The sequence below is a fragment of the Myotis daubentonii genome, chromosome 8, assembly GCF_963259705.1.
Source record: "Myotis daubentonii chromosome 8, mMyoDau2.1, whole genome shotgun sequence".
In the NCBI taxonomy this organism is placed as follows: Eukaryota; Metazoa; Chordata; class Mammalia; order Chiroptera; family Vespertilionidae; genus Myotis; species Myotis daubentonii.
In genome coordinates, this window is record NC_081847.1 from 33,954,936 (window position 1) to 34,026,139 (window position 71,204).

Consider the following 71,204-nt stretch of genomic DNA (forward strand, 5'->3'; position numbering starts at 1 on the left):
TATAAAAAGCCAGGGGCCGTCACATCCAAAACAACCAAACGGATGACCAAACAGGCTGAGTTGGGTGACAAGGCCGGCAGGGGGGTTAGTGAGAAATGACCAAATGACTGAGCAGCAGGCTACGTGGGGTGACCAGGCCAGCAGGGGGGTTAGTGAGAGATGACCAAACTATTGAGCAGCAGGCTGCATGGAGTGACCAGACCATGAGCGGGGGCAGTAATGAGCGGCCAAGTGACCAAATAGAAGGCTGCATTGGGCAACCAGGCAGGCAGGGGGGAGGGCAGTTAGAGGCAACCAGGCCAGCAGGGGGTGCAGTTGACGGTGACCAGGCTGGCATGGGGGGCAGTAAGGAGTGACCATGCAGGCAGGGGGCCAGTTAGGGGCAACTAGGCTGGCAAGGAGGGGCGGGGCAATCAGGGTCAGGCTATTGGGGGTGACCAGGCTGGCGGGGCGCAGCAGTTAGGGGAGATCAGGTAAGCAGGCAGAGGTGGTTATGGGTGATTAGGCTGGCAGGGGGGCCATTTAGGGCCGATCAGGCAGGCAGGCAGGTCAGCAGTTAGGAGCCAACGGTCCTGGATTTTGAGAGGGATGTCCGACTGCCAGTTTAGGCCTGATCCCCTGAATTGGAGAGGGTGCGGGCTAGGCTGAGGGGACTCCACTCACATGCACAAATTTTTGCACCAGGCCTCTAGTATATAATAATCAAACTTGATAAGAGATTATATTTTAATAATTCCCACCACAAAAAAAGAAAAGAGAATTATGTGACTTAGTAGAGGTGCTATCTATTGCTACAATGGCAAGCATATTACGATATATAAATGTATCAAATCAACATGTTGTATGCCTTAAATTTACACAATGATATATGTCAAATATATTTCAATTAAAAATAAAATAAACACTTCGATAAACAAACAAACTTCTGGCTGATGTCTTGCTCTAGAATGGGGTCAGGCCACACCTAGAGAAATCCTTCTTCTTCCTTTGTTTAAGGACTACACAACACAGACAATCTGGTTCATTTGCAAGCCCCATGGGCTTCTTTTATTGACCCAAGCTCTGGTTATATTTGGCAATCCGAGTACCTGTATAGATGATAGTGGAGCCCTGCTTGATAATACTTGCTTTGAGGATATGTGTTAGGGGAGAAGTAACAAAACAAAACAAAACAAACAAAAAAAGAAAGAAAGAAAAAAACAAACAGAGAGAACCAAGATGGCGGCATAGGTAAACACCAGAAATTGCTGCCTCACACAACCACCTCAAAAATACAACTAAAAGACAGAACGGATATCACCCAGAACCACAGGAAGGCTGGCTGAGGGGAAGTTCTACAACTAGAAGGAAAGAGAAAAGCATACCGAGACTCAGAGGAGGCACAGTGCGGAAGTGAAATACTAAGGTGTGAGGTGCTCTCAGAGCCGGCTGGCGGCTGAGGGCATGGTTGTCTGTTTTAATCCGGAGGGAGTCTCAGACTCTGAGTCACAGATCTGGGCAAGTCTCTAGGGACCCAGACTCAAACAGGAGAAGCGGGACTGTCTGGCATCAGTCAGAACTCAAGGGCAACTTTCTCTCCGAGGTTTGCAGCGGTTGCTGGGACTCTGAGAGGAAGAGCCCCTGGGGACAGGAATGAGAGCAGCCATAAGTGCTACTCCACCTGCCCTGTAGATCCCCTGGGACCCACCCTGCCCAAGCCCTGCACAGAGGCATTTGCCGGATAACCTCAGGCAAAGGCTAGATTAGCACCTCCCTAGAGGACAGAAGTTCTCCCACTACAGACACAGCTGATTCTCACAGCCAGTTGGCCTGGAGGTCAAATCCCCCCCAGTATTACCTACAACCATCAAGGCTTAACTACAACAAGACTGCGCACAAAGACCACTAGGGGGTGCACCAAGAAAGCCTAAAAAATGCAGAGACAAAGAAACAGGACACAAATGTCAGAATTGGAGGAAAGCAAACGACTGGATATAGAGTTCAAAACCACAATTTTAAGGTCTTTCAATAATTTTCTAGAAACTGCCGATAAACTTAATGAGATCTACAAGAAATCTAATGAGACCCTCGAGGTTGTGATAAAGAACAAACTAGATATTAAGCATACACTGACTGAAATAAAGAATATTATACAGACTCCCAACAGCAGACCAGAGGAACGCAAGAATCAAGTCAAAGATTTGAAATGTGAAGAAGCAAAAAACACCCAACTGGAAAAGCAAAATGAAAATAGGATCCAAAAATATGAAGATAGTGTAAGGAGCCTCTGGGACAGCTTCAAGCGTACCAACATCCGAATTATAGGGGTGCCAGAAGATGAGAGAGAGCAAGATATTGAAAACCTATTTGAAGAAATAATGACAGAAAACTTCCCCCACCTGGTGAAAGAAATAGACTTACAGGTCCAGGAAGCTCAGAGAACCCCAAACAAAAGGAATCCAAAGAGGACCACACCAAGACACATCATAATTAAAATGCCAAGAGCAAAAGACAAAGAGAGAATCTTAAAAGCAGCAAGAGAAAGAAACTCAGTTACCTACAAGGGAATACCCATACGACTGTCAGCTGATTTCTCAACAGAAACTTTGCAGGCCAGAAGGGAGTGGCAAGAAATATTCAAAGTGATGAATGCCAAGAACCTACAACCAAGATTACTTTATCCAGCAAAGCTATCATTCAGAATTGAAGGTCAGATAAAGAGCTTCACAGATAAGAAAAAGCTAAAGGAGTTCATCACCACCAAACCAGTATTATAAGAAATGCTGAAAGGTATCCTTTAAGAAGAGGAAGAAGAAGAAAAAGGTAAAGATACAAATTATGAACAACAAATACACATCTATCAACAAGTGAATCTAAGAATCAAGTGAAGAAATAATCTGATGAACAGAATGAACTGGTGATTATAATAGAATCAGGGACATAGAAAGGGAGTGGACTGACTATTCTTGGGGGGAAAAGGGGTGTAGGAGATGGGGGAAGATACTGGACAAAAATTGTGCAGCTATGGATGAGGACAGTGGGTGGGGAGTGAGAACGGAGGGTGGGGCGGGAACTGGGAGGAGGGGAGTTTAGGGGGAAAAAGAGGAACAAATGTAATAATATGAACAATATAGATGTAATTTTTTTAAAAAAGGAACTTAAAAAAAAAAAAAAAACACCTCTTCGAGCATAAGCACCAAGGGAAGAGAAAGCTCACTCAGGAGTCCTCCATATGGTTTTGATCTTTGCACATCTCCATTTTCTTGGAGATGCAACAAGCAAGAAGCCTTGAGCTCTGCTTCCTGGTTGGAATGTGTGATGATCTCACATAATAGGGCCTGTAAAAAAAACAACCTTTTCCTGAATAGGAAGAGCTTACACAGCAAGTGAAGTTTAGCCAAGGAGTGCTGCCCACAGTCTTGCAGAAAGTTCCTAGCCCAGTAGCCCTCATCCAAGCAGGTGGGCTTTTCCAATTAGTTTTTGTTACTAAATGATTATGAACTCTCTGCTGAAAGGATTCCCTTCAAACTTCAGAAGCAAGAATATGAGAAGCTGTATTTCCCTTCCTGGCAGTTTAACAGCAAAACTTAAATTTGAATTCTAACAATAAATTACCCCTCAAAATAGCAGCACTCAAAAACAAACAAACACCCATTAGAATCTCTGAAATTAAAAAGACTGATCATATCAAGTGTTGTGGAGGATGTGGAGAGCTGAAACCTCAGACATTGCTGGTAGGAATGCAAGATGGTACAGCCACTTTGGAAAACACAGTGGAAATTTCCTAGTAAGTTAAGCTGACACCTACCATGTCATCCAGCCATTCTCCTCCAAGATATTTACCCAAAAGAACAGAAAGCATATGTCCGAATAAAGACTTGCACGTGAATGCCCATACTATCCCGTTTTGGAATAGCCCAAACTAGAAACATACCAGTCTAAATGGGTAAATTCTGGAAAATGCAAACTAATGTATGGTTTCAAAAAGTAGCTCAAAAGACGCCTAGGGGTGGAGGGAGAGTGCTGGAAGAGGTGAGGGTGAATTTTAAAGAGGCACAAAGAATTTTGGGGCAGTAGCAGATATGTTAATTCTCTTGGTGGGGATGAAGTTTTAATGAGTACATACATGTTAAAATTATCCAATTGCACACTTTAAATATGTACAATTTCCTGTTTGTTAATTATACCGCAATAAAGCTGTTTAAAAAAGTAACAGCAACCTTCAGCAAAATAGAAGTCCAATCGACAGGTAAACAACAATGTCACACCCTCCAGGTACACTTAGTGATGGGCAGGACCTCAGTTTATCCCGGGACAAGGATGGCGAGAGTGGGCACTGGGCCAGAGGCTCACTGTGATACACGAACTGCACGCACTTATCTTCTGCCCTGTGATGGGCTTTTCCCCTTCAGAACAGGTGCTTTTGGAAATTACCATTCTCCATTCACACCACCACCACTGCAGACATTAGGACAGGCTCTACAAATTGGGCTGGGGGTAGTCCAAATGTTCCTGCTTTTCTGTAGTGTGACCCCCAAAAAAGGCTTTTCTCAAGCCCGTCCATTTAGAAAGTGCCAGGTATCTCACTCATCATAAAACATTGAGAGACAACATTGGTAAATTTAATATATAGATTTTTTTATGCCTGGATGGAACTTAGAAAAGCTATCTTTATTCTCTGGAGAAATTCCTCTTATTCTATCACTTAGCCTCAGCTTGACAAAACCAGTTAGAGAATACCCTAGACCTCTCTGAGCAGCCATTTCACAGTAAAAGAGCTCTGCCTGTTAGGAGGTGTTAACTTAAAAGTGGTTTGAAGATAGTCCATCCTGGGCACTCCAGTTTGCTCATCCACATGGCCACCCTGCCAATTCCTATTGTCTGATCTCACAGGCATGGGCATCAAACCCAGGAAAGGAAAATCAGCACCGTCTTCTGAAACTTTACAGGGACTTTTAGGATCAAGTAAACAAGAGGAAGCAGGAGTTGGTATAGGGTGAAAATATGATGCAAACAATTCAGGACAAGGCTGACTCAAGAGGTCACATTGGGGCTCTGCATCCCAGGGGCTGATCTGAATGTCAAGGCCTTCACAGATTATCCCAGAGCTTCAATGGCCTCCAGGGTGCCATTGCCAGAAATAACATTTCAAGTTCCTGTGGAGCTGCCTTGAGTAAGGTGCTTTCTTCATTTTTTAATCTTTTTTATAAATACTAGAGGTCCGGTGCACAAAATTCATGTGTGTGTGTGGGGGGGGGGGTTGTCCCTCAGCCTAGCCTGCACCCTTTCCAATCTGGGAATTCCTCTCACAATCCAGGACTGCTGACTCCCAACCGCTCACCTGCCTGTCTTCCAGCTTGCCCCTAACTGCTTCAGCCTGCCCGCCATATCACTCCCTACTAACTCCCCTGCCAGCCTGGTCAATGCCTAACTGCTCCCCTGACTGCCCAATTGCCCCTAACTGTCCTCCCCTGCTGGCCCAGTAACCCCTAACTGCCCTCCATTGCAAGCCCGGTCGCCCCTACCTGCCCTCCCCTGCTGGCCATATTGCCCCTAACTGCCCTCCCCTGCAGATCTGGTCACCCCAAACTGCTGTCCCCTGCTGACCTGGTTGCCCCCAACTGCCCAAAGCTTCAGGCCTGGTCCCTCCCAACTGCCCTCCCCTGCCAGCCTTCTTGTGGTGAACATCTTGTGTACCTATGGGGATGGCTATCTTTGACCACATTGGGACAGCCAGCTTGTGTGTTCAAGTATGGTCAATTTGCATATTACTCTTTTATTAGATAGGATATTTATATTGATTTCAGAGAGGAAGAGAGAGGAAGAGGGAGAGAGATAAAAACATCAATGATGAGAAGATATCATTGATTGGCTACCTCCTGCACATCTCTTAATGGGGATAGAGCCTGAAACCCAGGCATGTGCCCTTGACTGGAATTAAATTGGGACCTTTCAGTCCACAGGCCAACGCTCTATTCACTGAGCCAAACCAGCTAGGGCAGGAGGGTGCATTTCTGGTGACTGCATAACATCCCACTTTGAGTCCTATTATAAATTCTCACCCCCAAATTCTCCAGCAAACCAGCTCTATTACCTTGGCAAGTCACTTCCCCAGTGGACACCAATGTAAGATTTTTGGACTATAGATTGACATGTGTTTTATTTCCACAAACCTTCACTAGAATGTGCTTTGTGCCTTGGGGTTCAAAAATGAGAGATACAGTCCTTATTCTCAGGAATCTCACATCCAGTGGGGGCAAACACACAAGTAAATAGACACTTTAAAAGCAGGCATATGCCGGGGTGGGAGGGACTGTGAGCAGAGAAGGCAGGTCCCTTATGAGAGGTCGGGGGAAGCCAGTGGGGAGGCCATCTTCCTATCTCCAAACACACCCTAAAAGCCCCTGACTTCTAATCATCTGCTTGACCTCCAGGGCCTGTATCAGATGCTCAATCAGTGTGCCAGCCAATAGACTGCTGTTCCACACGAATTAGCTTTTATCTGTCCAGTTTAGTGCCCAGAGAGGACAATAAAACTCCAGTTCAGATTCACACTGTACAAAGTGTTCTGGACTCCCGGATCCACTGCCGCCTACTTCCCAAGGACCATGAAACTCCTGCTGCTGACTCTCACTGTCCTTGTGTTCCTACCACAAGTGATCCCAGGTAATCAGAACCCCGGGAAACTCCACACATGGAGGTAGAAGGGCCTCTGGTCCTGGAAATAACTATGTGTTACTGTACCCCTCGTCCCGGGCAGCTCCCTGGTTCTCTCCCTTGGGACCCTGTCCCCAGCAGGTGTAGAACCTAAGGCTAGGACAAGCCCTTCCTTACTAGACAGAGGCAACCCCACCAGCCAGAGTTGTCTTTGGGAAAATTCCAAGTTGCCACCTACGGAACCAGATGGGAGTTAACTGCTTCCGTTCTCTCTCCAGCTTGTGTCAGCTCTTGGAAATGATTCCTAGAGCCCACTTTTCTGTTTTTTTTGGCCCTAAATGTCCAGTTGTAGCTTTAAGTGAAGTTTTTTTTTTTTTCATATTCTAGAATTTGGCAAACAGGTCAGAAAATATCTGCAGAACTGTATTGAAATAGAGCAATGAAAGTCTAGGGTTTAATATCACTGCTTTTTAAAGTACATTTAGAGTCACGCCCAGACCTGTGAAATTGCTGCTGAAGGGGACCTGAATAGTTTCTTATTCAAAGTACTCCACTTCCTCCTGTGTTGTATATTTCTCAAGATACATTTCAATGTATGAACAAGGTCATATAAAAAGGAACCTATGTTTCTGTTCTATAAAAAAGTGACATGTGCCCTGCGGTTGTGGCTCAGTTGTGCTTAAGCATCGACCTATGGACTAGGAGGTCCGATTCCCAGTCAGGGCACATGCCCAGATTGTGGGCTCAATCCCCAGTGGGGGGTGTGCAGAAGGCAGCTGATCAATAATTCTCTCTCCTCATTGATATTTCTATCTCTCTCTCTCCCTTCCCCTCTGAAATTATATATATATATATACTTTAAAAATAACATGCTATATACATTGTTATGTAGCATTCTCCTTTCACTTAATAATGTTTTATGACCATCTTTCCATGTCACCACCTAAAGATCTGACTTATTCTTTGTGAAATTCCACTGTATGATAATTTATGTAAAGTCATTTGGGAATTTTCTGATTTTCTAACAACACATCAGTGAACGTACTTTTTAAGTATCCATTCATACTTGGACAAGGATTTATATAAAATAGATTCCTTGAGGTCAAAGGTCAGGGTAAAAGTAAGAGTAAAGTATTTTTTTCCACGAAGTCCTCCCTTACAGATCTTTCAAGACACTGCCAGTAGAAATTGTTAGCTCTTAGGGTTTTGAGTAATTTTTCAGTCTGTGTGGGATTGGTGGTGTCTGCTTTCAATTGTGGTGGCGGTGTTGAGACTAGGAAAGAGACAGAGGTGCAAGATTTTGTAAAAGCAATCCTCGAATCATGGAAACTCAGAGCATGTGGTAGTGAAGGAAATATTACATGTTCTGGGTTTCAAGTCTGACTGTTCTGGTAGGACATATAAATTTGGGCAATCCCCTTGGAGAGAGTAGTTGAGATGATAAAAGAAGCATAAAGCCTTCATGCTTTATCCTGGACAGCCCTTACACGTGAGGAAGAAGAACAAAAACCAGTGACACTTACAGGGACAGGGAACATTCATACCTCCCACCAGTAGTGCACAAGACTTACCATGTCACCACAATCCCTCCAACACTCAGCATTTTACCAGTCTGATGGTTAGGCCATAGTACACTGTTGTTTTCAATGGCATTTCTCTTATCCTCTGATCAAAATATCTGAGTGGCTTCCTTCAATGACTTGCAAGACCTTCTGTGATCTCAACCTCCATTATGTTTCTTCAATTATTTCCACAGATCTCATTGTGCAGTCACCACAGCCACCTTATTATTGTGCAAAATCTCTGGGCCTTGGGCTTTCTCTGCCTGGTGCACTCTTTCCCCAGTGAATCTCATAGCTCACTCACTTCCTTCTCAATGAGCTCTTTTATTTCTTCCCTTCCAATCACAAACTTTGTACTGGGGACCGAACCCATAACCTGGGTTTGTGCCTTGATGGGGAAGTGAACTGGCAACTTTTTGGTGCACGGGACGATGCTCAACCAACTGAGCCACACTGGCCAGGGCAGGAGTTCTTTATTTTTGTATATTATTCCCTAGTCATCTTTAGTAACTGGGCATATTATCCCTGAATCTGTCATGAACTGTCTATGAATTTTGCCAAGGACATGTCTGTCCCTCACTAAAAAATATACGTAATTCTGATCTAATCAAATTCAACAATGTTTTGCCTTGTGGTTTTGTTAAAGTTCTTCCCCATTCTTTTTTTTTTTTCCAAATATATTTTTATTGATTTCAGAGAGGAAGGGAAGAGGAAATAGAAACGGCAATGATGAGAGTCATTGACTGGCTGTGTCTTGCATGCCCCCCACTGGGGACTGAGCAGGCAGCCTGGGCATGTGCCCTTGACTGGAATCGAACCTGGGACCCTTCAGTTCACAGGCTAACGCTCTATCTAATGAGCCAAACCAGCCAGGGCTACTCCTCCTTTTCCTTTTCAATAGGCTTTTAAAAGTAGTCAAAGACTGCAACCAAGTGATCCAGAGAACGGGCGTCATTTGCCCCTGAAGGTCCTGTGTGTGGAGAGGGCGCAGGATGCAGTGTAGCACCATGGCGGGCCCGTCCCAGCATAGTTCCTTAATTTCTGGAGAACCACACTCAGCACGGCTGGGTGTTGCCTGCCCTGAGGGTCCCTGCTCTTTTGGGGTCTGCAAATGCCCTGCTCTTGGCCCCACACAGTTCTTCCCCATTCTTTTTTTTTTTTTTAATTAAATCTTTATTGTTCAGATCATTACATTTGTTCCTCTTTTTTCCCCCCATAACTCCCCTCCTCCCAGTTCCCGCCCCACCCTCCGCCCTCACTCCCCACCCACTGTCCTCATCCATAGGTGCACGATTTTTGTCCAGTCTCTTCCCGCATCCCCCTCACCCCTTTCCCCCTCAAGAATAGTCAGTCCATTCCCTTTCTATGTCCCTGATTCTATTATGATCACCAGTTCATTCTGTTCATCAGATTATTCACTTGATTTTCAGAGTCACTTGTTGATAGATGCGTATTTGTTGTTCATAATTTGTATCTTTACCTTTTTCTTCTTCTTCCTCTTCTTAAAGGATACCTTTCAGCATTTCATATAATACTGGTTTGGTGGTGATGAACTCCTTTAGCTTTTCCTTATCTGTGAAGCTCTTTATCTGACCTTCAATTCTGAATGATAGCTTTGCTAGATAAAGTAATCTTGGTTTTAGATTCTTGGCATTCATCACTTTGAATATTTCTTGCCACTCCCTTCTGGCCTGCAAAGTTTCTGTTGAGAAATCAGCTGACAGTCGTATGGGTACTCCCTTGTAGGTAACTGAGTTTCTTTCTCTTGCTGCTTTTAAGATTCTCTCTTTGTCTTTTGCTCTTGGCATTTTAATTATGATGTGTCTTGGTGTGGTCCTCTTTGGATTCCTTTTGTTTGGGGTTCTCTGAGCTTCCTGGACCTGTAAGTCTATTTCTTTCACCAGGTGGGGGAAGTTTTCTGTCATTATTTCTTCAAATAGGTTTTCAATATCTTGCTCTCTCTCATCTTCTGGCACCCCTATAATTCGGATGTTGGTACGCTTGAAGCTGTCCCAGAGGCTCCTTACACTATCTTCGTATTTTTGGATTCTATTTTCATTTTGCTTTTCCGGTTGTGTGTTTTTTGCTTCTTCATATTTCAAATCGTTGACTTGATTCTTGCGCTCCTCTGGTCTGCTGTTGGGAGTCTGTATAATATTCTTTATTTCAGTCAGTGCATGCTTAATTTCTAGTTGGTCCTTTATCACAACCTGGAGGGTCTCATTAGATTTCTTGTAGATCTCATTAAGTTTATCGGCAGTTTCTAGAAAATTCTTGAAAAACCTTAAAAGTGTGGTTTTGAACTCTATATCCAGTTGTTTGCTTTCCTCCATTTCTGTCATTTGTGTCCTTTTTCTTTGTCTCCACATTTTTTATGCTTCCCTGTGTTGATAGAGTGGTTTTCTGTGCTAAGTGTCCACTAGGGCCCAGTGGTTCAGCCTCCTCAATTACCTGAGGAGGACACTCTTGGTGCACCCCCTTGTGGTCTTTGTGCGCAGTCTTGTTGTAGTTAAGCCTTGATTGTTGTAGGTATCACTGGGAGGAATTGACCTCCAGGCCAATTGGCTGTGAGAATCAGCTGTGTCTGCAGTGGGAGAACTTCTGTCCTCTAGGGAGGTGCTAATCTAGCCTCTGCCTGAGGCTATCTAGCAAAAGCCTCCCTGCAGGGCTAGGGCGGGGCAGGTCCCATGGGATCCACAGGGCGGGGCTAGCAGTTATGGCTGCTCTCAGAGGCCCAGCTTCTCAGTGTCTCGGCAATCGCTGCAAGCCCCTCCGAGAGAAAGCTGCCCTCGAGTTCCAACCAATGCCAGACAGTCCCACTTTTCCCATATGAGTCTGGGTCCCCAGAGACACACTCTGAACTGGATCTCAGAGCCTGAGACTCCCTCCCGATTAAAAACAACAACCACGCCCTCAACCGCCAGCCCGCTCAGTGTACGACTCTGTACCTTACTATTTTACCTCCGCACTGCGCCTCCTCGGAGTCTCTGTAAGCTTTTCTCTTTCCTTCTATCTGTAGAATTCCCAATCAGCCAGCCTTCCTGTGGTTCTGGATGATGTCCGTTCTGTCTTTTAGTTGTATTTTTGAAGTGGTTGTTAGAGGCAGCAAACTCCGGTGTTTACCTATACTGCCATCTTGGTTTTTCTCCTCTTACCCATTCTTATGTCTCAAAGGAAATCTCTGAAATTATCTTCCAATAACTTTTTAGCTTTGCCTTTCATGTTTAGATCTTTAAGACACCAACCATAATGTGTAAAGCCACTTCTATTTTTCTCATGGAGTGAACCAGGCTTCCCAACACCATATGATAAATAATTGATGCTTTCTCCATTGCTATTGCATATTAAGTTCCTGTTTAAACATGTACCAATTTCAAACTGTCTATTCTGCTCTACTAGTTTACTTGTTCTTGGAACAATACTTTATTTTTTGTAACAGACTTTATAGTCTGTCAGTATTTAGAAAGACAAGCCTTTGTCTTGCTTTTTAAAAAATTTATTTTATTGTTTACGGTATTACAAATAGTAGTAGATATGACTCCTTCCCCCCCCCATTGATCTCCCAACGGCTGCCCCTCCCCTGCCCCCCAGCACTTGCTCTCACCCCTCCTCCCCAACCCCCCCCCCACTCCTGTCTTGTGTCCATTGGTTATACATGCATACAAGTCCTTCGGTTGTATTGCTTTTTTAAAAAACAAATATTAGCTCTCTATGGTCTTTATTCTTCATTACAACTTTAAAATAAAATAATCAAGTCTCTCAAAAAAAATACCACTGGGATTTTGATTAGCATTGCATCACATTTCTGTATTAATTTAGGGGAAAGTGAACATATATAGTAATTAAGGCGCTTTATCCAAGATCACATTTTTCTCTTAGAGTTTTAGGACATATCCCATAGAGGTGTTAGATATCCTTCACATCTAAGATACTTCATACCTATGCTATCTATTTTATTTTCTAGTTAGTTATTGTTGGTGTAGAGAAATGCTATTGATTTCTTTAAGGTAATATGGCATCTGACATAATTACTGAACTCATATTTATTATAATAATTTGTTAGTTCCTTTTTAATATTATAATCATAATTGCTAGAATGGACGACAATTTTATCTCTTCCCTTCCAATCCTCATGCTTCTGTTTTCTTTTGTCTTTTCCTTTAAACACTGACCAGGTCCACCACTATTATTTTAAAGAATAGCAATAATAACGAGTGTTTTTATTTTCCTGACCTCGTTGGATATTAGTTTCTCCATTAAATAAAGTTAGCTTTAGAATTTGATGCATAACCTTTACCAAATTTAGAAAATTCCCTCTATTCATGCTTTGCATAGAGTTTTCATCATAAATAAGCATTGAACTAAATCAAATAATTTGTCTGTATTAAATAACATAATTCTATTATTTATCTCCTTAATTCTGTAAAGGTGTGAATCTCATTAAAATATTTCCTAATGTTGGATTGTTACAGAAGACCGGAGAAAAACCAAGCAACACTTAGAGAAAGGGAGTTACATTTTATTATGTGCAGGCCCAGAGAAAAATGTGTCTTTCAAATTTTGGGCTCCCAAACATGGAGGAAACTTTCTCTATTTTTTTTTTAATTAAATCTTTATTGTTCAGATTATTACATTTGTTCCTCTTTTTTCCCCCCCCCCATAACTCCCCTCCTCCCAGTTCCCGCCCCACCCTCCGCCCTCACTCCCCACCCACTGTCCTCATCCATAGGTGCACGATTTTTGTCCAGTCTCTTCCCACATCTCCCACACCCTTTTCGCCCCCAAGAATAGTCAGTCCATTCCCTTTCTATGTCCCTGATTCTATTATAATCAACAGTTCATTCTGTTCATCAGATTATTTATTCACTTGATTCTTAGATTCACTTGTTGATAGATGCATATTTGTTGTTCATAATGTGTATCTTTACCTTTTTCTTCCTCTTCCTCTTCTTAAAGGATACCTTTCAGCAATTCATATAATCCTGGTTTGGTGGTGATGAACTCCTTTAGCTTTTCCTTATCTGTGAAGCTCTTTATCTGACCTTCAATTCTGAATGATAGCTTTGCTGGATAAAGTAATCTTGGTTGTAGGTTCTTGGTATTCATCACTTTGAATATTTCTTGCCACTCCCTTCTGGCCTGCAAAGTTTCTGTTGAGAAATCAGCTGACAGTCGTATGGGTATTCCCTTGTAGGTAACTGAGTTTCTTTCTCTTGCTGTTTTTAAGATTCTCTCTTTATCTTTTGCTCTTGGCATTTTAATTATGATGTGTCTTGGTGTGGTCCTCTTTGGATTCCTTTTGTTTGGGGTTCTCCGCGCTTCTTGGACCTGTAAGTCCATTTCTTTCACCGGGTGGGGGAAGTTTTCTGTCATTATTTCTTCAAATAGGTTTTCAATATCTTGCTCTCTCTCAACTTCTGGCACCCCTATAATTCGGATGTTGGTACGCTTGAAGCTGTCCCAGAGGCTCCTTACACTATCCTCGCATTTTTGGATTCTTTTTTCATTTTGCTTTTCCGGTTGGATGTTTTTTGCTTCCTCGCATTTCAAATCATTGACTTGATTCTTGCGCTCCTCTGGTCTGCTGTCGGGCGTCTGTATAATATTCTTTATTTCAGTCCGTGTATGCTTAATTTCTCGTTGGTTCCCCAATATAAGATCGAGGGTCTTATTAGTTTTCGTGTAGATCTCATTAAGTTTATCGACAGCTTCTAAACAGTTCTTGAGAGACCTTAAAAGTGTGGTTCTGAACTCTATATCTTCCATTGACAATTTTGTCCTGTTTCTTTGTCTCCGCATTTTGTTATGCTTCCTTGGTGCACCCCCTAGTGGTCTTTGTTCGAAGTCTTATAGTTAAATCTTGATTGTTGTAGCTAATTCCAGGGAGGGTTTGACCTCCAGGCCAAGTGGCTATGAGAATCAGCTGTGTCAGCAGTGAGAGAACTTCTGTCCTCTAGGGAGGTGCTAATCTAGCCTTTGCCTGAGGCTATCCGGCAAATGCCTCTGTGCAGGGCTTGGGCGGGGCAGGTCGCACAGGATCAACAGGGTGGGCAGGAGAGAGCAGTTATGGCGGCTCTCAGTCCTGTCCCCAGGGGCTCTGCCTCTCTGAGTCCCAGCACCCGCTGCAAAGCTGGGAGAGAAAGCTGCACTCGCTCTGACCGAAGCCAGACAGTCCCGCTTCTCCCATTTGAGTCTGGGTCCCTAAAGACTCGCCCGGATCTGGTGCTCAGAGTCTGTGACTCCCTCCCGATTGAAAACAACAACCGTGCCCTCCGCCGCCAGCCCGCTCCGCGCACTCCGCACCTCAGAATTTGACTTCACCACTGCGCCTCCTCTGAGAGTCCGTGTGCGTTTCTCTTTCCTCCTAGTTGTAGGACTTCCACTCAGCCAGCGTTCCTGTGGTTCTGGGTGATGTCCGTTCCGTGTTTTAGTTTCACTTTTGAAGTAGTTGTTCAAAGCAGCAAACTCCGGCGTTAACCTATGCCGCCATCTTGGTTCTCCGAAACTTTCTCTATTTATACTTTTTCCAGTCCTTTGTCTCCCAAATTGGGAATGAGACTTCCGGGCCTTCTGGGAAAGAAGCCCTTGTGCTGGGAGGGGGCCATGAGACCAAATCTCAGGGCCTGGCCTGGTGCCAGCACAGACAACTCTGTGTGGGGCAGAGTGTATGGCCTCTCTGGAATGGGAGTAGTCTTACTGTCCTTATTATTTAAGCAAGCAAGCGTCTACAGAAGCCAAAATAGCAGGGTTAAAATTTCAAACAGCAGTTTTTATGTAAGATGGATGCTTCGGGATGGTAGTTTACATTCAGAGTCAAACCTGCTTGATCATGATGTGGGATTTTTGTTGTTGTTTTTTTTTTTTATAATCCTCACCAGAGGATATTTTCCCACTGACTTTTAGATAGAGTGCAAGAGAGGCAGGGAGAGGGGGAGAGAGAGAGAAACATGGAAGTGAGAGAGACACAGATTGATTGCCTCCCGCACAGGCCCCAACTGGGGCAGGGGATCAAACCTGCAACCCAGGTATGTGCCCTTGACTGGGAATCAAACCCATGACCCTTGGTGCTGGGCCAGTGCTTTAACCATTAAGCACACCAGCCAGGGCAAGATGTATTTTAACACATTGTTGAATTCAATTGGCTAATACTTTAGTTAGGATATTTAAATTTTATATTTATAAAGAAAATGCACCTATAATTTTTGGTTTTAGAACCAAAATACCCCCGCCCAAAGACCCAGATATTTTCTGGAACATTCTGTGTGTGATCTCCTGTGTAAGTAGCAGAACGCACATTCACAATCATCCAGGCTAACAGCATTTTTCACAACAGCCAAAAAGTGGAAGCAATCCAAATGTCCGCTGAGTGATGAATGGATACACAGGAAGCGGTGTGTACTAGTACATGCAGGGGAATATCAATTACCCTTCGGACGGAAGCAAACTCTGACACATGTTACGGTGTGGATGGACATGGGAGACTTCATGCCAAGTGAGATAAGACAGGTACAAAGGGACAAGTGCTGTCTGAGGGGATCATAACAGAACAGTCAGATCCATAGGGACATAGAGCAGAGTGGTGATTGCCAGGATGTGAGAAGGTGATTTTCTGTTGTTGTTAATCCTCACCCAAGGATATTTTTTTCCATTGAATTGAGAGAGAGAGAGAGACAGAGAGAGACAGAGAGAGACAGAGAGAAAGAGAGACAGAGGGAGAGATTCGTTGGTTGCCTTCCTATGCACCCCAACTGGGGCTGGGGATCGACTGGTGACCTTTCAGTGCTCTGGCCGATGCTCTAACCAATTAGCAACCCTCGCCAGGGCAAGAGGGTTAGTTTTTAATGGGTACAGAGTTTCATTGCAGCAAGATGAAGAAAGTTCTGTAGATGGATGATGGTGATGGTACCATAACAGTGTGGGTGCATGTGGTACCCTAGACTCATTATATGAATTTTACAAAATATGTAAAAATCATCCAGGGCTGGGGCTGTTTTTTGTTTCTTTGTTTCTTGTTTTTGTCTTTTACCATTTCAATTTCCAAACACTTCTTGATTTTATTTAAGTTTGTCTTTTCTTCTTATGCGATCCCTGGAATATATTTAGGGATTTGCACATTTCATCTAGCTTTTCAATTTTATTTGTGTACAGTTGTTGATAATCTCTTTTGTTATTTTTAATATTATGTATTTTTTTTTATTTCACCATTTCACTATGGATGTCATTTTTTTGTTTTCTCTTAATTAGGTTTTCCCAAAGTTTCCTGATTTCTGACTTTCTTACCACTCTTCTAATCTAAGTTTTATTTCTTACCCTGCAATTTAATTTCCAACTACATGGAATTTATAATTCTATTTTTTTGCATTTATTTGGAAAATATGGGATATTAAACACATGGAACTTAGTGAGGTATTTTATGTCCTGAAACCTTGCTACATAAAAGCTAGTCTGTGGACTAGAAGTATTGGCATCCCCCAGAGAATTGTTAGAAAAGCAGAAACTCAGACTCTACTCCACCTACTGAAGCAGAGTGCATTTTAACAAGACATCCACCTGATTCCTGGGCACATTTCTGGCCTAAGCAGCACTGACTGAATACCTGAGCAAATGAAGCTCTCAGGCAGGAAAGCCTACACTACTCCCAGGTCCTAGCAATGTTCTGTTTCTTTTCTTTTCTTTCCTTTGTTTTTAAGGAAAGTTTTGTTATTAATACATTTTTATTGATTTCTGAGAAGAAGAGAGGAGAGAGAGATAGAAACAACAATGATGAGAGAGAATCATTGATTGGCTGCCTCCTGCATGTGTCCTGACTGGGAACTGAACCATGACCTCCTGCTTCATAGGTTGACGCTCAACCACTGAACCATCAGAACTGGGCACAATGTTCTATTTCTAATTAGAATGCAGGCATATGGGTATTCATTTATTTTTTGTTTGTTTGTTTAAAACTATGCACATTTGTTTTACATACTCATTGGAATGTATATTTGGCAATAGAATGTATTCAAGGAAATTTAACCACATAGGATATTACCAATGTAAAGGACTCCAGCACATTGACAACAAGATGAACTTTATGTGGATAGCTTCACACAGACACTGTAGCTTCATTAAAACGGGCTCCCATTCCTTGTGACTGGCAATTTTCTTTTCTTTTATGGTAAAATTCATCTCACCTTCAGACACAAACTTTGGCCGATAGGAGGTTGGGAACAAATATCCTTAGAAACATGGTATTTACCAGCCCTGAGCTTGTAGCCATGGTCTAATTATGACCCATGAAGTTGTTATGAGATGTCAAATAGGCAAGCATGCTTGTAAAATCGTCCTTCCTTTTATTATTCAGTCTTGCGTGCAAAGAAATGCTGGCAACAAGACGGGCGCTGCAGGAAAAGCTGCGATGCTAAGGAAGAGATAAAACCAGGATGTAAATACCGATTCCGTCAAGTCTGCTGTGTTCTCAGAAATAAAGGCCAGGAGGAAGTGATCGTTCACACGGTGCCTATGCCACCTCCCATACCAGAATATTTTCTTAACACAGCTCCTATGGATTACATTGTAACAGTACTGCCCAACTATAGACCTGTGTTCAATATTTACAGAGATACAGAAAATGAACTATCTGACCAGGCATTGGAAACTGAGGTGACTCTCCAACCAGTTCGTTAAAGCTCATGGCTTCCCCTCGGCTGTCACTCACCCGTCCTCAGAGTGATGGGCTAAGGCATATAGATAAAGTATTTGAAAATACCACGGTGACACACTCTGCCTTCCATCAATGTGTAATTCTAGATTAAAACAACAGCTGTGTAAGGAAGTCCAAAACTTCCCAATACTGTCAGTGATAAACTCCTCAGCACTTTTCTTGAAATGTCCAATTATTTCCATGACAAGTTTGAACCATTTGTCTGCTGGTGACTTACTAGTATGTACAGCCTGAATCACTTAGTTAAGTATTCCAACCTTAATCTTTCCACGTGTCCTTCTGTCTTCTTAACGAGTGGTTTGGGATATCAGAGGCATCCCTTGTGTCAGTCCTGCCCCTTGATGGCAGCATAAATTGTCACAATCACAATTCTAAATCCTTGCATTTATGAGAGTCGTGTTTAGAACACTAAGTTTTCTGTGTAGCAGCAGGAACCTCAGCTGAAGGCTAACTCTGGCTCCAGGTCCCTGTGTCATCACCCACTGTGGGAAACTGGCCCACGTGTGAGCCCGAAGGACTCCTTTCCCCCAGCTGCTTCCAGGTTGGAATAGAAACTGTTGAAAGGCTGGCCTCACAGGCACATTTCTGTGACCACACTTGGATCACACATGGACATCTGAATGTAGGCCTCATAATGGTGGGTGAATAGGGGCCATTTTGTTCACTGGCTAATGAGAACTTCATTTGTCTTTCTGATGGCATGAAAATATCAAGTACAAGTTGGTTTTTAGAAAATAGTTGGGGGGTTGGAAAGTGTGTCATAGGGAATACAATCAATAATATTGTAATAACTTTCTATGGTCTCAGGTTGATGCTAGACTTATTGGGGCGGTCACTTCATCAATTACGTCTAACCACTGTGTTGTACACCTTAAACTAATCTATCTAATAAAAGAGTAATATGCAAATTTACCATCACTTCACGATAAAGATGGTGGCACCCACAGCCAATAAAGAGAAAATATGCAAATTGATGCGACAAAGATGGCGGTGCCGACTGGAGCCATGGAGCCGGGGGAGAGCAGGCAGGACACCAAGCCTGGCTGGAGGGCGGGAGAGCGGGCCGTGTAGCCACCCAATCTCTCCTCGCACCCAGTCGGATTGAGTCTGTAATGCCACAAAGTGGAACACTTCTGCCTGCTGGTGGGAAGCTGGTGGGGGTGGGGTATGGATGCAGGGGCCTCAGAGCTGGGCCACCCAGCCGCCAGCATGCTCTCTGTCGGAGGCATCCAGCTGCAGACCTCCGACCCCATTAACTGGCTCAGTGGTGGGGTGGAAAGTGACCTGGGAGGGTGAGGAAATGAAACTTGGGGCTGGCACCATGGGTGCAGTCCCCGTGACCTTCCGCTCCAAGGATAATGCTGCGCTCCCTCACCTCGTGCCAAGAGATAAATGTGGATTTGCAAAGGGACAGGCCCGGAAGAGCTTTAGCTGGGGGACGAGAGGAGATACTCACTTCTGACACCCCCACCCTTTGCTTTAAGCCTGCATTCTCCTTCCCTAACACATGTTGCTTGAAGTACACAATGGTTTGTGTTTAGACATGAGATAAATGTGGGGAAAGCAAAGTTTTGTTCTTTATAACACAAGAGTCGGGAGTCTTTGAAGGGCCTCTCTCTCTCCCTTACACACACACACACACACACACACTCACTCACTCCTTCCTCCCCTCTTCCCTGGCCTGGTGAATCTTCATACAGAAAGTTAATCCTAGCTCTTCAGAACCCACCCTCGCTGGAGTGGCCTCTGTTTTGTTTTGTTTTTTTCTCTCACAAAGTTTCTTTCTAACCTCTAAACTGGGAGTCGGACATCCACCAAGGGGTCCCGGATTGCAAGAGGGCACAGGCCAGGCTGAGGGACCCCCTCTTGTGCATGAATCTTTGTGCATCAGGCCTCTACTATAAAATAATATTGAATGTCAACCATAATTGAAAATTTTTTAATTTAAAAATTAAATGTTTTTCTTTTTCTTTTTTTTTTTATTGCTTAAAGTATTACAAAGGGTATTACATATGTATCCATTTTATCCCCCCGCCCTAGACAGTCCCCTAGCCTCCCCTATCACCCAGTGTCTTATGTCCATTGGTTATGCTTATATGCATGCATACAAGTCCTTTAGTTGATCTCTTACCCCCCTACCTCCTGCCCCCCAACCCTCCCCGGCCTTCCCGCTGCAGTTTGACAATCTGTTTGAGGCAGCTCTGCCTCTGTATCTATTTAAAAATTAAATGTTTTTCAAGTCAAATATCTTCACACCCCAAGCTCTTCAGAGAGGTCCATTCACATAACTCTCCCACACACCTCGTTGCTATAAATCTTATCTTGTCCTTTCTGAGACCCTGACCAACCCACCAGTCAGCCCATTCTCACTGTCCATGAATTACTGTGGATCCATACCTTAGGCCATCCCTCTCTCTGGGAAGGATTTTCCTTACTCACTGGCAGATCTCAGGGCCCCCTAACCAGGCTGTTCATGCAGCACTTCTGGCTGGTGCCGGCATCATGCAAACCACTCCACAAACACACTCTTGCTTTTTCCTCCTCTGTTCACTAACATGAGCACTCCCTGTGACCCCGTGAGTGTGCGATGAAAGACAGGCAGTAAAGCACGCACCCTAGGCATCTAAGCCCCCTGGTTCTGCAGTTTCTTTATGCTTTGCAGACCTTAAGTCCCAGTTTTGAACATATCATTTATATCTAACATTGGGGTGCTTCATGACAGGACTCATATAATACTTAATTGATGAGAAATTTAAATCTCATGAATTCACTTTTTGAAAAGCTTATTAAAATTAATGTTACTAATACTTCTAATATGTGAAGCCTTTGAAAGTCTGAATCTCTGGTCTGTAGTTTCTGCTGTCCTGAATTCATGGTGCCTCATTGCCTTGCGTGCTTTCTGATCTGTGCATTTTTCTTGGAATTTTATCTGAGTAAATTAATTGAGTCCTGACCTCTGGAACTACCTCTTCTTTACTTCTGTTAGGTATCTTTGGCAGTTCTGTTGGGACAACTTTAAACTAAATCATCAGCTGGATTTTATTTTAATTCTTTATTTTTGAAAGTATTACATATGTCTCCCTTTCCCCCCATTGACCTCTCCCAGCCTGCCCCTGCCCTCCAGCACAGACAGGCCTTCACCCCCCTTTTGTCTGTGTCCATTGGTTATGCTTATATGCATGCATACAAGTCCTTTGGTTGATCTGTTACCCTCCACCCTCTCCTGCCTTCCCTCTGAGGTTTGATGGTCTGTCTGGTGCTACTATGCCTCTGGCTCTATTTTTGTTCAGCAGTTTATGTTGTTCATTATAGTCCACAAATGAGTGAGATCATGTGATACCTATCTTTCTCCGACTGGCTTATTTCACTTATCATAATATCAGCTGGATTTTTTCCCCCAGACCATTCATATACCATGAGTTTAGGCTAAGAGACTATGTGAAAGCCAGCTTGCAGTTCTAAATTCTTAGTGGAGGTGTTTTTTCTACATACTGAGTACAAAGATTCAAGACCAGGCAATTGTCCTTGAAACATCTGGTGAAGGAGGAATGTTGTGTCTGTTTTATCTTACATAGCATATGTAACACACTCAGGACTGAGGTTTATGTAGAAGTCTCCTATCACACTCAGTTTTTCAGACCCTAGGCACTGTCTCCTCTCCCCTGCCTTCCACCTCTCCCCTGGCCAAAGCCATGGAAACCAAAACTCAAGTTCACTTGATTCAGCAAATGCTTCAGTTATTGCCCTCAGAAAAATACCTGGTTTCTCTTGACTATGATTCTTTGCTCTTTTTGCAAGGTCAAGGATGCCTAAGAAGTTGTTTTGTATCAATCAAGTAAGTTATTTTAGATTTAGATATTTCCATGGGAGGGATAATTTGGGTTTTTAGACCATTATTCTTCCAGAAACAAAGGTCAGAACCAACATTTTTCTCCAGACCCTAAGCTTTGCTGTTGTGAGAAGATGGGTGGAAGCAAGGAAGAAAGAAGAAAATCATCAAAGGATAAAAATTATCACTCAGTGTCTGAAACCAAAATGATGAAATGACCACTTTCTTAAATAAAGTCATGCTGGTCAGGCATGGGCTCATTCAGCAGAGCAAAGAGCTGAACTTATACAACATTTGGGGGAAGCACCTTAGAGGGGTGGTGCTGGTTACAGATGTGGAGGTGGGATGATGACAACTTAGAAGTGTGTACACTGAGGTGAACCCAGAGCCAACTGGCTGGCTTTCAAAGCATGATGCTGTCCTTGATAATTTGGTTTTCAGAAGTGTGTTCACTGAAGCAAGTTCTACTGGTCAATGTGAGAGGTTTAAAACCATTCGAGGAATTTAATTGTTATCATGGCTATAAAACTGTCGGTCTTTTCCTAGGAATGTGAAGAGTTTTTATTCTCACAAGAGAATAGAAACTTCAGGGGAATGTATGAGACAAATGACAGAGGAACTCCAAAAGATAATGAAGAAGGAACAGCCCAAAAGTTAGGAGGAAAACAGAAAGACGTCACAGAAGCCAACCAAGTTAAGGCTTTCAAGGAGGGAATGAACTAGGGTTGAAAATGCTGCCAAAACCGGTTTGGCTCAGTGGATAGAGCGTCGGCCTGTGAACTGAAAGGTCCCAGGTTCGATTCCGGTCAAGGGCATGTACCTGGGTTGCAGGCACATCCCCAGTGGGAGATGTGCAGGAGGCAGCTGATCGATGTTTCTCTCTCATCGATGTTTCTAACTCTCTATCTCTCTCCCTTCCTCTCTGTGAAAAATCAATAAAATATATTTTTAAAAAAATGCTACTAAGAGGCAGAGTAAGATATTAGTTGAGCAAGATCCATAAACTTTCAAAAAGGAGTCCCATTGATCACCTTGGCCGGAGCCAGTTCAATAGAACAATAAGCACAAAAACAAACTGTTCCAAGTTGCGGAGAGGCAGAGAAACAGAGACAAGACATATAACTTTCCTTTTGACAAAATGTGGAACTAAAGATAGAGAAAGAAATAAGATATCAGTGGAGGTAAGACAGAAAGAGCAAAATTAGAATGTTACCTTAAAAAGCTAGTGTTGGTTGTAAGTAGGGGCACACGCCTCTTAGATTTTCAGGAATTAAAAGACCTTAATCATCAAAAAGAACAACAGCATTCAATGTTCCAGTTTCTTCCCCGATAATTACCTAACTTGAAACCTTGCCAACTTATTCCACGTTTCAGCAGCTGGTGAGGAAGTTCTTCCACGGGCTAAGACAGATTTGTCTACAAGACCTTCACCCACTGTCCTATGGATATATTTCACTAGTTCTGGTCTCCCTCTGAAATCTACATAGCACGGATAAGGTCATAGTTCTGCTTAAACCCTCCACCTTCCCTCAATGAATTCGGGTACATTCTCTCCCTATCTTCACTGACTTGTCTAGATTTTTTTGTTTCTTGTCCCCGGTTTTTTGCTTCTCTGTCACAGGACTGGATCCAGAAAAGGTGGGGAGGCAGATATCTGTCATGCAAAACCCAATCTCACCGTGATGTGCAATAGAGGAAAGGCAAGGGTATCAGGTGCATGGCTTTTAATGAGGGGTGTTAACAGCAGGCCGAGGATGGTGATCAGCAGCTCTCAGGATATTTTTGGCCAGCGGGTCTCTCTGCTCCATTCACGTTTGTCCTCTTTGCTGGAAAGGTTTATCTTCATGTAGGGCTGGAGGCAGCATGTTTTATAATTTCTACAATAGAGGTAGGGATGTTCAGCCTTTCTGCAAGAGGCTCTACAGATTCCCGTGTTGCCCATGCATCGGAGGGTGTGTTGTCTACCTGACCAAAAACAAACAAGCAAATGTGAGAGGTTTGTTAACAGATAGTTAATTTCCACTTACTAGTAGCAGTCACAGAGATAGAATGAGCCAGGGAGCACAGTAAAAACCCAAAAGGGCTAAAACAACAGTGAGAGAGCATCGTCGGAAGGACCAAACCTGGAACACTGAAAACACAGAATTCTGGCTGGAATGTGGCGCTCGGAACTCTCATACTTTGCTGGTGGGGATGAAGAGCGGCACAGGCACTTTGGAAGATAGTTTGGTGGTTTCTTGGAAAACTAAACATACTCTTACCATACGAACTAGCAATAGTATTTCTTGGTATTTACCCAAAGGAGTTGAAAGCGAATGTCCATGCAAAAATCTGCACACACAGGAGTTTATAGTGACTTTACTCATGGTCCCCCAAATTTGGAAGCAAACAAGATGCCCTTCATTGGGTGAATAAATAAACTCCGGTACTTCCCGATAATGGAATATTATTTAGCACTAAAAAGAAATGAGCTATCCAACCATGAGCAGGCATAAAGAAAGCTTAAATGCATATCGCTAAGTGCAAGAAATCAATCTGAGAAGGCTACATAATGTATGATTTCAACTACATGATATTCTAGAAAAGGCAAAACTATGGAGACAATAAAAAGAGTAGTTGTCACGGGTTGGGGTGGGGTAGAGATGAATAGGTAGCGCACAGAGGGTTTGGGAGGCAGTGAAAATACTCTCTATGATACTGTAATTATGGATTCGTGTCATTATACATTTGTCCAAATCCATAGATGTACAACACCGGGAGTGAGCCATACGTAAACTATGGGCCTTGGGTGGTTATGATGTGTTGATGTAAGTTCATCAATCATAACAAATGGGCACTCTGGTGGGATATGTTAATAACAGGAGAGGCTGTGCCTGAGTAGGAGCAGAAAGTATAGGAGAAACCTCTGTGTCTCCTTCTCAATTTTGCTGTGAACTTAACACCAGTCTAAAAAAAAATAGTATTTTTTTAAAAGAAATCCCTTCAAAATTAAATAAAGCTGCTATGAACATTCATCTACAGGTTTTTAAAACTACATTTTTATTTCTCTGGAATAAATGCCCAAGAGTACACTTGATGGGTAGTATGGTGAGTATATTTTTGTGTTTTTTGTTTTGTTTTGTTTTAAGAAACTGCCAATCTATTTTCCATAGCGGTCGTATCATTTAACATTCTCACCAGCAATGTATAAAAGACCCAGTTTCTCTGCATCCTTGCCACTATTTTTAATTTCTGCCATTCTAATAAGCATGTAATGGAATCTCATTGTGACCTTAATTTGCATTTCTCTAATTGCTCTGATGTTGAACATCTTTCACGTGCTTATTTGCCTGCCATCTGTGTATCCTCTCCAATTAAATATCTTTTCGAGACTTCCTTCTAATTGGACTGTTTGTTTTCTACTGTTGAGTTGTGAGAGTTGCCTATATCATCAAGTCCTTTGTCAAATATGTGGTTTGTCAATGTTCCTCCCCGTCTGTAATTTGTCTTTTCATCTATCTTTTTCGCAGGGCCTCTCCCAGAGTAAAAGTTTTAACTTTTGATTAAGTCCAATTCATTGATTCTTTTTTTTTTTTTTTATGGATTGTGCTTTTCACCTACATCTGAAAGTTTTTTCCCATGTTTTCTTCTAGAAGTTTTATACTTTTACATTTAAATTTAAATCTGTGATCCATTTTTGTTTAATCTTTTGTATAAGTTTTGAGGTTTAGATTGGGGTGTTTGTGTTGTGTGTGTGTGTGTTTAGTTTTGTGTTTGTTTGTTTTTTGTTTTGCCTACAAATTCCAAGTGCTCCAGCACCATCTGTTGAAAAGGATACCTTTCTTCCATTGAATTGCTTTGCCCACTTATAAAAAAATCAGTGGGTAGTACTTGTGTGCGGCTATTTCTGGGTTTTCTATTCTGTTCCATTGATCTATCTGTCTATCTCTCCACCAATATCAGTATCTTGATTACTTTAGCCATGTAAGTCTTGAAATCTGTTAACATGACTCCTCCAACTTTATTCTTCTTTTTCAAATTTGTTTTAGCTATTCTCATGTCCTATGGACCTCGGACAAGAATCAAAGATGAGCCCTAGCTGGTTTGGCTCAGTGGATAGTGTTGGCCTGCAGATTAAAGGGTCCCAGTTTCAATTATGGTCAAGGACATGTACATCCTCCCCAGGGAGGGCTCGTGCAGGAGGCAACCAATCAATGTTTCTCTCACATCGATGTTCCTCTCAGTCTTTCCCTCTCTCTTCCACTCTCCCTAAAAATCAATGGAAAAATATTCCCAGATGAGGATTAACCTTCCCCCCACCCCCCGCCAAAAAAAAGACTCAAATTCTTCATCCAAGTATCAAATGCAACTTAGATGATGGGTAGTGGTGCACAGAACAGAGGTTGGATTGAGGTTCAGCTACCTCAGCAGCCCCATGTATAAGTCCAAGGAAAGGTCCAGGGCAGGTGCCAGTCTACCCTGCTTTGGGCTCACAAACTCTTGTAACTGTCAGGTCAACCTCCTTCCCCAAAGAGGTTTGCTACCCACTGCCAATGTTTCTACCCACCTTCCCACCCCTCAGACAAACCTGTTTCAAACCTTTCCCCTGGAGAAAGGCCATAGCACCCAGTAAAATAATGGCACCCAGAGTAAAATAATGGTACAAATTAGCCATTTGTACCCACCTCCCGATCCACTTTTGGTTTCAGATATGCATTTGTCATTCATCTATTCATTCACTCAGGAAACACTGGCTAAGTGGCACCTGTGCTAAGCACCGGGCTTGGCCTCAGACCTGCAGACATAAATAAGACGCCTGGTAGGTGTGTGTTCGGGGGATTGGTGGGAAGGGGGCAGTGCCTGAAGTAATTACACAATAACGTGACATGAACCATACCTTCTTAACAGTGACACTTTGTGAAGCCAATCAGAACTCACTTTGAATCCCTGTTCTATCATAATCTTTTGTGACACTCCTGCCGAAGGATGCACACACAGTGAGCCCCCCCTCCAGGGGTGGATCTAAGGAAAGGTCCACACAGTCCCTGGAAGCAGGCGTGGGGGTGCTTTGGGCAGGAAACTGCAGGTCCCAGCTACCCTGGCTAATGCACCGGGTATGGATCAGGGTGGGGTCTTTTCTGGGTGGAGGGATCGGAGGACCACGGCCTCAGTATGTTTGGCTCTGGCTGGCAGTGTGAGGAGGGCTGCAGAGCAGCTCACGGGCCTTGCTCAAGTTGGTTCTTACTCATCAGTTAATTTGCTCTCAAAACACATAGATTTCCCGGTGTGGGAGGTGGTCTGAGGAGAGCCCAAGGAGTCCCCAGGTCACAGCCGTAACACTGGTGGGTCCTGGGGCAAATGCAAATGGAGGCTCATAAATCATATGTCTGACTATTTAACAGTTATAAATCAAGCTAACAAACAATAAATAAAAGATATCCTCTTGCCCTTTATGAAATTGCCCTTTGTGATCACCTGAAAGGTCAGATCTGAATTTACAGTCCTTGGATTCTTCAGGGTCCCATGCAGGAGCATGGAAGATGGAGGAGCTGGCTCAGGCCATGGCCCGCCTCTCTCCTCGTCCGTCCACCCCAGCTCTGCCCCACGCTGCAAGGATTCTCACATGCACAGACATGGACACCCAAGCCGGAACATCCAAGCTCTGCCACAGACCCTGACACTCCTCCTGCCTAAGGATCCGCACAGTGAGCCCCACTCTCCGGGGGTGGACCTAGCAAAGGCCCACACAGTCCCTGAAAACAGGCCCGGGGGTTCTTTGGGCAGCAAATTGCAGGTCCCACCTACTCAAGTCACAGTCTAGGAAGCGGGGTGGGGTCGCATGGGGAAGTCCACGGTTCCTAGGCAGATATATCTCTCTTGTCCCCCCCACACCCCGTTCACCCCTCAGCCCATGGGAAGGGACTTAGCTGGAGGAAGCCTAGAGTAAGATCAGGATTAGAGAAGGGGGTCTCTCTCTCCAGAGTCTGAGGGTGGAAATACTGAACTGAGAGGAAATTGTCTCCATGGATCAGAGTGAACTCCTCTGTCTCTCTGTCACGCACCACGCTTTACAGAACACTCCGTTCCCTGCGCTCACTGCCCAGAACACTGCGCTGCTGGTTCTCCCGTCAGGTAAATGAAGCCTGGAGAATGGGGTTAGGATACCAATGCCTGGAAGACACCTCTAGAATCTTCTCTCTTCCCACTCAGAGTTTTGAATGTTAGTTCAAATGAAACAGGCCTTATGTCCCTCAGAGTCTAACACCATTGGAAGACACACAGCACATCTTCATTCCTTAAACGCCTTAAATCAGCGAGCAGCCGCAGCAACTAGCGTTTACAGACAACGTCCTATGGACAGGGCACCGTTCCGAGAGGTCAGAGAGCCTGACAGTAGCAGGTGGCAGAGCTGAGGTGAATGAATGAATAACCAAGTCCATGAGAGAATGTAAATAATGAATAATAGATGCATTTGTAAATCAGTAAATGCGGGTACTTTATCTTTTTTAGTACTTAGAAACTTTCGGGTCCTTGGGGCTGTGGGCTCTTGAGCATCCAAAGGCATCTCAGTCAACTTACCCAGAAATCCAAGGATTTGGCTCTATTCAGTCCCTGTCCACCCCCAGTCCATTCACCCCCAGAATGGACCAACTCTCCCAGCAGCCCAAGGCTTCTCCCACCCTCTAGGTATCTGCTTTGTCTTTAAATCTCGGTTTTCCACATGTGGGGCTCAGTCCACTCCTGACCTGCAGCTGGAAGATGAGGAACCATCTTCCAAACTGTAATCATCACTCCACCGCTATGGCCCAGCCTCTGTGGGGTCTCTCTTCTACCTATTGATCCCTCCCTGGCCATCTCCTCACCCTCAGTCCACCTGGAGCATCATGTCTCATGATTGACAGGCACAAGAAACAGATTTGCGAGTTTTAATGGGATGTGAAAACTAACAAACTTGAAGCAAAGTCATTTCAACCCACAATTTCCATTTATCTTCCAATTCTGTGTCCAGGTCTGGGCTTAGGTATTTTTGGTTTTCTGGTCAGCTTAGGAGTGGTCCAGGGGAACAGTCCATGAATTGTTACTGGTTCCATTGTTAAGTAACGACTAAGGATACAGCACCGTTTACGGTTTGAGCAGCGTAGGACATTCTCTTCATCATCTTTACACATCAACCGGCATTTTCCATTCATCCAACAGTCTGCCACTCGCTCTAGGAACAACCATGTTAGTATCCTTCACGAGGAGAGACCATAGGAAGCACAGAAGGACAGGGGGAAGGGGAGGGAGAGGGTTGAGTCAGTAATGCTGGAGCCAGTCCCAGGAAAGGAGAGAAGAGACCTTAAAAGGGGAAAGAATTGAGACAATTGTTTCAAAATTGGGAATGGCAAGGTGTGTTTTTCTTAAAGCCTTTTTTAGGCACCCCGCCCTTCTCCCTTCCTATCCCCCAACCTCCTACTAATAATTTGGGGATCAATTGCTGCCAATGGCACTAACGGAGCTTGGGGATAATGGAAAAAGGACAAAACAGCAACAACAACACCTATAATATTAGGGGATTTCCAGCCACATTTCAACAGATCTGGCTCTTTATCAATAGTCTAGCCCTGTCTAACTTAAGCTCAACAAGCCTCAGCTCCAGCTACAACCCAATCTGCAATTCTCCTTGACCCCATTTTCACCCATTTCAAACTCAAAACCCAGCCCAATCTTAATTAGAACTCTCAGACTTACCCAGCTCAATGCCCCTTGGTCCCCAACTCCAAGCCAAACCCAAATCTAATCAAGTCACCAGCCTCAGTTCTGAGCAGTAGACCCTCACCAAGCTGAACCTCTAATAAACTTCCTGCACCATCCAGTACCAACTCCCAGTCTCAACCCAGCCCCCTTCTAACCCCCAACACCAGCCCCACTCACCCCAAATCCCATCCCCTCTCCAGCCCACCCCAAACATCAGCGAAGCCCAACTCCTTACCTCCCGCTCATCTGCATCTTCCCTCTCTCACCCCAACCGTAAGGTCTTTCTCCCCCCATCACAACTCACCCCCCAGCCTTCACTCTACTCTCCCAACTCCCCAAAAAGTCCTCAACCTACACCAAGCATGTCAAACTCGCGGCCCGCCGACCGCATGCCTCGTTTATCTGGCCCGTGTTAGCCTTTGAGTTTGACATGTTTGACCTACACCCAACCCGTCACTCCTGAGCCTGCTCCCAAGATCCCACCAGAATACTATCCTGCCTTTAAGTGCCGGATGCTCCAAACATCTCTCTTCCCACCACTTCGGCAAAGAAGCGTCAGGGAGAGGTGTAGACATGGGATGATGATGGGAAGGCCTCCCAGGCGCATGAAATGAGGGCGAGCTTCGGATGCTACCCACAGTGAGGAGGAAGGGGAAGCAGAGAAGTTCGTGACCGGGATCCCAGATACTTGAGAGAGACCCACGCTACCTGATACCACTGGCTGGACGGCCAGGAGAATGACAAGCAGGAGTAGAGCCTTCATGACTGGCAGGTCACCGGAGAAGCAGGCGGCTGTGTTGCCGGGGATGGAAAGAATTCTCTGCCGCCGGGATGAGCCTCGTTTTTATCGGCAGTGCCGTGGGCAGCGGAGTGTAGCAGGGGAAGGTTTATATGAGGTCAGCCAGGCCAGAGGACAGTGTGTAGCAGATGCGGCAGCAAAGCACAGGATGAGCGCGTGGGGGACTGGCCAGCGCCCGTGCCCAGTGGCTTTCCCTCCAGCAAGGAAACGGGCTGTGTGAGACCCACAGGGAATTATCTAGTTAATATGTAAATGCACATCAAGAAACATTTACTTTAAAGAACAAAAACATTCTCAGCTTCCTTTTTAAATTAGTTACTTGATCGTCGACACATTCTCTGCTTTCTAACAAAAAGATACACCCATGTATCCTTTCTGAACCTTGACGTTGCTCGTCTCATGCCCAGTCCAGGGAGTTTGTTCTTCCTGTAACGTCGCCTCTTCGGACCCCGTCTGCCCCCCCCTCTCCTGCCCCCCACCCCCACCCCCGCGCTGGCTTGTGCTCAGCATTCGGTCTCCTCCCAAGCGTCACCTGCTTGGAGAGGCGTTCCGGTGCTCTGCCTGCAGCCGCTCTGTAGCACAATAACTTGTTTTGTGACCTTCAAAGATTTATCCGTTTTTGTTTTGTTTTGCTTTTACATGTTTCCTCTTCGTCTCTCCCCTCAGAATGTCAGAAATTTGCCTTGGCATCCCAGCGCCCGTCACATCAGCTGGTATTAGTACGTGTAACTAGAGTATAACTGAGATAGTAATTCAACTGTTTTAACCAGTATTTTCCCCCCAATGATTCCCAAAGACAAACCCTGGTTTCTTTCTCATGTGAAAGTCTGGGCAAGCAGTTCCGAGCAGCAGCGTCACCATTCAGCAGGAGCGCGGTTCCTTCTGGCTGGATGCTCTGCCAGCCTCACAGGCAGCTCCCCTGAACGATCCGGGAGGGCTGCTCCATCCCCGCCATCAAGTCCCCATGGCAGCCATCGGGGAAGACAGGGGAGGGGGACAGCCATCGGGGGAGGACAGAGTGCACACCTTTCCCCGCCAGGGCCCCACTGGGAATTGGCACACATCAGTCACTTCCACTCCAGGACATTGGCCCGGCTCATGCAGTTAGTTGGCCACACCTAGCTGCAAGGTAGGCTGGAAATCTTCCCTTTATTCTGGGCAACCATGGCTAGTTAAATTCAGAGGTCATCCCACTAAGAAGGGGAAGACAGTTTCTAAAGAACAGCTAGAACTCTCTGACACACCTGGCACATTGCAGGTACCTCATACGCATGTGTAGGCAGAATAAATGACAGGCATTTAGTGAGGCTCTGAGAAGTGTTCTAGGGGGTCCTAGGGTGTAGAGAGAATGGGAATCGTGCCCCTTTCGCTGAGCTTCTGAAAAAGCTGGGTAAGGGCTGGGCCTCAGGTGGAACTTAAGATACTTTGAGAGGAGACAAAGAAAGAATTCTAGAACCCTGAAATACTAGAATTGGAGAATAGGTTTTGGTGTCAAACAGATTGGATTTGAGTGTTGGCCCTGACACTTGGCAGCTGTTGACCTTGAGTGAGGTAAATTGTCCGAGCCTCCTCCGAGGAAATACAAATCATAACTGTACCTGATGGGGTAACTTATGTAAACTGTCTAGTCCCTGACACATAGTTGGTGGTGAATCATTATCAACTGTTCTTATTGTTGTTTTTCATTATTTTTATTATTGTCATCCTCATATTTATCACTATTATCTTCAGAACAATCCTCAGAAGCAGAAATCATAAGCCTTCAACTCACACATGAAAAAACTGAGACTTAGGGGAAGTGAGCTGCTCAAGGGCCTCCTGGCAGGGAGAAGAATGGAGAATAGAAAGCAGATTTCCATAGCGGAAGGTCAGGACTGGTCAGTAAGCAGCTGTAGCTGTGAATATTGGTGACAAAAGGGGAAACATTGAGGCAAGTGAGGCAGACACCAAATCATCATGGGAGCGAATCGAACCTGCAACCCGGGTATGTGCCCTGACCAGGAATCGAACCGGTGACCTTTCGGTGCACAGGACAACACTCAACTAACTGAGCCACACCAGCCAGGGCATATGTTGTTTTTTTTCCCAGAAAAATCACTCGGACAGCTGGTACTGAAGACAATTACCAGGGTGAGGGGAGATTGGTACGGAAGTTGCTTCTCTCTCGGGAGAAATGACAAGGCCTGGACTGTAGCTGACAGAGCACACACATAACGGGTGTGAGAAGAAAAACATCACTAAAAGCTGGAATCCTCAGAGGAGAAACCTCCCCAACCACAGTAACCAGCTAAAGAGATCTGACTCTCTGTTAGGTTTGGTGAGAAGTATTTCACAGGTATAGTCTCCTCTCAGTCTCACACCCACCAGAAAGAGTTTTCCCCATTGTGCTGATTTGAAAACTAAAGTTCAGAAGAGTTAACATTTTGCCCAGGTAACCATTTGAGGGATCCAAGATTTTATGTCAAACAGATCTGAATTCAAATCCTGCCTCTGCTACCTGTGTGGCTGCTATAAATATTTATCTGTTTTGTTTTGTTTTGTTGTCTGCCTACCATCTGTATCCACCTTCCCATTTTGGAGAAATCCCTTCACCATCGCAGTCTTGGGGAGGGGCAGTGCCAACTCTTAAAGTTTAAGTACTTGTTTTCCTGCCTCTCTTGCAGCTAGGATGTGAGCACATGGCAGAGGCTCAGCCAATCAGATGCCCCCATTCTGTGTTTGTTTTTTTAAAATCAGATGCTCATAATTCCAAGAAACAGGAACAGTGGAGGGTTTATTTCAGCAAAAGAGCCCGCAGTGATATCCAGTGTCCAGAGGCAGCAGGGAAGCAGAGCAAGCAGAAGTGGAGCTCAGGGTCCCAAGCAATGGGGTTTGGTGGCAACTGTATCTTCCCTGAACTGGGTCTTTGAGTGACTTTTCATTCTGGTTCTACCTACCTACCTCCCGACCTATCCTTTAAGCCTGATTATGCAGCCCCTGAGCTGGCAAGTAGCCAAAGGGTTTCCTTGCTAAAAATTCTAATTGGTACAGTGACCACAAGCAAATTGTTTAATTTGGGGGAGAGTAATAATGTCTGCCTCATGCTTCCTTTTCTTAAAATATGTTTTTTGTTGATGTTTTGTTTTGTTTTGGAGAGAGAGGAAGGGAGAGGGAGAGAAACACCGATGTAAGAGAGAAGCCGACTGGGGATCAAGCCTGCAATCCAGGAATGTGTCCTGACCAGACCAGTGACCTTTTGATGCATGGGACGGTGCTCAACCAACTGAGCTATACCAGCCAGGGCTCATGCTTTCACATGACATTTAATTGATAATAAATGTCTATCCTGTGTTTAGCACAGTTCTGGGCAGAGAGTGCTCAATTCACTTTAGTTACAATTTCTTTGTTTTGAAGGGTCAGAGAAGGCAAAGGGGAACCTTGAGTGGGTTGGACCTCTATTGTCTCATTGAAAGTAGAGCTAAGTTCCTCTGTTGGGTGGAGGAATGGGGCTTGGAGAAAATGGACAGTCTAGAAAAGCCATTCTGGGCGACACAAAAGAATCACCCATAAGCACAGAGCTGAGAGGTTGAAACCTCTGATCAGGGCTGGAGGCCCCAATAAGAAAACCGAATGTGTGCTCAGGACCCCAGCAGGGCATGGGTCAAAAATAAAGTCAGGAAATCTCAAGAACCCATTTTAATTTCAGCATACAAGAACGCTTTGTGTCATCTTTATACATAAAAGCCTAAGCAACCCGCCGAAGCCGGTTTGGCTCAGTGGATAGAGCGTCGGCCTGCAGACTGAAAGGTCCCAGGTTTGATTCCGGTCAAGGGCATGTGCCTTGGTTGCGGGCACATCCCCAGTGGGAGATGTGCAGGAGGCAGCTGATCGATGTTTCTCTCTCATTGATGTTTCTAACTCTCTATCTCTCTCCCCTCCTCTCTGTGAAAAATCAATAAAATATATTAAAAAAAAAAAAAAAAGCCTAAGCAACCCAACAACTGAACAACTGAAAGACCAGTCGACCGGTTGCTATGATGCACACTGACCACCAGGGGGAAGACACTCAACACAGGAGCTGCCCCTGGTGGTCATTGCATTCCCATAGCACTGCTGCAGCGGCCCGATCCTCTCCCAATCAGGACTGACTGGGCGCAAGCCCGTGGCAGGCATAGCAGGCACAGCAGGCCGGGATGAGGGTTTCAGCCCAATCCCCGCAGGCCATGCCAAGGGACCCCCCAGTACACGAATCCATGCACCAGTCCTCTAGTTTCACATAACTAAAATTTTATTTCAAAGTTGAATGTTGTTTTATTTTGAATTCTACTTGTTTAAGGTCATTCATTCAAAGTGTTTGCGCGGATTTGATCTGTGTGCAGTGTTGCTGCTCAGGATGAGGGAGTTTGGGGCCATCACCCAGCAGTGCCGTGGAGGTGCCAGGTGTTTGGTTTGGTCCAGAGTTGGGGGAGCCACATGCCCTTGACTATGTCATTCAGTGACTACAGGACTCAGCATCGAATGAGACAACATAGCACAATGTTGGTAAATCTGTATTCTGAAGTTAGTCTCCTGCCAGTGTTACTTTGTTTTGAAAATTTAAGTTACTCTGAAGCTATTTCCTCAGCTATATTATGGAGTTAACTAGAGGCCCGGTGCACGAAATTTGTGCATGGGGGGGGGGGGCGGGAGATGTCCCTCAGCCCAACCTGCGCCCTCTCACAATCCAGTCCCCTCAAGTAGGGTCCCCAGGCCTGGCCGGCAATCAGGGCCTATCAGGGTTTTCCTTCCCCCAACTGCCGGCAGCTGGCCCCACCCCCGCTGGTGCCGCTGCTTGCCACCTGTGCAGCGCTGCCCCCCCTTTCCCGCCACCAGTCGCCTCCCTCTGCGGGTGAGAGGCGTGGGGTGCAATCACTTGGCTGGCCTGGGCCTCCCTCTGCGGGGCGATCACTGGCCAGCTCCACACACCCACCACAGTGTCGCTGACCAGTGGCCTGGGCCTCCCTCTATGGGGCGATCGATCATGGGGCCCCCAGATCAATTGCCCCACAGAGGGAGGCCCCACCCTCCCACTGCAGTGCCACCAGCCAGGTAGCCTGGGCCTCCCTCTTTGAGGCGATTGTGGGGCAATGGCAGGACCCCCCGACCAATGGCATCGCACTCGCCTTGGCTGGCCTGGCGCCAGTGCATGTCATAGTGTGGTCATCCAGAAGGTCCTCTGGATGGTTGTTCTGCTGTTTAGTTGCTTGGTCAATTTGCATATTACACTTTTATTATTATAGACTAGGGGCCCGGTGCACGAAATTCGTGCACTGGGTGGCGGGGGGGAGTGTCCGTCAGCCCAGCCTGCCCCCTCTCACATACTGGGAGCCCTCAGGCGTTGACCCCCATCACCCTCCAATCGCAGGATCGGCCCCTTGCCCAGGCCTGACGCCTCTGGCCTAGGCATCCGGCCCGAGCAGCGGGGACCTGCAGTGGCAGCGGGGGGTGCCGCGATCTGCGGGCTCTGCCCCTGCCCCTGCAGGATGCCTCTGGCTGAGGCGTCCGGCCCGGGCAGCGGGGACCCGTAGCTGCAGCGGCCCCACGATCGTGGGCTTCACTTTAGGCCCAGGCAAGGGACCCCTAGCTCCTGGGACTGCCAGCTTCGACCGTGCCCAGCTCCCATCGCTGGCTCCACCCCTACTTCCTGCTATCACTGGCCAGGGCGGAAAAGGCACCTGATTCTCCGATCATGGCTGGGGGGCAGGGCAAAGGCAGCCCCAGGGCCGCCTTTGCCCTGCCCCCCAGCTCTTAGCTCCCCCCTGGGTTTCCAATCACTGTCAGTGGCAGGGGGCTTCTTCCTGCTTTCCCTTTCGCCTCCCTGCATTGTGCCTACATATGCAAATTAACCGCCATCTTGTTGGCAGTTAACTGCCAATCTTAGTTGGCAGTTAATTTGCATATAGCCCTGATTAGCCAATGAAAAGGGTAGCTCGTACGCCAATTACCATTTTTCTCTTTTATTAGTGTTGATAATAGTGCTTACTTCATAGGGTTGTTAATGAGGATCCAGTGAGTGAATACACATAAAGCACTAAGAATGACACCTGACACTGAGTGACCGTAATGTTATCATTGCAATAAACTGGAAATTCCCAACCTGGAGATGTCAGACCCTTTCTTATTACAACTCTTTGCAATGTTTCATAAGCGCCCTTATGAGTCCTTACATATACAGCTTGCCCAAAGAGTGAGAAATGGCCTTGACTGAGATAAGGAATAATGGCAAAAGGTAGTTTTTTGTTGTTTTGTTGTTGTTGTTAATCCTCATCTGAGGATATTTTTTTCCATTGATTTTAGAGAGTGGGAGGAAGGGGGAGAGACAGAGAGAGAGAAACATCGATATGAGAGAGACATATTGATTGGTTGTCTCCCAGGGATCTGGTGCCTGGGATCGAGCCTGCACCCGAGGTACGTGCCCTTGACCGGAATTGAACACAGGACCTCTAGTCCTTGGGCCGACACTATCCACGGAGCCAAGCCAGCTAGGATGAAAAAGATAGTCTAATTGCTATAGCACATTTACGTGTGGGTGCCTGGGTCTATATTTGTATAGACTTCGTTTATATGTACTTGTGTGTATGTGTGTAAATTTTGCATATTTGTATATGCTCAAATTTTGTATGTCTTGTGTATATTGTGTGTGCATGTGTTATTTGTATGTAGTTTGTGTGTGTGAGTATTTGTATGTATATGTGTAAGTATCTTATACTTACATGTAGTTGTGTGTGGACATGTAATTGGTGTGTGGGTGTGTGTTTGCATATTTTTGAATACATATCTGCATATGTATTTGTTCTCAGTCCCTTTGCTCCCCTCTCGCCCCTCCATTCTATGACTGGACGTGGCAGTTGCATAGTGATTTTCCTGTTAAGCCGGGAGGTCTGGCCCAAAGCTAAGAGAAGTGCCTGAAGGGGGAGCAAGGAGCAGGAGCTACCAAGGTCGCCAGCGCATAGAAGCCACCGTGAGCGAGGAGGCCAGGAGATAGGCAAAGCGGCAGGCCTGGTGGGCGAGCCAAGTTGTCCCTGGTTACTGTGTGATATCTCCTGGGACCCACCAAGGCCAGAACAGACTGTGGCCTCCACCTTTGTAATGCCTCCCACATGGGTACAGCCTGGCCGGGCCAGTTCTCTAAGGCCGGCAGCACTCACCCCCTCAAATCTGTGCAGTTGCTTTTGTAAGTTTTTAAAGGGCCACTCACTCCCTGCAGCCTGAATTCCTCAGTGGGGTCAGAAACTAGTTATCAAGTTCCCAGATGGGTCCCACACAGTCCAGGTACTTAAATATATATATATTTATTTATTTATTTATAAATATATTTTTATTGTTTTCAGAAAGGAAGGAAGAGGGAGAGAGAGATAGAAACATCAATGATGAGAGAGAATAATTGATTGGCTGCCTCCTGCACGCCCCACACTGGCCTAACTGGGAATCAAACCATGACCTCCTGGTTCATAGGTCGACACTCAACCACTGAGCCACACTGGCCAGGCTGGCCGTTGTTTTAAAGTCTATTTTTTCTGGTATAAGTATTACTAGCCTAGCTGGTTGTTTGTTTGTTTTTTCATTTCCATTTGCATGAAATATCTTTTTCCATCCCTTTACTTTCAGTCTGGTGTATCTTTTGATCTCAAGTGGGTCTCTTGTAGACAGCATATGTACAGGTCTTGTTAACTTATCCATTCAGCCACCCTAAGCCTTTGGATTAGAGCATTTAACGCATTTATATTTAAGCTATGGTGGGTGCTGCAAAGGAGAAGTGCAGGATGCAACTGACAGGGTCAGGTCTAGGGTGAGGCAAAGGAAGTGCCCAGGGTGCAACATTAAAAGAGGCACTTGCACGACCCTAAGAGTGAGGGCCTCCTTAGATGCTGTGTCATGGACACCCCTCTCTCCACCCTAGTCCTGCCCCTGGCAATCAGAAAGGTCAAAGGTTAAAGGAAAGGCCTCAGGGGCAGTATTCCCTGGTGGTGGTCATTTGTGCCCTGAGGACGCCCAGCATCTGGGCCCCTTTCCATCTGGGGGTAATTCTCTAGTCTTCGGGTCTCCATGGAAACGAGAACTGACCTCCCACCACAGAAAGCACTACAGACGAATATTCTTCTGCGCCACCTTGGGAATTAGCAGGAGGCACACGACCCAAACTCAGCCAACTGGACACTCTAACAAAGGACTTTGAATTTTAAAAGATTAAGTCCAAACCACAGGGCAGGTGAAAAAAATATTCACATAGTGGCGTTAGCAATGGCAAGAGTTCAGGTGTGATGCTATTGTCCAGTGTTAGGATGGCCGTGCTGGTGGTGGAATGAATCCTGGTAGGTTATTCCTGCTGTCCACTCTCCCTGGGACCTGCCCAGCCCAATTGTCTAGACTTCCAGTTAGTTCTACAAACTACATGCTATCCTTTTAAGAAATTCCTTTCCTGCCCCTTTTGTCTCTGACAAATTCTGGCCATCACATCCAATAATGACAGAGACGCAGCAGGCTGAGAATGGATCCTTAGGTTCACCGCACATTCTTCTTGCGTCCTTGTCTTCCTCTAAAATACCCAGAGACTGCGCCTCATAGCCTGCCTCAGCCTTACAGACTCTAAAGCCGCACTGTCCAATATGATGACCACTAGCTGTATACCTTTAGCGATATAAGTTTAAATATAAATTAATTTAAATTAGAAAGTCAGTTCACCAGTCATACTGGCCAAATTTCAAGTGCTCATTGGCCACATGTGGCGAGTAGTTACCATATAGGACGACATAGATAGAGAACACTTCCGTCGTTGCAGAAAATGCTACTGTGCTGGCCTAGAAAACAAGAATCAAATGGATAGAATGAACATTCCTTATTTCTATCACCTGGGATCAGCCGCGAGGGCCAGCAGGCTAGGAGCTATGTGCAAGACTGAGGTTATTTCCACCCACTGGTCTATCCTGTTTCCTTAATACCCTCCCCCTCCAACACACACACACACACACACACACACACACACACACACACACCTTTCTTCCTTTCTATTCATTTCTAAGTACACTTGGTGGAACTGCCAGACACAGAGACTAGCCGAGAATGATTTAATAGAACTGTGGGATCCAGTGATGTTAGACTCAGGTTGGCTACGACCTGTCGGGCTGCAGAAAGTTATCCCGGGCTTCCAGCTGAGTTTGAGGATTTGGTGTTGACAGGCACGTACTTCGGATTCACACAGCACTTGGCCTCAGCATTGCATAATATGTGGAATACTTCACCCTCTTCACATGTGGTTCTGCAAATTCCCAAACTACGCCAACACTTCATGACTGAAATGAAAAGGGGGCGAGAGGGGGCAAGCTTGGTCTGGAAGTAAAGCAGAGAACTGGGGAAGTGGGAGGCCAAAGTAGAGAAGACAGTAGTAAGGGAAATAGAAAATGTGTGCAAAGAAGCCCTCATAAGGCATCTTTCAGGTTTAGGAGAGATTATAGGTCACTATCCTTTCTTTTCCCACTTGTGTCCCCAGTCAGAACCTCAAAGTCCGCCTCACTCAGTGGCCTGGAACCTCTCGTGGGGCAGGCAAGAGGTCCCCCTCTCTCCAGGGGGTCATCTCTCTCATATTATAATATAGCCAGGTGCCCAGTATCAGTTAGTTCCCATTCCCTTTGTCCTTCAGTACCTTCCTGACCATGTCAGTGAAAAGGGACAGGAATCGGAAATACACCCATCTCCACAACATCCTGAGGCTTTTTACTGCCAAGGTCATTAGGAACAATTGTTCTGGGGAACCTGCTACCTAAAGGAGATACATTAAGGCTGCCTAAGAGAGTGCCATCAGAATCCTCACACAATCAGAAATTCAGGAACCATTTTCATGGAGGCAATGAGAGATCAAAATTCAAACCCCCCAAGGAATGTTTCAGAAAAACTCCCATTTTCTCTGTACTCCATGCACTCGTCCCTCTCCTCCTTGTACCCTGCTCCCCCACACCCCACCTCCAGGTCATGTTCAACTTCTTCTATGCCAACCAGAGAGAGCAGTTCAAGATGGTCAAGTAACGGCACCCGAAAGATCAGTTGGTACCAGAGGACCCAAACTTCCCCTTAGCTAGAAAGGCCTCTGTGGGGCCCGCCCGGCCTTTCTCCCAGGCCAAGCCGTTAGAGCCCCAGCGTCCCCTGAATGGGCGCAGGTTCCCTGAGCCACGACCCCTGGGGGAGAGCCTGGTTACCTTTGGCGGCCTGGGCCAGTGTCAGGGTAACGGTCAAAACCAGAAGCATGAGCTTCATGGATGACAGAAGAGAGGAGGCTTCTGGGCTGGCAAGTCCAGCAGCCCAGACTGGTATTTATTGCCCCAAGGGACAGGGTAGAGCCATGGCCAGTGAACCAGAAAGGGAACAGTCATTTAAGATTAGATGGGCAGACAAGTAATCAACCACACTTCCAAAGGAGGCTTGGACGGGGGGTGAGGGTGGGGGCGGAGGTGGAAGTAAAGTTAGCAAAGAGAAGGCACAGGCTTGTCTTTGAAAAGTTTCATAATGCAACCAGAGAGTGAAGGGGGAAATGGATTTTTTAAAATTTATTTTATTGTTGAGAGTATTACAGATGTCCCCCATTCTCCACTCTTGCCCCTCTCCGTCCACCTCCCAATCCCCACACCCAGGCCTTCACCTGCCTATTGTCTGTGTCCATACATGCTTATGAGTTCTTTGATTAATCTCTTCCCGCCCGCCTTCCCTCTGAGATCTGTCCATCTATTGCATGCTTCCATGTTTGTGGTCCTATCTTGTTCATCAATTTATTGTGTTCCTTAGATTCCACCTATAAATGGGATCATGTGATATTTATCTTTCTCTGACTGGTTTATTTCACTTAGCTAAGTATTCTCCAGGTCCATCCATGCTGTCTCAAAGGATAAGAGATCTTTCTTTTTCCTCTGGGGAGGAATCTGATAACATTTAATCCAAGTAAGTGTAAGCACTTGTTCTGACCCAGAAATTCCACTCCTGGGCACATATCCCAAAGGAATCCCGCACGTGTCTGTAAGGGAATGTGCACAAGGATCTCTATTAAAGTAAGGCCCGTAGTGGCAGGGAGTTGAAGACAAGCTGAACTTCACCTCTGGAGAGTGGAAGGTTCAAGGTGACGGGTGCACACCATGGAGTATTATGTAGCTATCATAAGCTAGAGAAGTAGGTGTATATAAGTAAATGTAGATGGGTGTTTAAAACCAGTGCTGACTATAATAGTATCATCATTTTGGGAAACAGTTTGACAGTTTCTCTTTTTTTAATATATTTTTATTGATTTCAGAGAGAGGAAGGGAGAGGGAGAGAGATAGAAACATCAGTTATGAGGGAGAATCATCAATCCTTTGCCTCCTGTGTGCCCCCTACTTGGGGTGGAGCCCACAACCTGGGCATGTGCCCTGACCTGGAATTGAACCATGACCTTCTGGTTCATAGATTGATGCTCAACACTGAGCCACACTGGCCGGGTGACAGTTTCTTACAAAGTTAAGCATGCATCTACCATACAACCCAACAATTTCAGTCTCAGATAACTGATCCAAGACATACACCAAAAAATGTACATAAATTATTGTAGCAGCTTTATTCATCGTAAGTAGAAACAACCGAAATGTCCATCAACTAGTAAACAAATAAATTGCAGTATATTCATACGAATAGACTATTGCTCAGCAATAAAGAATTAACTGCTGTTACACATGGTGTGGAAGAATCTAAAAAGCACTGGACTGGGTGAAAGAAGCCAGACCGAAAGAATAAGTTCATTTCTATGAAACTCAAAGAAAAGACAAATCCAATCAATAGTGACCAAAAAACATACCCACAGTTGCCTGGGGCTAGTGGGTGCAGGCGGGCATTGCCTGAGATGGGGCATGACAGAACTTTCAGGATGATGAAAATGTACACGATGTCAAAACTCATCAAACAACTTAAAATGGGCGTGTTTTATTTTATGTAAATTACATCTCAGTAAAGTTGACTTCTTTTAAAATTAGTGCTAATTTTTAAAAATAAGCAACAAAATGAAGCATAAAACAACTTATATAAAGTAAAAATATATACACATTACAAACATACAAATTGCCCTGGCCAGTGGGCTCAGTGGTTAGAGCTCCGGCCTGCACACCGAAGGGCACGTACCTCACTTACAGGTCCCCTCCCCACCCCTGTCAGGGTGCGTGTGGGAAGCAACCAGTCAATGTGTTCACTCTCACATCAATGTTTCTCTCTCACTCTCTCCCCCTCTCTAGAGAATTGAAGGTTAAATGTGCTTCCTTCCCTCCCTTCTGTTCTCTGAAAAGCAATGGGGAAAAAATATCATTAGCTGAGGATTAACAACAACAAAAAAAGATACAAATTAAAACATTGAGAGTTGTCTATGCAGGACATAGATAGGAGTTGATTATGGGGATAAAAATCAATAAGTCAGCAAAATAAAACGAGAGACTTTGCATAAGACCAGTAATGACAAATTTGTCATAAATAATTAACTCAACCCCTGACAGCAGAAGACTAAAAAGAAAGAAAACAAACTGCTCTATTGGCAGGGGCCTCGCTTCCAACATGGCTAGTGAGGAAACCAGGCCTGTGGGCTGGAACTCATTTCCTCCCCTTCCCGACAGGACTGCAGAATACAAACCTGAAGGGCCACTGGCGTTTACACGGCCCAGGGCAAGGCCAGAGGGCGCACCTTCACCCACGCTCGAGGAAGGAGAGTATTTCTAGTTAGAAGATTAGGGTGTTGGGCTGAGAGTCCTGACCGGCTGGAGAGAGAGAAGAGAGCAAGTCATGGGAGCACTCTTCTTGCAGAAGCCTTCGTCTGGGAGGGACTCCTTTGCACATCCAAAGAGCCCCTAGTGACCCCAAGGTGCCCCCACATTGAACTCCTATTCGGACATCTACTTGCCCTCCAGCACAGAACTCCATCACAGCTCTGCACGTTTGCTTCTGGTGGATGCTGCCTACCAGAATACAGTGGCCTGAGGAGGGGATGGCCTGGCTCCGTTACGTGCATTCTTTAGCAGAATCAGCAATGGTTTTACATCTTAGAGGAGACTCCTTCCCATCTGGCACAGGTACTGCAAGACAAAATGCCCTGCTTGCTCTCCAAGCTAAAAAGGGTTTCCCCACACCTGAGCCAGATTGATCTGCATCTTTGGGATGTCTTAAGATTTAGCATCTCCACCTCCTCGCTTCTGCTTCTATTCATCATCAACTATTTTGCCATGGCTCTCATTCAGAGCTCTCCAAGAAAATCATCGATGGGCTACAAAGAATCGGATTCATTAGCTAATACAGGTAAACCTTCGTAAAAGGTTCAGAAAACTATGGGACCACACCCTTACTGATATCTGCAAATCTGAGCTTTTCTTTGTTGCCAGGCATGAGATAGGCACCTGTCATTAAGAACAGAAAAAGAGCACAGAAAGTTATGAAAGCAGAGCAAGAAAAATAAGAAAGGAATAAAGAACTGGGTGGGAAGGTGTGGTTTTCAGACAGGATTACAGACTTGGCCCTGGCCAGTTTGGCTCAGTGGATGGAGTGTTGGCACTGGGACTGAAGGGTCCCGGGTTCAATTCCAATCGATGGCACATACCTCAGTTGCAGGCTCAATCCTTGGCCCTGGTTGGGGCACATGCAGGAAGCAACCAATCGATGTGTCTCTCTCACATAGATGTTTCTCTGTCTCTCCCCCTCCCTTCCACTGTCTCTAAAAATCAATGGAAAAATATCCTCAGGTGAGGATAAACAAAACAAACAAACAAACAAACAAGACTACAGACTTGGACAGGAAGAGTCTGTAAGTAGTCTGTTAGGAAGGTCATCTGAGGATGTGGGAAGGTAGGAAGCTTTCAGCAGAAAGGGATTCGCACTGATGAGTGAACTTCGTTGTGAAGTGCCCAGGAGCCCAGAGTCCCAAAACTGAAAGTGTACTCAGACCCCTGGCCTTGACGCCAATCAGATGTGCTTGACCCTCTCTCTAGGCTCCTGAAGTGCTGTGGTCCTTCGCTTACCACTGTGCACCTCTCTTCCTGAGCCACCGGTGGCTACCGCTACCATCTCTGGCCTAGTGGCAGATGGGATGGTATCTGATATTCCGAAAGCTCTGCTTCTGTTCCCTGCTGGGCCATTGCTCTTGCTCCGACCCAGTGTTAACCGCAAGCCTCCCTGGCTGGAGGGTGCCTCGCCTCGAAAACGAACCTTCTTATGCTTCCAGTGGGTTTATCCCATCCTGGCCAGGACCCTGCCACGCCCTCCTCAGGCTTCTGCCGCCACCCTGTTGTCCTCTGCTTCCAGCGCGGCCACTCAGGAAAGGAATTGCACGGTGAGAAAAGAGGACGAAGCTACTGGCCCAAATGAGCTTGGAGATTTTCCTGGTTTCTATTACGTTCCGCGTCTCTGGCGCCTGGTGCCAAGTGCCATTAGCAATGGTGATGGCCACGCTGAGGCTTTTTCTTTGAAATGATGTTTGGCAATCTATCACAAAGGACATAAGCTTTGAAGCCAAACAAATCTGGATTAAAACCATCGCTTTGCCACGATTAGTGAAGTGACCCTGAACAATGCCTCTGGACGTCAGTTTTTCCTTCTCTCCCATGGAGACAACACTGCGGACCTCAGAGATTCGCTGTGGAGACTGCATGCGGCAATGCCCTGGAGGGGAAGCCCCTGGTGCCTGGTTGCAGCTGGTGTTTACTGTGAACTCACCCTCCTTGCCCTTGGGACATTTGAGTGCTGACCTCTTCCCGCCCCGAAGCTCTCCTGACCCTGCTTCCATGTCAACATAGTCAATATTCAAGAAAAGGAACAAGGATGGTCAGCGATCCAGAGACTTCTCTGCTCACTGTGCTTCCTTAAGTCAAAGTTGAACATTTCAAAACTTTGGGTCTCACCTCTGAGAGCCAGCATGCTTACCCCGAATCCAAGCTCAAGGGCAGACCTCGTGCCTCTGTGCCTGGCGTGCACACAGTGTAACTCTGAGCTCCGGTGAGAGATGATAAAGAAGGTCCCAGCTTTGTATCGGAGCATGTTTCCAGCTTATCGCTGTCCTGGCTCTCCTTGTGCCTCCAGGATGTCTTCCCGGCTTCTTATCTCTGCTGCTGCCTAAACTTGCCAGAAGCAGTTCTCTCCCCGAGTCCTTCATTCAATGTGTCTACTTTCCCAGGAACCAGCCATGGCTCTGTCCCCGTTGGTCATGTTTTCATCCCTCCTAGAATGCCCTTCTCCCACCTCCCCCTCCACTTCCGAAACCACCCAGGCCGTTTTAAGTTTCCTGTGGATGGAGGACTGAGGTGGTGGCAGACGAACTGTCTAAAGCAGCCGTGGGCAAACTACGGCCCGCGGGCCGGATCCAGCCCATTTGAAAAGAATAAAACTATTGAAAAAAAAGACCGTACCCTTTTATGTAATGATGTTTACTTTGAATTTATATTAGTTCACACAAACACTCCATCCATGCTTTTGTTCCGGCCCTCCGGTCCAGTTTAAGAACCCATTGTGGCCCTCGAGTCAAAAAGTTTGCCCACCCCAGGTCGAAAGGGTTTCTGCCCTTGAAATCCTTACAGCTTCCTTAGGAAAAGGAAAACACGAATTTTTAAATAAGCTTTATATCCTCCCCAAAACACTCAAGAAACGTTTGCCAAATAAATCGGATCTTGAGTAAGTATCTACTAGGTGCCCATAGTCTATTGAGCACAAGAAATACAGAGCATGGTAGGCTACAGTCCCCTGCTAGTCGGCTGTATTAGGATAAACCAAGTTATGAAGCAGTTACAGAGAAAGGAATCTCGGTGGGTTGTAAGAACCAAGGTTTACTCTTCACACCTGCTGCAGAGTCATTGCAGGTTGGCTGGAGACTGGGCCCGAATCTCCTCATCCTGGAACCAGACTGACTGAATGGCCACTCAGTTGTTGCTCATCATCACAGCAGAAGAAAAGAGAGCTCTGACGGGTCTTGAACTGGCCATTACATAGGTCCTGACCTTGGAAGGGACGTGTAGCTCATACCTCACTGGCTGCAACGGTGACATGGCCCCATTCCACCACAAGAGGGCCAAGAAGTGCAATTCCACCACAGGCCTAGAACCCAGAAAGCCAGAAATATTTGATGAATTGCCTTAATGACCTCCAAAAAGACAAGTAGGAGGCAACCTGGTGGATCAGGGGAAGGCACTGCCCCCATTACCCCGCTGCTGCTGCCACTGCCAGCCTGAGCCTCAGCCCTTCACAGCCTCCCATGGCTGCCTAAGCCTCAGCCCTCGCAGCTGCTGCGACTTTGTCTGGAAGGATGTCCGGAAGACGACCACTCTAATTAGCATATTACCCTTTTATTAGTATAGATGTTAAGACCCAGCCTTCTTTCCCATCTCAGCTTTGAGGACAGTGACAAGCAGGATTGTAAAGAATTCTTCCCAGGGAAATGCAACCACAAAGGAAATGCCTGACGACACAGATACTGTATGTCTTTGTCTGTTTGTGCTGTAACAAACTACCACAGACTGGGTGGGTGAGACCATAAACATTTATTTCTCACAATTCTGGAGTCCTGAAAGTCCAAGATCAGGGGACCAGCAGAGTCAGCATCTGGTGAGAGCCCACTTCCTGGTTCATCTCACTGTCTCCTCACTTTTTGGAGGAGATGAGCTCTGTGTGTCTTTTGTAGAAGGGCCCTAATCCCATTCATCAGGATTCTATCCTCCTGACCTGATCTCCTCCCAAAAGCCCCACTTCCTAATACACTGGGAATTGGGATTTCAACATATAAATTTGGGACAATGACAGACATTCAGTCTAAAAGGCTTGTGGAGGATTCTTCCCAGAAAAATGTGACCGTCCAAGAGGAAAAAAACTAAAGACACAGCAGGCACTGTATGTTCGCTGATACAATAAACCAGTTAGTAGTGGCCCACTCCAAACTATAAGCATATGGCCAAGAACGACTAACCAGATAAGGAAAGCTTCTAACACTATAAGTAAGTAAGTAAATAAATAAATAAATGCAACTAAAATGAAACAGATTATGCAGGGGATAATATCATCAGAAAAAAATTATCAAAATTCTCAGAAAAATAAGAGAAGCTATTGTAAGCATGAAACAAGAAAGGATGCTATTTTCAAAAAGAAAAGAAGAAACATAAGGAATGAGAAATACTTTAGAGAATAAAAGTAAAAAGATGAAATTTCTCGAAAATAGAATAAAATGGTAGAGATAAAAGCAGTAGAGAAAATATAAGGAAATAAGGGAATCTGTCGGGGAACTTAACATTTGAAACATAAGAATTCCAGAGAAAGGAAACAGGAAAAACAAAGGGCAGGATACCTATCATTAAAGAAATAAATCAAGAAAAAATAAGTCTTAGAATTGAAGGACATAAGTTTCCAGATTGACAGGGCCCATTGAGTGCTCAGTGAAATTGATTAAAATAAACCTTCAGTAAATTTAAGCACATCATCATGAAATTTCAAACACCCTGTAGACAAAGAGAAAAGTCTTACAAGCTTTCAGAGAGAAATAACAGGTCCCATACAGAGAGACCAGATTCAGAATGACTAGCTTTCTTCACAGTGACACTAGATGCTGAAAGACAGTGGAACAATGACCTTAAAAATGAGAGAATCATTTACAATATGGAATGAGCAACCAAACTACATGCTAACCAATTGTAAGATTAATGCAATGAGGTCAGACATTTTCAGGAAGCTGCCAAGAGGTCCTCTGCCAAACTAAAGGAGTATATCAAAAAAGACCCGCCCTGGCAGTGTTGCTAAGTGGTTGGAGCACCGAGGGATCTCGGGTTTGAGTCCCAGTCAAGGGCATATACTGGGTTGCCGATTCACTCCCTGCTCTCTGGTTGGTTGCGTGTGGGAGGCAACCGGTAAATGTGTCTCTCTCACATCAATGTTTCTCTCTCTCTCTCTCTCTCTCTCTCTCTCTCTCTCTCTCTCTCTCTTTCTCTCTCTCTCTCTCTCTCCCCCTCTCTCCTTCCACTTACTCTGAAAATCAATGGGAAAAATATCCTCAGGTGAGAATTAACAACAAAAAAATATAAAGAGAGAGAGAGAGGAGGACAGACCCAGGATCCAGAAAGCAGGGTATTTATCTCAGGAGACTACAAGAGATTCTCCCAGATGGTGTGAATGGAGATCCAGGATGGCAGCAGGTCACCAGGTGTAGAGACAACCAGTTCAGAGTAGAGCAGGTCCAAATGCCCAAGAAGAGAATTCTCCAAGAAGATAAAATTGATAAGTCCCTAATGGTGCTGAACATCTTCACTGAAGATAAAAGAATCAAATGCTCACCTCCCATACTAGGAGTTTAATGGGTAATACCTACTAGTAAAACTGAAAAACAAAAATTATGAATTAACAATATAAGTTAGCATATTGTTTATAGATATGGAAGTAAAATTCAAAGAAACAACAAAAGATGTGAAAATGGTTTTCTTTGGAAAGCAAGAAATGGAAGAAGGGAAATGGGTGACTCTGATAATTTATTATCCTCTCTTATTCAAAGTTGACTCTTAAAACAATGTGGATGTATTGTTTTGATGAAAATTTAAACTAAATATTAAAACATTAAGATAATATAGAGAGAGAGAAACAACAGAGTATGAAGTAGGCCGAGGGATAAACACAGTTTTCTGCCTAACTCTTCAGCTTCCATAACAATCCCAGAAAATAGGACCCCAGTGCAACACTGTCTACCCCTGGCTTTTGAGAGATTCTAATGAATATAATACGCATTTCTATGTATAACAGCAATAGTGCAGGAGACAAGGAGCTAGTTGCAAACGTATATGCAGACCGACATTTAATCCAGCAACCTCCTCAGGTTAGTTACGTGACGTTGGGTAAAAGGACTCTCCAGCCCAAGCCTCATCCAGAAAATAAAAGTGATGACACAATCTACTTGTTAGGGTGTTGAAAGGAATAGATGAGGTAAGATATGTGTAAGTCCATTTTCCCCTCCTGGAAATACTTCCTCACCCACACCTCTGCTTGAGTTTGATTGGGGTTACTGAGAGACACGCACAGAAGTCAGCCAGCGGTGTTTTAATCAAACTCGGGGATCTACGTGGTCAGACTCAGGGCAGGGCTCTCTCCACTGTTGCGCCCTCAGGCTTCAGCCGCTAATTCACTGCCGTGTTCTCTTCGGCTGGAACTTGGGCTTCACACAGCACAGCTTGCCGCTTGGACAGAAAATAAAGACTGTTTCGTCCTTACGGCATTCCTCCCGGCAGTTGCCATGAAGATTCCAGCATTTTTCAGTGCTGCCTGATACAAAGAGAAAAAGAGAAGGGAGGCGAATCAGTCCCGAGGGGAAATGAGTCCTGGCTTGAGAAGGCTAACGGTCAGGCTGGGGGGGGGGGGGGGGGAGTGCCATAGACGATGGAGGAGTCACCTCTAGATTTATAAGGTGGTAGAGTCTCGCATCCTTTCTGGACACCCCATTTCAAGTCCAGCCCTTCTTGAAAGTTCTCTCACAGGTTCCATGCGTCCTAATGGCTGGGAACATGGACTGTTGAGACCCATACACCTGGATTTTAAATCTGTCTACACCACAAGCCAACTGGGAGACCTTGGGCAGGCCATGACCCTTCTCAGAGCATCAATTTCTTCTTTTCTAAAAATAAGATACAGCACCCGCCTCAGAGAGTTGTTGTGGGGATTAAATGAAATGGTCTATAAAAACCATTAAATAAAGTCAGATAAATCATGACAGGACTTCAAAAATAATTATAAATTTTATAAACCATTCCATAAGTAAAGATAAAACTAGAAGGAACACGTGAGCAAATGAATGCAACAGATCATGGCTTCTGAGAAACACAAGGTGAAAAAGAGGATACATTCCTCAGAAAGAAAGGAAGAAGTGCCCTGGCCATTTTGGCTCAGTGGGTAGAGTGTTGGCCTGCAGACTGAAGGGTAACGGGTTCGATTCTGGTCAAGGGCACATCCTGGGTTGCAGGCTCGATTCCCAATAAGGGGCGTGCAGGAGGAGGTAGCCAATCAATGATTCTCTCTCATTATTGGTGTTTCTATCTCTCTCTCCCTCTTCCTTTCTCTCTCTGAAATCAATTAAAATGTATTTTTAAGAAAAGAAAGGAAGAAAGAGGTAAAAAGAAATTAATAGAAAGTTACAAATATTGATGATAAGCAAAAGAACTCCAACATACAAATAACAGGAAGCACCAAAGAAGAAATAAAGTCAAGGCAACAGAATACCACAAACTGCATTCACTAAACTTTCCCCAATATTGACTCCTCAAGCTAACATATTATTCCGCATTGAGAAATGAGTACATTGGAACTCAGAGCAGCCAAATGGCTTGTCGGGTGTCATAGAGCTAAAAACTGATGGAGCAGGTTCTAACCCAGGATTTGGAGGTGAATGGTGTTTCATGCCTGTGTCTGGCGTGAGCAGGCCCAAGTTGTGAGGCCGTGCTCCCAAGCAATCCACTCACATCCTGGCCTGTGGAAAGTTAGAGGTGCTGGGGGGTGCTGGGGGGTAGGGGGGCTGGATTGAGCTCCTCTCTGATGAGGGGATGGTGCTAGCACCTTGGCCTGGGCAATTTGATGAGGGCCCTTCTCTACTGAAAGCTATTCCATGGCTTTGGTGCAGGGACTGGTACTGACAGGCTGCCTTAAGGCAGCTGTGAATAGTGCAAAATCCAAGTAATTCCAGGGACCATGGGCAGAAAGGGTCACTGTTGCCTCCACTCTTTCCTGTTTCCCCTGCCGCCCCCCCCTCCCCCCCACTCCTCCTCAAACAGCAGACCTCCTGTCCCTGATCCCTGGAGCTGGCCAAAGAAAGGGGGTCTGAGAGGGCGGCTGAGGGAACAGTCTGGAGTTTACAGCTGGTTCCTAAGAGCTGGCGCCCGTTCCTGGCCAGGATGGCTGTCTGGGTGCCAGGTCCCCTCTGGGGTGGGCTTAAAAAATAAAGAAGCTGCGCTTGTTACACACCAAAGTGCCAGTGTGTTCATGTCGATTCCACAACCTGATTCATTATTTCAAATGGACAAATGAGTACATTGAAAGCAACTGGAGCCAAGTCGTTCTCTGGGGACATCATGGAGCTAATAAAGGTGGGGCAGGGTCGAACCCAGTACTTGGGGGCTCTTCCCTCTTCCCCAGGTCAGTGGTGGTGCCCATTGCCACCTGCCAGCCCGTCCTCCCAGGCCCTGGAGTGCCCTGACCGAGAGCCCCTCTCCACCCCGCCCCTCCCCGGGGAGGTCTACATTACCTGGAATGGCCTGGGACAAGAGCACCAGCACAGTCAGAGTGAGCATAAAAGGCGTCATGACTTCAGTAGCCCCAGGAGTAGTCTTGGGTCTCGAGAGGCGACAAGCCAGTGGATGAGAGCCCTGGACTCTTCTGCTCGCTCTCATCAACCAGGACATGATCAACTGGGTCACTTACACGTGCCCTCGGCTGCCCACGGGTACAGTCTGCCCTGAAACAGCCTGCCTCCCCCACACTTCTCAGTCACTATCTCAATGCCCCCGCATCCCCACTCACACCACCGAGCTGACCTGTCTCCTTTTATCCATCTTCACCTTTTGGGACCAGCAGGGAGAAGTCATACAACAGCCAGAAGGATTTAAAAAACATATAAACAGATGTCAGCCCTTGTTATAACTCAAAATCCTTTGTTATAACTCAAAATCCTCCAAGACTCCACATCACACATTGAAGGAAAGAAAAAAAAGCACAATCTTTATTATGCCCTACAAAGCCCTACCTTATCTGGTCTAGAGATCCACCGTTATGGTGATTTTAATGTAAGTTAGGCAAACTTCTTTATCAAGTTTAACTTTCCATTTTGAGGGCAGAGGAGGAGAGAAAGAACAACACTCACTCAGACCTTGGGAAGAATGTGTCTATCTGATCATTTTCTCTCTAAGAGAAAAGGCCCCACTGTCCAAAATGTTCAGTTTCTGCCCTTACCGGTTTGGCTCAGTGGATAGAGCAGTGGTTCTCAACTTTCTAATGCCGTGACCCTTTAATACAGATCCTCATGTTGTGGTGACCCCCAATTTCATTGTTACAAATTGAACATAATTAAAGCATAGTGATTAATCACAAAAACAATATGTAATTATATATGTGTTTTCCGATGGTCTTAGGCGACCCCTGTGAAAGGGTCGTTCAACCCCCAAAGGGGTCGTGACCCACAGGTTGAGAACTGCTGGGATAGAGCATCGGCCTGCGAACTGAAAGGTCCCAGGTTCGATTCTGGTCAAGGGCATGTACCTTGGTTGCGGGCACATCCCCAGTGGGGAGTGTGCAGGAGGCAGCTGATCAATGTTTCTCTCATCGATGTTTCTAACTCTCTGTAAAAAAAAATCAATAAAATATATTTTAAAAAATTAAAAAATAAATAAAATGTTCAGCTTCAGGAAGGATTTTGTCATCGAGAGTGAGAGAGGGAAGAGTTGAAAATATTCTGCTGGCTGTGCCACTCACTTGCTGTGTGACCTTAGGAAAGTCACTTGCCCTCTCTGGGCTTTAACTGCACCAATGAGCAGATTGGAACAGATGGGCTGTAGTACGCTATGGTTCTCTGGATGCTGAAAAGCCACAGAATGTGGAGTGCTGTGCGTTTTTGCCACCAATCCAGGCCAGCCTAATTGAGTTTACACCTAAGGATTCTCAAGGTGTCCTCAGCAGGCTCCAACTCTCTACACACTGGGGTCAGAGGCCTCTCCCCTGGTTCCTGACATCCAATATGCTATATGGCATTTGCAAACCACAGTCCCACTCTGGCCTGCTCCCTGTGTAGACAGTGCCCAGAGATTTGCTCTGGTTATTAAAAAGCCTTAATATTCTCTCCAGGATCCTGAATGGGTCTCACCACACCAGGCTATTTCCGGATAGGGTCCATGGGAGACAGATGAGGAATCATAGAAGAACCTGTTCTTACATGGTAAGATCCTATTTCCAGATAAGTCACATTACCATTACTTGGGGTTAGGATTTGAACATATCTTTTACGGGGAGATATAATTCAACCCACAACAGATGGTTTTTAAAAATTCCTATTAGGGTCTGGCTGGCATGACTCAGTGGTTGAGCGTTGACTTATGAACCAGGAGATCACATTTTGATTCCTGGTCAGGGCGCATGCTGGGGTTGCGGACTGATCCCCAGTGTGGGGCATGCAGGAGGTAGCTGATCAATGATTCTCTCTCATCATTAATGTTTCTTCTCTCTCCCTCTCCCTTTCTCTCTGAAATCAATAAGAGTATTTTTTTAAAAGTCCTATTAGGAGTGAAATTGGACATCTTTTCATATGTTTAAGTGCCTTTATTATTTTTGTGTGAATTGTCTGTTTATATTTTTTGTCCATTGTTCTACAGAATTTCTTTGGCATTTCTTCTCCTTTGTCTAATTTTTCTGTTTTCTATTTCTGAAATTTTTATTTTTCAGATGTTGAGCTCCTTGGACTAATTCTTTAATGTTTTTTACATTATATCTCCTACTTTCCATTCCTTTGATGTTTCCCCTCTAGTTTCTGAGAAATTTTAACAAATGTATCTTCCAACCCTTCTATTAATCTTTGCTTTCTATTTTATGCTATCATACTTTTATTTTCTATGAGTTCTTACTTATTCTTTGACTTTTCCTTTTTATAACATCCTATTCTTGTTTCATGGTTGTAGTAGCTTCTCTAATTTCCCTGAGGATTTGAATGATATTTTCCTCCCTACATAATCTATTTCCTACGTATGGTTAGTTGGTCTGTTTTAAATGAGATCTTTTTCTCTAATCAAGGATCACGTGACCTGTGATCCTTAACTATGTACTCATATTTAAGGGTGTACACTGCAAAGCTTATTAGAAACTCCATGAGTGCTTTGTTCAATTTGGTTTTGATGTCTATTTCCTACTAGTAGCCCTGCGCACGAATCCGTGCGCCAGTAGCTCGCTGCCACCCTCCAGTAGCTCTCTACCTGCTGCCCCGCCCTCGTGTAGCTCCCCCTGCCTCCCCTCGTAGCTTGCTGCCCTGCCCCCTTGTAGCTCGCTGCCCCACCCTCCTGCTGATCCATGAGCTGGTCGTTATGTGGCTTCACAGCCTAACAACCATTTGCATATTACATCGTTATTATATAGGATGAGAGACTTGGATGAGAGTATGTATGTGTTAATATTCAAAAGTGAAGTGGATCTAAGATGGTAGTGTCACACTCACCTCCTCCCAGGACCAAACTGGAATGACAGCTAAAATATAGAACAATGAACCTGTATAACCAACTGAAGACTAGCTGATCAGAAGGGTTCACAGAAGCCGCCCTGAGGCTGATAGGAAGGGCGGAGATGTGTGGGATCTAGTGAACAAAATAAGCTAACAACATACAAACAGACTCATAGATACGGAGAACAGACCGGCAGCTGTTAGAGGAGAGGGGGCTGGGAGGAAAAGGTGAAGGGATTAAGCAAAAAAAATCTATATATACAAAAGCCAAGCGACCAGAATGCTGGAAAGACTGGAATGACCGGAATGACCAGTTGCTTTGATGCACACTGTGGCCCCGATCAGCCCCCCACACCCTGACTGGGGGTGGGGGCGGCCAGCCAACCACCCGCAGCCCCTCCCCCTGGCCGGCCAGACCCCACCCATGCACAAATTCGTGTACTGGGCCTATAGTAGTAATAATAATAATACTAACAACAACTCATAGGCACAGACAACAGTAAGGTGATTACCAGAAGAAAGAAGGGTGAGGGGAGATAGAAGAGGGTTAAGGGGGTATGAATGGTGATGGAAGGAAACTTGACTTTGGGTGGTGAACACAATACTATATACAGATGGTGTATTATAGAATTGTACACCTGAAACCTATATATTTTTATTAACCAATGTCACCCCAATAAATTTAATGAGAACAAAATAAAAATAAATAAAAGTGAGGTACTAAAACGCCGATTGAAGCTCAAATGGAGGGGGTTTGCCAATCATGACATTGACAGTGAAGTGATTTGACTGGGCCATTTAGTGAGAAATGCCATGGTCAGTATCTTTAAATACTTTCTCCTTCTCAACTAGGAATTTTAGGGGTTAGGATGGGAATGAAGGCTGGTGGCTAAATCATTTCCCAGCACGTGGTTCAATTAATCCTCATGTTTTCTGTTTATTAAGCTTACTTTCAATGATACTTTGGAATCCCTTGCTAGAGAAAGTCTTTACGTTTTTTGTCATATTAGAGTTTTGCATATTGTAGGTCTAAGGTAATCGCTCTCTGCATAAAAGGGAGAAGAGGCTGAGTATCTAGTTAAACCTCCCTATTTTAACTCCTCCACGTTTCTCCCAATTTCTAGATGTGCCTGGTGCCACCAGATTCCAAGCTTGTATTTATTCTGTGGCTTAAATTGGGCTGGGTCTTAATTTTCCTCACTGCCAGCTTTAATTCCGTTTTCTTTAGTCTGCTAATTTATTTCCAGCCCATTTATCTGCTTTCAAGATTCCAAATGGTTATTGTGTTGTCCATCTCATTCTCCTCTTATTTATTGGATTATAACTTTTAAAAAAATCTCTGTAGTTGCTATAGTTTAAGTGCAACTTGGGAACTGAATGCCTAAAAAGTGTGTGTATTTAACCCACCATTTTTCCCGAAAAGCTCAATGCCGGGGTCCAACCCCAGCAGGTCTAGGGGTTCCCAAAGGCGTAGACGGAGTCGGCAAAGAAGGAATGACACGGAGACAGCGTTCAGTTGATCAGCAGCCTAGCCAGGATCTCCAACCAAGTTCTGGTCTCGATCTCCAGAGAGGTTCTGCTCAGGATCTCCAGCGAAGTGCTGGTTAGGATCTCCAGCCAGGTTCTGTGTCCATGTTCTCTTGCTAGGTTCTCCAGCCAGGTTCAGTCACCAGGTTCTAGTCAGGTTCTCTTGCCAATTTCTGTAGTCAGGTTCAGTCCAGGATCTTTTGCCATGTTCTCTCCAGCGAAGTTCTTCTGCCTGTAGGTTCTGTGTAGGTTCTGTCTGTAGGTTCTCTCTTCTAAGTTCTGTCTCCTGAGTTCTGTCTCCTGAGTTCTGTCTTCTAAGTTCTGTGTTCTAAGTTCTGTCTAGTTACATCTGTATTTATACCAGTTGATTCAATACTATCAATCTCTATTACAAAGGTTAGGGCGTTTCTTATCTCCATTCCAGGGAGAAAAGATTATGTAGCTTAAGCATGATTGTTCGTAGTTAAAGTGATTAATTACCCGCCTGGCACTTAGTTGAGGGGTTTTATTCCCTCCCTAACTTCAGGGGAAAATCCCTACCTGGGGAAACAACCTTTCTCAGAGAGGAGACCTTGGTTAAAACACATAGTGCCATATTAAGAACAGTATGCCATATATGCCAGGTCCCTTGAAACAGCAAGGATGGACAGGCTCCCAGCAAATTCCCCCTTTTTTATTTTTTAAAAGCAGGCATTAAAAAGAAAAACCTGAAATGCTCTCTTGTATCCATTTTAAGAGTAGGATTGGCGCTTTCCTCTATTACCTGAGTCTTGATCTATCATCCCAGGGAAAGCTTGGCAATCCTGCACTTTCCCAGGGTAGAAAGGCTGCAGTGGGGTTAAGGATAAGGCTCCTTGGGCCTACCTTCTCCCATGCCATTACATTTACCTTTCCCTCCTCAGAAAAGCATGGACATACTTCTTGTATAAAACGTCTGTCTGACTGGGAGTAACCTTAATTCCTCTGCTAGCAAGCATATATGTTAAAAGATCAATACAGAGTCTTTTTTCTTTAGACTCAGTATGGCACATCTTCTTAATCTAAAGATCAATACAGAGTCTTCTTTCTTTGGACTCAGTATGGCACATCTTCTCAATCTAAGGATCAATACAGAGTCTTCTTTCTTTGGACTCAGTAAGGCACATCTTCTCAATCTAAGTTCTGTACTATCCACCTTCTTACCCTACTTATCCTCTATAGGGGGGTCTGTAGCACCCTGGTGGAGTCCTATCCGTCCCGAGTGTGGGGGTTCTCAATGGGGGGGGGGGGGGGGGGCTTACCTAGGGGAATCCTTTTCCAGGTGTTCCCAAAGGTGTGGACGGAGTCGCCGAAGACTATCCACCCTTTTCCTATGGTGGAGTCCTATCCGTCCCGAGTGCGGGGCGCTTACCTAGGGGTCCCTGTTCGGGCGCCATATGCCGGGGTCCAGCCCCAGCAGGTTCAGGGGTTCCCAAAGGCGTAGACGGAGTTGGCGAAGAAGGAATGACACGGAGACAGTGTTCAGTTGATCAGCAGCCTAGCCAGGATCTCCAGCCAGGATCTCCAGCCAAGTTTTGGTCTGGATCTCCAGAGAGGTTCTGCTTAGGATCTCCAGAGAGGTTCTGTCCAGGTTCTCCAGTCAGGTTCAGTCACCAGGTTCTAGTCAGGCTCTCCTGCCAATCTCCGCAGTCAGGTTCAGTCCAGGATCCCCTGCCATGCTCTCTCACCAGGCTCCTCCTCCAGGCTCCGAGGCCAGTCCCTGTCCAGGATCCTCCGGCATGCTCTCTCCAGCGAAGTTCTTCTGTCTCTAGAGAACGTTCTGTGTAGGTTCTGTGCCTAGGCTCTGTCTCTCTTGGTCCTGTCTTCCAAGCCCTGTCTCCTAAGTTCTGTGTCTTGCTGTCTAGTTACATCTGTATTTATACCAGTTGATTCAATCCTATCAATTTCTATTACAAAGGTTAGGGCGTTTCTTATCTCCATTCCAGGGAGAAAAGATTATGTAGCTTAAGCATGATTGTTCGTAGTTAAAGTGATTAATTACCCGCCTGGCACTTAGTTGAGGGGTTTTATTCCCTCCCTAATTTCAGGGGAAAATCCCTACCTGGGGAAACAACCTTTCTCAGAGAGGAGACCTTGGTTAAAACACATAGTACCATATTAAGAACAGTATGCCATATATGCCAGGTCCCTTGAAACAGCAAGGATGGACAGGCTCCCGGCAGCTCAATGGTGTGTTTTCAAAAATTATATTCTCTTTTATTTCGGGTGCCTAAAAAAAGGCTATTAATTTCTGTATTTGATTTTCAATCCAAAACGATTCATTTTATTTTTTCTTTTAAATATATTTTATTGATTTTTTACAGAGAGGAAGGGAGTGGGATAGAGAGTTAGAAACATTGATGAGAGAGAAACATCGATCAGCTGCCTCCTGCACACTCCCCACTGGGGATGTGCCCGCAACCAAGGTACATGCCCTTGACCAGAATCGAACCTGGGACCCTTGAGTCCGCAGGCCGACGCTCTATCCACTGAGCCAAACCGGTTAGGGCCAAAACGATTCATTTCAAATCAAATCTGCATTTCTGGATCTCAAACCACTTAAGTCACAAAATGTTAACATTTTTACATATTTCTGGATTTTTTTTGGTCAATATTATGTCTAAGAAGATTGTACCTTTTTGTCTGGCCCCTGTGGCTCAGTGGTTGAGCATCGACCCATGCACTAAGAGGTCACCGGTTCAATTCCCGGTCAGGGCACATGCTCAGGTTGTGGGCTGGATCCTGGTACGGGTGTGCAGGAGGCAGCCAATTACCGATGTTGTTGTTCCTCTCTCATCAATGTTTCTATCTCTCTCTCCTCCTCCCTTCCTTTCTCTCTAAGATCAATTTTTAAAAAGCATATTTAAAAAAAGATTGCAGAAAAAGTGCATGCAAGCTGCTCCTCCCAGGGGGCCTGGGCTAAATGTCCTTGAGCATCTCCAGGAAGGCCTGCGGGGATGGCGCCTCCACATTCTGGAAGGTGTCCTGGACTCTGCTGTACAGGATGAAGTATTTCACCTCCAGCCAGATGAACCCGAAGTGGTTCTCATCGAACAGGATGAAGATTCCAGGGAAGCGCCTGGGGAAGGTGAAGCCATGGAAGGTGACCATGTACACGCCGTAGAAACACATCCTGCAGGTTCGGGGGTAGTTCTGGTCTCTTGAGCGCACGCCCACAGGCAGCACAAACGGGACAGGCTGCTCCTCCGGAGCTGCAGCCCCGGACTCCCCGGCGCTGGGCTGGGCAGGGCTCGGCCAGCCATGGCCCTGGCTTTCCTCAGTCCCGTCTTCTTGCTGCTGCTGCTGCTGCTGCTGCTGCTGCTGCTGCTGCTCCCGGGTCACCTGCTCGTCAATCTCCTGCACCACGCGGGAGAGCTCGTCGAAGTTGCGGAAGATCTCGCCATCTCGCAGCTGGATGCGGCGCCTGAGGTGGATCTCTAACGTCTTGGTTATTCCCATGACCTTCGTGACCCTGGCGTACTTCCCGTGGAAGCTGAGGAAGGCAATCATTGGGCCGTAGGCATCGTATTTGCCTTGGAAGAGGCCTGGCCTGATGAGGTCGTCCGGGCGGCGTGGCGGGAGGTAGAGGCGGCGGTAGGTCAGGCAGTCATACCGCTGTCCGTCCTCCTGCACCCGCCCCCGTTCTCCCCTGAGCCGCGTGGGTGAATCCGTTCGGTGGTCGGTCCTCTTGCACTGGACGGTGAGCCTGTCCTCCTGAATCTGCATGTGGCCGCGGTGGGGCCTGCCGAGGAGGCCCTCCAGGCACTCCACCGCGGCTGATTTCCCCTCCGTCAGGCGAATTCGGAACGAGGGCTGGAAACGTATTGGGCCATCCACATGGGTGTTAAGGGGAGGCCTGCACGTCCAACCAGTAATGCATAAGCCGTCCACCACGACGTTCAGCAGTGTTCTATAGCCATGGTCTAGCTGCCACAAACCCAAAATGTGTCTGTATGGGAACATCTTCGCGTAGAGTTCTCGATAAGACATACCGATCATCCTCAGGTCCTGCACGTTTTCATGAAAGCCAAACTCCTCGCGGCAGCGCCGTCTCCAGATGCTGTCGGTGTGCAGGATGTGGTGGAATTTGGTGCAGGCCTGGGCCAGGCTGGGCAGGTCGGTGCCGGGGAGCGAGGCGAAGATCTCCACCAGCATCTCCACCGGCAGGTCCTGCAGCGAGCAGCGCGGGGACGGCGGGGCCAGCATGGGACTCGCGATTCCTCCACTCCCCGCACAGCACCGCGATGCCGCGTCCGCCTCGACGTGCTTTTCTGCCGGGGCCGGCTTGCCGTTGGCTGCTGCCATCTCAGCTGGGCGCTGGCACTCCTGACGACACCGCTTGGCGTCGGCCGCTGCCGTCTCAGCTGGGCGCGGGCGCTTCTGAGGACACGGACATCCCCTGGAAGAGCCCACGCGGCAGAGGCAAGCGCACTCCTCCATGCCTCCACGCTTAACAGCCACCACAGCATGGGCCGCCGCGCCTCAGCCGGGCTTTAAACTGGCTCATCCTGCCCTAGATCCGGCCAAGCCCCCCAGGGCCTAGCCACACCCCCTCAGAGAGGAGCCAATTGTAGGACTTTAAAACCATACCCATTAACAGTCGCCTCCCTTTCCCAGTGCCCCTCCCTGTCCTCCAGCCTAGCCCCAGGCAGTCACTAATCTGCTTTCTGTAGGGATATGCCTCCAGGGATATACCTATGGAGGTGTGGGCATTTCACATAAATTCAGTAAAAAAACAACTGTGGTACATCTACACAATGGAATACTACGCTGCAGCTGCAGTAAAAAAGAAGGAACTCTTGCCATTTGCAACAGCATGGATGGAACTGGAGAGCATTATGTTAAGTGAAATTAGCCAGTCAGAGGAAGATAAATACCACATGATCTCACTCATTTGTGGATTATAGAGAACAACATAGACTGATGAACAGGGACAGATCCAAAGACAGAGAAACAGCGATCAGACTATTAATCCCCAGAGGGAAAGTAGGGGAGGGTGGGGGTAAGGGGAAGAGAGCAACCAAAGGACTTGTATGCATGCATATAAGCCAAACCAATGGACATGGACAACAGGGGGATGAAAACATTAGTTGGGGGGGAGGTTGGGGGTTAATGGGGGGATGAGGACACATTTGTAATACCTTAATCAATAAAGAAATTAAAGATTTAAAAAAAATTAAATTAAAAAAAAAGATTGCACTTTTTTCACCCTTCCCCCTGTCCTCTTGTCTTCTGGCAACCATTGGTTTTCTGTAAGTCTGCTCAGTTTTGTTTTGCTTATTCATTTGTTTTGGTCTTTAGATTCCACATAGAAGTGAAATCATATGGTATTTGCCCTTCTGTCTGATTTATTTCACTTAGCATAATAAATGAAATAAATTTAGGTCCACCCATATTGTTGCAAATGGCAAGATTTCTTCTTTATATGGCTGAGTAATATTCTATTGTGTATATGTACCACATCTTCTTTATCCAATTGTCTGTTAATGGACACAGAGGTTGTTCCATATTGTTTAGGTTTATTCTTATACATGTCACTTTATTTGCTAATCATTTCTTCTTGCACCTAAGACCTTTCACATAGGTTTATTTTTCCTTCTTCATAAAGTACATCCTTTAATATTTCTTTTAGTATGTTGGTACCAGCCTTGATCAATTTTTATTTGTTGAGAAATGTCTTTATTTCACCCTGGTTCTTATAAAACCTTTTTTCTGGTTATATGGCCAAATATGGCATCTAGCACGCTGAAAATATCATTCTACTCTCTTCTGTGTTCCATTATTATAGTTTTTAAAAAGTCAACTGTCAGCATAACTGTTGCTTCTTAGGGGTTATCTGTCTTTTCTGTCTGGCTACTTTTAAGATATTTTTATCATGTGTGTGTTTGCATGTGTGTGTGATCTATGATTTTAGTATGACATGTCTAAAGGTTGTTTTCTTTTTATTTACTCTGCTTGAGATTCATTGAGTTTATTGAATTTATGTATTTTATCAGTTCTAGAAAATTCTCCACCATTAACTCTCTGAAATAACCTGGAAACCATTTTCTTTCCTCTCCTCTGGAAGTCTGATTAAATATTATATTAAACATCACACACACACACACACACACTGATAATTCTAATAACTGAAGTTTGTAAGTGTAGTTCTTATGGTTCTTGTTGATGGTGCCTTGTTTCTCCGTGTGCTTCATAATCTTGAATATGTACCATTAATTGTCCTTGAATTTTTTAAATAAATCTTTATTGTTCCGATTATTACAGTTGTACCTCTTTTTTCCCCCCATAGCTCCCCTTCACCTGGTTCACCTGGTTCCCAGCCCACACCATGCCCTTACCCCCCCCCAATTGTCCTCGTCCATAGGTGTAAGAAAGATTTTTGTCCAATCTCTTCTGGTACCCCCCACACCTCCTCCCCCCCCCTACGCCCGCCCACCAAGAATTGTCAGTCTGCTCTCTTTCTATGCCCCTGATTCTATTATATTCACCAGTTTATTCTGTTCTTCAGATTTTTTATTCACTTGATTTTTAGGTCCACTTGTTGATAGATATGTATTTGTTGTCACTTTGTTGTTCATAAGTTTTATCTTTACCTTTTTCTTCCTCTTCTTAGAGAATACCCTTCAGCATTTCATATACTACTGGCTTGGTGGTGATGAACTTCTTTAGCTTTTTCTTGTCTGTGAAGCTCTTTATCTGACCTTCAATTCTGAATGATAGCTTTGCTGGATAAACTAATCTTGGTTGTAGGTTCTTGCTATTCATCACTTTGTATATTTCTGGCCTGCATAGTTTCCATAGAGAAATCAGCTTACAGTCATTTGGGTACTCCCTTGTAAGTAACTGTTTTTCTCTTGCTGCTTTTAATATTCTCTCCTTGTCGTTTGCCCTTGGCATTTTAATTATGATGCGTCTTGGTGTGGTCCTCTTTAGATTCCTCTTGTTTGGGGTTCTCTGTGATTCCTGGACTTGTAAGTCTATTTCTTTCACCAGGTAGGGGAAGTTTTCTGTCACTATTTCTTCAAATATGTTTTCAATATCTTGCTCTTTCTCTTCTTCTGGCACCCCCATAATTCGGATGTTGGTACCCTTGAAGTTGTCCCAGAGGCTCCTTACACTATCTTCAAATTTTTGGATTCTTTTTTCTTTTCTGTTGGGTGTTTTTTGCTACTTCGTATTTCAAATCTTTGACTTGATTCTTGGGATTCTCTAGTCTGCTGTTGGATCTCTGTATATTATTCTTTATTTCAGTCAGTGTATGCTTAATTTCTGATTGGCCCTTTTTCATATCCTTGAGGGTCTCACTAAATTTCTTGGAGGTTTCTAAAAGATTCTTTAGTAACCATATAACCATGGTTTTGAACTCTATATCCAGTATTTTGCTTTCATCCATTTCTTTCATTTGTGACTTGTTTCTTTGCCTCTGCATTTTGGCTGCTTCCCTGTGTTTGTTTCTATGTACTGGGTAGCTGCTAAGTCTCCTTGAGTTGATAGAGTGGCCTTGTGTGGTTGGTGTCCAATAGGGCCCAGTGGCTCAGCCTCCCCAGTCACCTGAGGTGGACGCTCTTGGTGCACCTCTGTTGGATGTTTGCACAGTCTTGTTGTAGTTAACCCTTGATTGCTGTTGGTATCACTGGGAGGAATTGACCTCCAGGCCAGTTGGCTGTGGTGTCCAGCTGTGTCTACACTGGAAGATCTGTTGCACAGGATACACTCTTATGGGGCAGGACTTGCTTCAGTGGGGCTTTAGTGCTCACTGAGTCTGCCCCTTGAGTGTGTCTCTTATGGATGTGAAGAGTTGTAATTTATTATCATCTCCAAGGAGGTATAAGGTCAGCCACTGTCTGGGGCCGCCCAGCAGGAGCTACAGAGACATCTGCAGATTCCTCCTCTTTGTATGGGTTTGGAAGTGCCCAGACGAGGCCCAGCTGGGACTCAAGGCCGCTGCTGCTACCAGGTATTGGGCCTTCATTTGGAATCTCTGGGGCTCTCTGACTCAACTGCAATTTGTTTTAGGAGAAAGGACAGGCCATTCATATGCAAAAGCTGATGCATACAGCTTGGGTGGGGTTGTAAATTGGGAGGGGGGGGGGGGTCTCTGGGAATCACCAGGGCAGAGCAAACAGCAACAGGCTTCCCTGAACTGGAGAAGTCCCTGGTTCTCCACATCCCGTGCACCCATGCAGGAACAATGATTGCTTCGAGCACCTCTAAGCGTAAGCCACATTAACGTTCCTGTCCCAATGCCAGACAGTCCAGTTTCTCCCCGTATGTGTCTGGGTCCCCCAGAGTCTCGCCCCTAACTGGAATTCAGAGCGAGCAGGAGCTTGTATCTCCCTCCCGGTTTAAAGAACAGCACATCCAGGTGCCAGCACTTTATTCGCCTCCGCACCTCTTACCAGTCTCAGTGCGCTTTCTTCACTTCTCTGGTTGTAGAATTTCCACTCAGCCAGCTTTCCCGCGGTTCTGGGTGGTAGTTGTTCTGCCATTTAGTTGTAATTTTGGTGTGGCTGTGAGAGGCAGCAAGTATAGGTGATTACCTATGCCGCCATCTTGGTTTTTCTCAATTGTCCTTGAATTTATTTGTGGTTTCTTGGGGGTCTAGATGACCTTGCCTTCCTTTAGAGAGCATTCACTTTTGCTTCTGTCAAATGTCTGGAACATTTCCAGTTTGGGAACATTTTCTCTCTCTCCCTTTTTTTAAAATATATTTTTATTGATTTCAAAGAGGAAGGGACAGGGAGAAATAGAAACATCAATGATGAGAGAGAATCATTGATTGGATGCCTCCTGCACGTCCCACACTGTGAATCAAACCCACGACCCGGGCATGTGCCTGGCTGAGAATCAAACCATGACCTCTTGTTTCATAGGTCAATGCTCAACCACTGAGCCATGCCGGTCGGGCTGGGAACATTTTCAAATAAAATCATAACTCAAAAGCTTGGGGTTTTTTGCTTTGTTTTGTTTTACAATTCAGTTGGTACTGTAGTTGAGCTACAAAAACACTTGAAGATTAGCTTGTAGTTACAATAGCCTAATGACTTTTCTAGTGTCTTGCTCTGCTTAACAGCAACAACAAAAACATCTGAGAAAGGTAGCAGGTTTATTAATGGCTCACCCTTACTCTCAATGTATGGTTCTCTGTAGTCCCAGCTTAATGCGAGGACAGAATCTTTTATTGAACTTTACCCTGAGTGGGCCTAGCCTTTGAATTCTCTTCCTCTCACCTCTAGGCCATCAAAGCCTCAAGTTTGCAGGTGTCCTCAGGGCAAAACCTAAGAGTTCAGAGGAGAAACCCCAAATAGCTGGTTCTTGGGTCTCTGAGAAGGGTCACAGCCTGGTGCCCAGAGGCAGGAGCTTGTGGATAAGGCCTAGGGCTTGGTTAGTACTCGGAGGGCAGGGGGCTGTGGCTGCTGGCAATTCTGAGAGGGCACAGCCAGGCTGGTGCCGGGAGCTACATCTCTTAATACCATTTTCCTTCCAGTTTCAGCTCCAGGGACGTCATACTTCTCATTTTCAACACCAACATGAGCCTTTGTACAGACTTTCCTCTGCCTGGAACACCATTTTGGCTCATCTGCCTGGTGATGACACTGTTCAATGTCACCTTCTCTGTGAAGTCTACCCCACACGCAGTCTGGAGGATTCCGTGTACGTGGCGCCCCCTTGTGGTCCCTTCGTTTAGAGCTGGGTGGAAGGACACGTGCAAGTCTTGGACCAAGGGCCTTGTTGTTGCCCGACCTCTCCCTGCTGACCTACATGACGAAAGGCGGCGTGCCAGCTGAGTGCGTAGCTGCACACTGTGGCTCGGGGGCGCGGGGGCTGTGCCCGTGGGCAGCTGAGGGCACGTGTGGGTGGCAGCTGTTCCGATTAGTCAAAGGGAGCGCAAGCCAGAGAGGCCGGATCTCTCCCCCATTAGCTTTGCCATCGCCTGGGACTTGCAGCTCCACCTTGGGCCACTTCCAACCATGAAGCTCCTTTTGCTGACTGTGACTGCACTGCTGCTCTTGTCCCAGCTCACTCCAGGTAGGTCACCTTTCAGAGCCGTCTAGAGAGGGCACCTTCACCAGCAGGTGCCGATCTCAGCCACGCCATCCCTGCCCCCCAGGGAGCGTGCCCAGGTGGCCTAGCACCAGGAGAGGGAAGGGAAGGGGTGGGCCAGAGAAGCAGGAAGAGCAGAGGACAGTAGAAATAGTCCCCAGAATCATCTCGCTGTGTGAAGGTCACAACCACCGAACCAGGAGAGAAAAGCTCCTGTTTCCTATTGCTGTCTCTGTGCCAGAGCCTGTGTGGGGAGCCAGGGTCACAGAGGTAAATGGCACGGTCCTGGGGGCGATGACAAATACCATTTACAACCCAGAGTGACTCCAGCTGTGATAAAGGGAGCCAGGAGGCTGGGGTGCACATGGAGGGGGGGCCAGCCCAGGCTGAGGGCCAGGGGCATCCTCCCAGAGGGATCCCCCCACATCCTGAAAAATGTGTAGAAGACAGAAGGGGAAGGAAAAGAGGTGGAAATCGAAAGGTGCCCGGCAGAAATCACCGTATGCGAAGGCCCAGATGTGGGAGAGATCACGGTGCCTTTAGGGAGCTGGCACAAATGGAGGCGTGGGTTAGGGGCGTGGCGAGGGGTAAAGCTGAGGCTGGGCCGGAAATGCCTGGGAGGGAGCCATGGGAAGGCCTACGGAGAGAAGGGCCATCATCAGACTTGCCCGTTCCACCCACCCCAGCATGAGCTACCTGGCCCCTCCTGCTCAGCTGCCAGAGCTCCTGCCACCCCTAGGCTTTCCTCTAACCTTCCCAGGTGTGGGAATGTGTGAATTTCCTCAAACAAGCTGCCCTCAGTCCTTGTATCTGCCTGTGGGAAGATGCCTGAAACAGCTCACCTGGGTAGAGAGGAAAGCCCCGGAACCTGTTAGAAACTGCCCAGCTTTTTCTCACACTGGGACCCCCAGCAAGCAGCCCGGCTGCTCCGTTTCAATGTCCTCCTTCCTCGAACTGCTCCCATAGTGCCTGTGTAGCAAGGTCAGGTTGAGGGCACAGCAATGAACACACTGACATTTTGGTGTGCAAAAACAGGTAGCTTCTCTATTCTGTGTAACTCATCTGAGTTCCCCCTGGAACTTCCATCATGCTCGTGGGACAGTTGGGAGCCAGATGGAGCATAGGAGCTGTGCCTAAACCCAGCAGTTAAATATTCATCCTTTCTGGTTTAAACTGGTTACCAGGTTCATTCTGTCCCTTTGAATAAATATTCAGTCTCTCCGCATTTTTCCTTTCTTATGCTCCCCTTCTCCTTCCCAGAATAGAATTGGGTTTAAGAGAAACGAACTTGATATGTCATGATTTCATTAATTGGTTCATTCAGGAAACATGGTTGAATAGATTGAATGTTCCAGGCAATGTGATAGGTACAAGAGAAAGAGCAGTGAACCAATCAGAACAAAGCAAGATAAGCAAAATCTCTGTCCTCTTGGAGCTTACATTCTATTGAAGGAGACAGAAAAAACATTGAAATAAATGAAACATATGGAATGTCAAATGATGAATATAATGAACAGAATAGACAGGCAAGGGGAATAGCAAGTATGAGTGGGGTGGACTTTTCATTTTAAAGATGTGCTCATGGAATGGCTCATTGTGACCTGAGGGAGGCTAAGGAATAAGCCATCTGTGTTTGTGGGGTAGAACATTCAATCTGGGGGTGCAAAGGCCCTATGTCGGGAGCATAAGGAATTGGGATAGGGTCCTATGCTGAACCTTCACTGGATTTTAGGACAATGTCCTTCATTGTTTATGGTCAGTGAGTGTCCTGCTGGCACTTGCTACTGGATCCCGTGCCTGATAAAATCTCAGCCCTGTCAGAGTCCCACTGGCTTAGCCCTTGATCTCAGCCAAATCTTCCATCTGGCCCTTAGGTTTAGTCTGTTCACACCCCTTCCCACTGCCTTATGCACAGAGGTCTCCTCTGGAAAAGTCCCACAGGCTCTTAGCTTCTCACTGGTTTTCCTAACCAGAAACACAGAGAATTAGGGACCTTCTGGTCTATTTAATGCCACAAGAAAGCAGAGGGAGATGATCAGCCATTTCCAATCCTCCTCCAGCTGGCGCCATGATGTGGGTGCCCAGTCTGTTAGCAATAACTGGGCCATGCTCAGGCAAGGGATGCTGGCCGTTTGTCCAGACCAATCTGGGTGTTTATAGCAAAAGATTGTCTTACCCCTCCTTTTCTCAAATTAGTTGTCTCTACGTCCTAGGACCTAGGTCGACCAGCAGGCCAATAGTGGAGAAGGGGTAGAAAACCTTGGTTTCTAGCTTGCTGATAGGTCCACCATCAGCCTGGCTGACCGAGGTGAAGTATGAGGTTTTAGTGGAAGTCTCAGGCCTGGAGCTGCTGCTGTTACTGCAGGAAGTAGATTTGAGTGCCCACTTTCTCCTAGGGAGAGCATTTCCCTTCTACTTTCTGTTGGGTGTGATGGTGGCAAAGATTGAATGGAAGTTTCTCTAGTCTTGCTATGAACTAAAACTACTCATCTCATTTAAGCAATGACTTTGTCATTCTAACTGTTCTTTACTATTTCTCTAAAACCCAGGAACAGCTTAATTCTGCTTTTTGGCAACCAAAATGAAAGAAGAATGAAATATATATTACTTTAATATTTTCAAACTATTAAAGTTAGGTTAATTGTGGAAATTTTGGACATATATAGGAAGCCTGAGAACCCGACAGATATTAGATTTAGGTGGGACATGTCACCTACTTTTCTATTATACCTCCTCATAGCACCCAGAGTTCTTCCTTTATAACATTCATTACAACTCTAGTCAATCAAATATCTGGGAAGTTATTTCTTTAATGGCTATCCCACCACCACCACCAGCACCACTAGACTGGAAATTCTAGGCAGTGTCTATCTCTAACCTGTTTCTAGTTGTATCTCCAAAACAAATATATTCTCAATCTACCCACGTGAGTATTTCTCTAGGATAGACATCTGGAAAGAAAATTCTGTTCCTAATATTAAAGTGTGTGAGTCATTGCTAAGTAGCTTCCAAGGAGGCCAAAAACCAAGTGTATAAGACCATCTTTCCTCTCACTATCACCAACAGTTCATCTTGACACTCCTGAATTTAAAATTGAGATTTTTATTGCAATGGTTTGGGGGTGTTGTAAAATAAAACACAAAACTACACATTATGAAACCACATAAAATGAATGCACAGCTTAATGAATTGTTATAAAGCACACAGCCTAGTAACCACAATCTAGATCAATAAATAAAACATGGACACCCACAAATAAATAAATAAATAATAACAATAAATAAAACACCTGCCCCCATCACAACTATCTCCCTTCCCCAAATTAAGCAAACTCTTGACTTTTACCAGTATAGCATTCAAGTCTTTGCATTTTTTTTATGGTTTTATTGCTAACAATGCATCCCTAGACATCCTATTTTTGTCATGTCCACTTTAAAAATCTGATGTCCCTTAAGATCATTTAATGTACTGGTTACATCTTCATCCCTTTCTTGTCTTTAGAATCTATCTGGGTATCTGGCATGACAGGATATTTTGGCTCATCTTGTACAACTCCTGCTGCAGAACATGAAAGCCATTTCTTTAAGCTCTGGTTTTTAAAAATAGGAAAATGGTATTTTTAAAACTAGAACTATGATCTAGTGCTAGAGATATTCAATGCTACTAAATTGGTCCTTTCTTTTTCTTTTCAGTAGACAGAGCTAGGAGAGAAAGTCAATACATTTAAATGTATATAAAATACCTCATGAATTCATATTGATACTTTCTATTCAAAGTGAGGACTACAGGATTTGTAGTCAAAATATTCCATATTCCTCCTGTATTTTCCTTCTTCCACACCAACATTCTTAGATACACTGTGTACTTCTTCAATTTCAGCATTTTCAAGTCATCTGTTATTTAAAGAACATCTTGAATTATAGTTTGAGTATTTTTTCTGATATCTTGCTCTGCTTTTTCCCCTCAAGGTCTCTTCTTGTCTCTATGTTGAATCTCCTTTGCCTATCTTCAATGGTTGTCACTTTCTATTGAATTTTTCTCTTGTTTCTTCTTTTATCATTTTTACTGAATTCAAATTTACATAAAATAAAATGCCCACATGTATAAGAATAAAAGCATAATATGCTAATTAGACTGGACGTCCTTCCGGATGACCTTCCGGACGAAGCCAGGGCTACAAGAGAAGCCCGGGTCCCGGAAGCCGGGGGAAGGAAGGCCTACTCTTGCACGAATTTCGTGCATCGCGCCTCTAGTTTTAAGTATAAAATGTCAGCTTCAACAAATGTATATATTCATGTAACCACCACCACAATCAGTATAATACATTTCCACCATGTCCCTTTGCAATCAGTTACCTCCCCTACCCTGCCCCCACCCCCACCCCCAGCCACCAGCAACCACTATTCTGTCACTTTAGTCTGGCCTTTTTGAGAATTGGGGAAGACAAACAAGCTCATAAAGTTGTAAAATCACTCTCACATGATCGAAATCAGCTAGCTCTGAAGGTTGTCATCTATCTAGACCAGGGACTATTGACACTCTTGGCAATTATTGGCATTTGGGGCTGGATAATTCTTTGTTGTGGCTGTAGTGTGCATGGCAGGATGCTTAGAAGAATCCTTGGCCTCTACCCAGTAACTGCCATGGTAACCCCAATACCACCACCACCAGTGGTGACAAATAAAAATGTCTCCAGATGTTTCATTACCAAACACCCCCTGGGGGGCAAAATCACCCAGTTGAAAGCACTGCTCCAGACAACACATAGTTTTTCATTGAGCACAAATTTTCCCCCATTTTGGCCAAAAGATAATCTCAAAGAAAACTTATTCTTGATCACAAAATAAATCTGGTCTAAACCTTTAGCAGAAAAAGGAAACAACAAAGAGTAAATTATAAATTAATGAAATAGAGAGTGGTCATGGCACCAAACTGTCTAAAGAAAATAATTCAATTGAGACAAATAGAGGTTACAGTCTTTATTCAGCTGATGGACATCAGGGAGCACCTGAAAACCCAACTCTGAGCGGGCTTGGAGTTTTTATTGAATAAGGAAGAGAGGGATAATGTCATTGTTTGGCTTGAGTAGCAGATTTCATCTTTAACTGCCACAAAACTTGTGGTTGGAATAGTTGGGAACTGTTCCAGATTTTTGTGCCTCATTGTTG

At 45.4% G+C, this 71,204-nt stretch overlaps 4 protein-coding genes across 4 annotated transcripts in view; 1 reads left to right on the forward strand and 3 right to left on the reverse strand.

Annotated features, from left to right (window-relative positions):
- Positions 1-23,400: 23,400 nt before the first annotated feature.
- On the reverse strand, positions 23,401-30,209 carry LOC132240273 (beta-defensin 119-like). Its single transcript, XM_059707567.1, has 2 exons — positions 30,155-30,209; positions 23,401-23,695 (listed from the first exon to the last, which is right to left on the reverse strand). Exons 1-2 carry the CDS (start codon positions 30,207-30,209, stop codon positions 23,502-23,504), a joined length of 249 nt encoding a protein of 82 aa, XP_059563550.1. The 3' UTR covers positions 23,401-23,501.
- Positions 30,210-39,395: 9,186 nt separating this feature from the next.
- LOC132240176 (beta-defensin 121-like) lies at positions 39,396-40,511 on the reverse strand. The gene is made up of 2 exons (XM_059707501.1): positions 40,454-40,511; positions 39,396-39,553 (listed from the first exon to the last, which is right to left on the reverse strand). The coding sequence occupies exons 1-2, from the start codon at positions 40,509-40,511 to the stop codon at positions 39,396-39,398; spliced, it is 216 nt and encodes a 71-aa protein (XP_059563484.1).
- An 18,331-nt stretch (positions 40,512-58,842) lies between these two features.
- LOC132240274 (F-box only protein 31-like) lies at positions 58,843-60,610 on the reverse strand. The gene has a single exon (XM_059707568.1). It carries the CDS (start codon positions 60,430-60,432, stop codon positions 58,912-58,914), a length of 1,521 nt encoding a protein of 506 aa, XP_059563551.1. The 5' UTR covers positions 60,433-60,610; the 3' UTR covers positions 58,843-58,911.
- Positions 60,611-65,759: 5,149 nt separating this feature from the next.
- Positions 65,760-71,204, forward strand: part of DEFB123 (defensin beta 123) — an 8,119-nt gene continuing 2,674 nt past the window's right edge. Inside the window, exon 1 of the mRNA XM_059705828.1 lies at positions 65,760-66,021. Within this exon, the coding sequence (XP_059561811.1) occupies positions 65,964-66,021 (58 nt within the window). The 5' untranslated portion in view covers positions 65,760-65,963. The remainder of the gene's footprint in view (positions 66,022-71,204) is intronic.

Excerpts from the sequence above, each read along its gene's own strand:
- LOC132240273 (XM_059707567.1), bottom strand. The coding sequence starts at position 30,209 with ATGAAGGCTCTACTCCTGCTTGTCATTCTCCTGGCCGTCCAGCCAGTG. Across the intron at positions 23,696-30,154 it reads CGTCCAGCCAGTGGTATCAG|GTAGACAACACACCCTCCGA; the intron begins GTAGCGTGGGTC and ends GTTTTTGGTCAG.
- LOC132240274 (XM_059707568.1), bottom strand. The coding sequence starts at position 60,432 with ATGGAGGAGTGCGCTTGCCTCTGCCGCGTGGGCTCTTCCAGGGGATGT.
- LOC132240176 (XM_059707501.1), bottom strand. The coding sequence starts at position 40,511 with ATGAAGCTCATGCTTCTGGTTTTGACCGTTACCCTGACACTGGCCCAG. Across the intron at positions 39,554-40,453 it reads ACTGGCCCAGGCCGCCAAAG|TCATGAAGTGTTGGCGTAGT; the intron begins GTAACCAGGCTC and ends TTTTCATTTCAG.